This window comes from Lepisma saccharinum, chromosome 15 (assembly GCF_977018435.1).
Source record: "Lepisma saccharinum chromosome 15, izLepSacc3.1, whole genome shotgun sequence".
NCBI lineage: Eukaryota > Metazoa > Arthropoda > Insecta > Zygentoma > Lepismatidae > Lepisma > Lepisma saccharinum.
The window spans coordinates 7089684-7161772 of record NC_139243.1 but is presented as its reverse complement, the minus strand read 5'-3'; the positions used below and the strand labels follow the sequence as shown (position 1 = coordinate 7161772).

Genomic DNA, 72089 nt, shown 5'->3' with positions numbered 1-72089 from the left:
AATTTATGCATTTAGGTACTGCAGCACATATATCATCATGTTCATAATCAACGCACCTTGGACATATCGCTTTGGACTTACAAACATCCTTTGTGTGAGAGAAACGGAAACAATTCCTGCACTGCATCACAGATTTTATTTTAGGTTGTACCTGAAATATGTTACTGAGTAGCTTTACATGCGAGGGCAACCTTTGTGATTGAAACGTTACGCTGATCAATTTGGTCGGTTTGAACCCAAATTCCCCATTTTCTTGATAAATCTTTTTCTTCATTCTTTCCATTTTGATTATTGGAATATTTCTCTCAGCCTCTGCTTCATCTTGTACTTCTTCTAACTTTATATCTAACGGCAACCCATATATTAGTCCCATTCTGTGTAAAAGACTCTTCGGGATTTTGACATTTACCTTATATTTCTTCTGAAACTCTTTGTTCAAGTAAAAGTCATTTGCATCATTGGATGTTAAAAAGTAAACCTTTGCACGATTAGGACCCGATGCCTTAACAAAATTCACCTTAATTCTAGCTTCTCTTAAGTGACTACCTAACATAATAGCACTAAAGCTACCAACATTGTGTTCCACGCCTTCAACAAGAACGATATATGGGCCATCGTGCCCAGGATAGAATAAGTCATTTTTATTCACATTGACCTTCGATTGCATTGTACGCTCTAATACGTTTGCTTTGAAAATTTTTGGAGCATTTATAGATTCCTCCTTTCCACTAACTTTTGCTCGATTTCGTTTTGTGTTCTGACTTTTTGTTTGCTTAGCAACCAATTGAACATCCATATTTTCTCCGTCTTTATTTGAAGACGTATCCTTTTTTACTTCCACTACTTCATTCATCTCCATTTGGACGTCCTCTCTGCTTTGATTAATAATTTCCTCGCTAGACATTTTCCCTCACTTGAATGAAATTTGTTGAATTTCTTACAAGGAGGAAACTTTATCTGGATGGCCCAGAGCCTTCCATGCTATCCAGATTTAACACTGATTTATCTTCTAAATCACAAGATTATTTAATATTAACTTACGTTTCAATAAATCTACTGTCTTGCAATAACACAGAACACTTTTACAATAAAAACGATGATTCAATCCACAATTTAAGCTTGAATTTGTCTGTAACTATATATTACGCAACTAGCTAATATTTCACCACAGACTATTCTCAACTTGGGAGCAAAGGACCTCGTATTTATTTCAAGAGCTGTATTGTTAGTAAAACTTACCTTTTTTTAACAGAAAAGAAGTCTTGTCTGTTTTTAGCATTGTCGTTGCGAAACATTAGTTGTTAGACATGGTAATTAGTGAACAGCGACAATATCCAAATTTGTTAGTACGTATTTTCAGTTGGGATATTAGTGCCTAAATCTCGGTCATGAACGTGTTCATATAACACATTCATTTAATCGGGTAAAACGTCAGTGGGTTATTTACGTTTCATTTATTAATTGTAGCTTGACATCAGTTCAAATCAAGAAAAAGAGAAGTATGCATAGTAGTAGTTCCTTAACACACCATCCATTGTTAACGGTTTCGGTTTTATTTATTGTGTGTTTGCGAGTGGACAGTTTTGCGAAAGTGCCGAATGGTTGGACAAAGGAACAGGAGAGCAGGACCGGAAGGGGAACAATCGAGATGGAGGAATGTGTGGAATGATGGATCTCGGATGAAAATACATAAGGACATTGCACGAACGATGTTTTCGTGAGGAAGAAAGTGAAGAATCATTGCGATTAGCATCGATGTACGCTTCCGCACTATGCTAATAAGTAGAGCCCGGAAGTTCAGGCATTTATTTTCGTTAAAATAGGCAGGCAAAAAGGCATTTATAATGTGGAAAATAGGCACTAAAAATGAAAAAAAGGCAAAATAAACTGAAAAAAGGCACATTTGGAAGTCGCTTATTTTTATCTATAATTTCTGGCGAAATGTTAAAATCTAAATTGGGAAGAGCATTTCAATTTTCTCCGTCTTGATTGCACACAACTACAAGGTGCTTTTAAGTTCTAAACATTTATTGATAGTCGTCTGTCAGAGAGAATGTTTTTCATAATAGAAAATGATATTTCTACTTCGACAGAAGTTATTGGAGCATACATAAAACAAGCTAATGTAGCTGGACTCATTTCGGTAACAGCATTTTCACCTTTTAGAATATCACAAATTGTTTTCAATTGTTTCAAGTTTCTCATTTGCACTCACTACCCTTTTGCACTTTTCCGCAGCAGCTGACCCCTTTTCTCATGGCACTTCCCTCATGTGCTGCATAGATTCCTCGAAGATTTTCATGGATGCTATAATTGTAATTGTCTCTGGCAATGCACCATAATGTGCAAAAATAAACTTGAATAGCACAGGAGTTTTTTCACTTCACGAATTGAAGCCGCTTCATTTTCTGGAAGAGCATCGATCACCTCACTGATTTTTTGAAGGTTGTTAGCATAATATATAGCTGCTGATATCCAGGTTCCCCATCTCGTCAAGACTGGTTGCTGAGGTAAACTAAGCTCAATCGCAACTTCCTGAAATGTTCGGGTTCGAGAGGGAGATTTCAGAAATATCTTCTTTGTGTTCGAAATCAACCTGTTCACTTCAGCAGTCAATCATGCACAAGAAATGTTAACCGAAAGGCAATATTCTAACTCAGCATGAAATACTTTGTTTCACACTTTTCTCCTTCAGCAATGTTGAAACATGCGTGAGTTCAATATTACTTAAATAAGGCGAAAATTATTCACATAATAAACGGAAGAAAAATAAATGCCAACAACGTTTTTTGGGAGAAAAATAATTTATATACACACATTTTTTTTTAAAAAAAATGTCAAATTTCATTGAAAAAGGCAATAAAAGGCATTATAATTAAAAATAGGCAGTGGGGTCCCAAATAGGCAAAATAGGCAAAATGAAAAGGCTTCCAAAACATTCGAAACAACATAAGAAACGTATATCCGGAAAAAAATTATCAATATATGCAGTAGATAAAAAGAGGCATTTTGCCAAACTTCCGGGCTCTACTAATAAGTGATCACAATACTTCGAGGAACAGTTGTTAGCAAAATTACCGGGAACTCAACGCCAGGTAATAGAAATTTGCTTGAAAATTAACGGACCGACAGCATGTCTTTCCTTCCTCGCTCCAGGAGCTCGTAAGTAGAACGACATTATAAGTATCTAAGCTTGTATCTAAGCGCGTACAAGGTGACACGTACGTTAAATGCTAGCATTATAGTGCTCCGTGATGAAAGCTATCATCGTTATGCATGTGCACAAGACCTCATGGTTGTAGGATTATGGTTAACGACGCCATTTGCTAAATAATTGGCAGTCTTAGTCGGCTGATGCTATATTTACTGAACCGGCATGGTTATTTTCGAATAAGTGGCTTGATACCGAAAAGGTTGTTTCTTTCTTTCATTAGCTGTCAAGTGACGTCGCACCTGATAAAGAAATGTACATGGAAGAGTGGGTGCAACTTTTCAAATCTGGATAGCGCACGCCGCCCAAAAGAGTTATGTTCACGTGGGTCCATTATTCTAAGTATCGGACTGATTGTTTGTCTGGTGAGCGTGTTATTAAACATTTTGTGTATCCAAATATCCGAACACGTCAACGATTAAATAATTAACATAAAGGTCACATGTGTTTCATTAAAACTGGCGATTGTAAAGAGTAAATTTGAGCCAGTTAAGCACCGTAGCTTGTCGAGACAGATATAAGGATAAGCTAACAGACTATACATAAATATATTTTCATAGTGAGAATTGAACGTCATTCTTGTAAGATTTTCTTTTGGTTTATCTCAAATAAACAGGCATGTAATTTAAACACTAGAAATCAGGAATTTATCTGTGTTTCTATATTCCAAAATTGCTTGATACTATATACTCATGTACGCTAATTTTGAACTTTACTTTCAGCAGGGAAGAGTTCCGTATATGCAGTGGTCATGCAGAGGTTTTGATATTCCATCTTTATAAATGCATTGTAGGAACAGGGCATGTGAGAAGTCGATATCATTAGGTTCACGATACTCACAGGAATTAGGACACAATTTGTTCTTGCATTTGTTTTTATGCACGTTTAGGCTAATCCTCGGATTCGGATGAATGATGATTAGATGTTATTGACGAATGGGTACTCACAAAAGGCAGGCAAGAGGCTCATTATTATCATAACTGAAAATCACTTAATAATTATACCTACTAATCGACTGAACCTTACGTGGAGAACCATTACGTGGTCGCATCGAGAATCGCCGGCCTCCGTGGTGGAGTGGTTAGCACAGCTCGCAATGACGACAGGGATCTAACTCATTCACTCACTCTAGCCTTCTTAAACCCGACTGCAGTAACACAAGCCTTCCATCTGTCACTATCCTGAGCAAGATCCATCCACTCTTTTCCATCCTTACCGATTTTCTTTATGTCAACGTTGTCCCTTCATCTTCGTCTTGGTCTTCCTATAGGTCTCTTACCATCAGGTTTCCCAACAAGAATCCTGTAAGCTCCTCTTTCCTCTCCCATTCGTGCCACATGGCCTGCCCACCTAAGTCTTCTTCCTTTAATCATTCTAATAATATCTGGACGTGAATACAAATTATGTAGTTCTAAATTATGTAACCTTCTCCACTCACATGTCTCCTCATCCCATTGAGGTCCAAATATTTTCCTGAGGATCTTATTTTCAAATAGTCTCGATTTATGTTCCTCTTTCAATGTAAGGGACCACGTTTCTCATAGGCCAAATTACTGATTTGTATATTTTAACTTTTAGTTTCTTAGATATTAAACGAGAAGATAAAAGCTTATGAAGAGAAAAGTAACATGCATTTCCTGAATTAAGCCTTATTTTTATTTCCTCTTTAAGATAGTTTTCATTTGTTAGTATTACTCCGAAGTACTTGAATTTGTAAACTGGTTCAAACGAGTTGTTATCAATAATTAATTTTTGATTATTACCTAACACTTGGTTTCGACCTGTGGGCATATATTTAGTTTTATATTTGCTAACTTCCAAACCTCTCTCTTCAGTTGCTCTTAAAAATATTTTAGCATTATTCTTAATTGTATTTGAATCATCCCCTAGTAAGTCTACATCATCTGCATATGCTAACAACGCTGGGGATCCCGGGTTCAAATCCCAACCTGGGCATGGTCGTTCCTTGGGAGTGTTCCTTCATCAATTTCATCATATCATCACTCATCCCCATCTTCGCGATTAGCCAAAAGTGGCAGAAAAGCGAATTAACATAAACCAAATCAGTCAATCAAGCAATCGCGAATGGGACCCGAGGACTTTTGATTAGAAATCCGTCGTGTTTGGCACTGTTATCGACGTAGACTGTCCATTCCATTGCAAATGACGGTCTCTATAATCTCTATCGGATGAAGGGTGCTAACAAGAACCGATATTTTGGGATCAAAATACCTGGTCAAAACTCTTCAAAACTCACCTGATCAAGCTTGTCATTCTGGCTTATTCCTGCAACCCACCTGGGGCCTCCCCGATGGCGCAGTGGCAGCGTCGTCGCCTTGTAATCAAGGGGTCCCGGGTTCGATACCCGGTGGAGGCACACGTGGTTCGGATCCCACTTTAAACTGTAGGCCCAGTCCCGATTAGCCTTATTGTGCATAAAGTGGACTTCAAACAACATATCAATCCATCAAAATCCTGCAACCCACCGAACAGACCAGTGAGAGACACACAAAATCGTGAATCGGTGTCGGCCTTGCTTTCCTAAAATGTGAGACAAACATTTGGGCAAAGTGGTTTCTAAGTAACCTTGCAGTATCTACATTTTATTAACAATGCGTGACCAATTCAGCGTTGCCAACGCCTAAGCGTGACAAAAAGGTTCGCATGTGCCCGATGACCTGTATTCTTGCCTCCCTGTAAAATATTTTTCAAAACTGCTAAAGAGATAGGTTTGGAAGTTAACAAAGAGAAAACTAAATATATGCTTACAGGCCGAAACCAAGTGTTAGGTAATAATCAAAATCTAATTATTGATAACAACTCGTTTGAACCAGTTTCCAAATTCAAATACTTAGGAGTAATATTAACAAATGAAAATTATATTAAAGAGGAAATAAAAAGTAGGCTTAATTCAGGAAATGCATGTTACTTCTCTCTTCATAAACTTTTGTCTTCTCGTTTAATATCTAAGAAACTAAAAGTTAAAATATACGAAACAGTAATTTTGCCTGTAGTATTATATGGGTGTTAAACTTGGTCCCTTACATTGAAAGAGGAACATAAATTGAGAGTATTTGAAAATAAGATCCTTAGGAAAATATTTGGACCTAAAAGGGATGAGGAGACAGGTGAGTGGAGAAGGTTACATAATTTAGAACTAAATAATTTGTACTCGTGTCCAGATATTATTAGAATAATTAAATCAAGAAGACTTAGGTGGGCAGGCCATGTGGCACGAACGGGAGAGGAAAGTGGAGTTTACAGGATTGTTGTTGGGAAACCTGATGGTAAGAGACCTGTAGGGAGGCCAAGACGAAGATGGAGGGATAACGTTGAGATGGACCTGAAGGAAATCGGTAGGGATGGAAAAGAGTATATAGATCTTGCTCAAGATAGGGACAGATGGAAGGCCTGTGTTGCTGCAGCCATGAACCTTCGGGTTTAAGAAGGCTAGAGAGTTAGTTAGTTAGTTAGCTGTGAACAGACCCCCTTTTCCTCTTATTTTATACAGGCACAAAGGTAAAGCTCTACCCTGTGCGGCACATGTCGTGTAGGCACATAGGGGGCTGTGGATTGAGAACTATCACAGGCATATATTCATCTAGTGTTTGTTTAAACCTTTGTTAGATTTACTTCTATTCAAGTATAAGTATTTCATGATAGTTTTTAGTTCTTTTGTTTTTCCCGCATATCAAGGAAACCATCAAGCCAGAATGACACTAAGGCCTGGAATGGTATGTTATGTACTTGTTTAGTATGTCTCCTCCCATAGCGAGAAAAAATAGCTTCGTTGTGAAAATCCTATTTTTTGGAAGAGATGCAATCTTGAAGATTGGAAAAATGAGTCCATACAGTAGGATATTAGTACACTTAAAAGCAGCGACATCATAAATTATATTGATATAAGCTGGAATACAATACATGAAAGGCTGTGGAATAAAATAAAACGTTCTCAAAATGTTTAGCACACGCTATATTAGCTTTTTTTTCAAATCCATCTTTCGTATGGCATGTGTGTGGTCATGTTATCTTGATTTCCCTTGGAAACCTGTACCAGAATTCCATGATTATAATTTGGGCGAAAACATACTCTGAGCTTGTTTCACCACAACACTTTAGGAACGACGTGGAGGCCCATTTTAGGACCACAAGTGCTTATTTTTTCATGCTATTTTTTTTTATTTTGCATTTTCGTCAATGGCTTTCCAATTACATACAAAGGTAGCTCCTATATTTAGGACTAAGCATGTAGAAGAGTTGACGCATTTGTCTCTCAAATCACCGAAGTACGGCAATTGAACGTCAGAGTAACAAAACTTTCTACTTGCTCAAAGTCACTCAGGGGCTGACTGGAGAACGACAGACGCAGTATTCAACAAGGACGCAAGCACTGCATGCGACAATAACGTAAGCTACCAGCTTAATGTATTTCCGTCAGGCTACAGCTCCATCCAGAGCAGAAATGCAGGGGCGTCCACAAAAGAAGGACGGAACAGCTACGGTTCGGATGTTGACCAACACATTCACATTCTTTGTGGTACAAGATGATTGTTAAATTGTTAATTCTCTTGAATACGCTTCCCCCCTTCATGCCGAATTATTTACTCAATGTTTTTTGGTGAGACAAAATTTGCGGAACAATATAATATAGACAGCAATGTATGCTTACATTATTATTTTTTATTATTTATTTGAGAAATCCTGAATACAGAGAGAATCCATTTTACATCAGGATATCAACAGCGAGAAAAATAGAAACTAACGAATGAGAAGCACGCACACATATGTAACAAGAATAATAAAATAAAAAATAAAAATTAAATAATAATAATAAAACAATAACTAGGGTATAACAAATATTAATTTCTCTTCAGCTGCTTGATGCACTCATTTCTGAAAGCCTGCTTATATAGACGGAAGGAAGCCTCGAGGATCAATTAGTGTATTGTACCTTATTTGTGGCCTATAGAGCAATGACCTTTGTTCTAGGGATAGCCTTCAGGCTTTTGTGTAAAATAAGTTGTTGCATTTGCTGTTGGTACGTGGGATCCGGATGTGAAGATGTAGCAAGAGTTCATTAGTGAAAAGATGTCCATTCATGATTTTGAGAAGAAATGTTGGATCTGAAACTTGACGGCGAAGGGACGGATTGTTTGCAATATATGCATTTACATGCATATTGTATATTACTTTGACATTAATTAAAATAACATTTTACATAACTAATAATAACTTCTGACGTTGGAAAGTTGTTGCAGCAAATTTATTGATAATTTCCTCTTCTTGAGCTACTTTTAAAATATCGGACTCACAGGATGGAATTAAGGTAGACATTAGCCACTCATCGACCATACACGAACGTAGTCTGTTTTTAATTATTCTTATGACACACATTGTGCGTTCTGTAGAGCAACTTGTCACTGGTATGGAGATCAAAATTTTATGAAATACCTGCAAATTTGTAAGGGTCGAAAACTTGACAATAACAACTAGTGAAGCAGACAGTTTGTCTGCTTGAGTAACCTTGTATTAATGCGAACAGAACCACCCCGTTCCAAGCCGATTCTAAAGGCATAAGAGGTGGTGTTTCATTTCAACCCCATCGCAGCGATCACCCCACAGGTAGGTAGAAAAACTGTACATAATAATCAAACCAAACAACCTTCTCCCATTTTTGTGTGGAGATATACAGAATTGGCAGCTAAACTATAAAATTTTGTCCCCCCCCAATAATTCCCATGACGCAGGCACCCTTGTGTGCTTTACTTGCGTGTGGGACATGAAATCATCGCAGTTTGCAACCCTGTGAGCATATAGCATTATCTCTTGCACGAAAGGCAGTTCATTCCCTAACATCAAATATAAACACGCAGACGTGTGCTATTATTGAATCGATTGAGTGAATTTACGTGTTGGGACCCTAAGCGTGGTCATTAAGGTGGAGTGAAAATATAGGGAATTTTTTTTTTTTATTCAAAAAATGAAGATGCCTGTAGTGGGAAAAGCTGTGTTATTATACAGTTAATTAACCCTAAATATTTCAGAAAAAAGAATTGATTTTTAGTATTGCCCCAGGGTCACTGAAGATTTCATATTGAAAATCAGCATTTACTCACCGAAAATTATAACTTTTTATTTATTTTCCTGAACTGAAACACAGAATACCCTGTTTCCTAAGTAAACAAGTGCAAGAAATAGATATTTGAATACAACCATAAAGTTGTGCTACATAAAATAAACTACCCAAGTACCCATTAGTACCCAAAATATGTAACAATGTTAAACTTTTACACTTACATATAGCCCAATATCGTAATACTAATTACTTTTACAACTTATATTCTTCCATAGTGTGAAATGTTTTCATCAATGCTCTTGACTTGATAGTTGAAAAGATAAATCCATATCTTTGCACTGGAGTATATACCATCACCACAAAGGTCACAAGAGTTGTCAAATTGTTTGAGGGTTTATCAGTCGATATATACAACCTTAGCAGTCTTGCAGCTGTCGTTAGCCACCTAGAATGGTTTAATGGGCCTGGTTTGCGATTCGCTAATTTATCACTGCAGTGTCCATTTGTTACACTAATACACCAATTATAGAGATACCTCTGATCAGTACTTAAGTCTTCACAGTAAACATTCCCAACAAGCTGACAAGAAGAAGGAACATTTATTGGATCGAATTGCACAAGAGGTTGTTTTTCGCAAGTTTGTAGAGCTTTTCCTCTTTCCCCAGAAAAATCTTTTGGACCAGTTGTGAATCCATCAATTTTCTGAAAGAGATGGCGCAGTGGGAGTTCATTTATATGCAGCAAACAAATAAGCCACTGGAGGGGTCTACCAAGTTCTTTTTCGAGTAAAACAATAACTCCTCCTTTGTTTCCTGTATTCACATTTGCAGCATCACATTCAAAAGCAAAAAGATCGTCCATACTTATTTCCTTCCTAGCACAGAAGCTCAAGATCTCATTTTTTATAGTGATACAGTGACGTGTCCTATATACTTGGAATTTGGCTCCTGGACTAAAGTCACGTGCTCTTCTGTTACGACGCGACCATAATTCTTCACTCCTCTCTTCCCATTAATTCTTCTCTGGTTCTTCCTGCCATCAAAATACAATCCAGTCAGAGTATCCAAACTAACAGCAGCTGTTTTCCTGACTTTACTTCTTTCCCTTCTAACCTTGCTCCCATCTATCACTTTAGAAACATCTGCATCACTAATAACACCTACATCTTGAAGAACTGCACTAGCAATTTTAGCTGCACTTCTGTCAGATATGCGATGTCTGTTATACTCTCTAGCAAAATTGTTAAGAGGCAACCACATTTGAGTTTCGTTTGAGGTTAATGAGGAATTCGCTGAAGTCGAGGGCATTCCCGATTTGGTTTTAAGTACTTTACTCGTGTCGCTGTCAGTATCTCAACCTTCTTCCTCCAGTTCACTTGATGGACTCGATTGAGGACTACTAGTAGCAGCATTGACACTACAGCTTGACAAATGTTTCTGAAGTCTTGCTTCTTCCATAGCTTTTCTTGCTTGCTTCTTCTCCAATTCGTTGGATTTTTTAAATCAGTTTTTCCAATCAACATTTTTCTCGTTGTTCTTTGATCCAAAATAAATTCTCTTTCTTGAATGAACACAGGTTGAAAAGTCTTTACACTTGCAACACGATATATCAAATAATGTAGAGTTAGCATGTGAGCAATACAATGCAATTTTTTCTTCTAGTTTCCTTCATTTTGTCTACGCTTAAAGGGCTTTAAGAGATTTCGATAGTGTTCGTGAAGTTTTTTCACTTTTGCAACGACTTGCTGTGTGACACTGATGGCAATGAAGCTTTCATCAAAATTCCTACCACTTGGTGAGAAACACTTTCACTAATTTCTGAAACATGAGGTTCCTGAGATTTTCTCATTTTGCTTTTAAAGTCGGATATGAAGATATAATTTCATCACATTCAGAATTCTCCATGTATCTTTCAATACGCGAAAATAAGTTAAAATATGAAAACTTCGGAGGCCTTGGGGCACCAGAAGAAATTGACCTAGAGAGCTGATTTTTTTTTATTTGACTATCTGACACCAAAATGCAACTTTTCTGACTACAGGCATTTCGAAATTCAAGAAAACAAATTTTCACTCCACCCTAGTGGTCATTTACTGAATTCCTGTCTATTCTTGTGATAGCTTGGGGCTGTACCTAAGTTTCCGGAACAACATGCAAACGCGATGTTCATCTACATTCCTTCCTCGTATTTAGATAGGCTATATCTAGGCAGGAGTGGCATGGAGACTACACGAGACCCAGGGGCGGCGCCAGAAATTTTCGACCGGGTGGGCAGAAGCTCCATCTTGATAGATTAGGGTGGGCATTATAAATGTAAGACCATGTATGTGTACGTAAGACGTATCTATCCCCCTCTCCCTTACACTCCCGATTTTTCTCTTACTTCTTTTCCCTTTCCTTGTTTTCCTCTTTATTCTTTTCTAATCTATTTTCGCATCTTGTTCCATTTCCTTTCGTTTTGTCTCTGATGGACACAATTATTTCAAGGAAGTGTTTACACATGCGCATACATTCTAATCACATTCTTTCACGCATGTTAATACAGTGAAATAAATGTGAATTAGGTTTAAGCTTGTGTTGCAAATACAAGGCACATACTTGATTTTATGTATTCGGCGACAATGGTAGAATGTTCGATGGTAGACAATCGTGAAGTTTCTCGTAATTTAAATGCATGTTCCTGAGCATAGTATTTTCATCGTATGAGTTTTTGACTGAAATAGTTTTCTTACTCCTTGGGGGTCACTTTTCTTAGCTTACAAGGTTTGTACAACTGACAAATCTATCTGAATGTTTGTAGTAGCAGCGATTGGGTGCCAACATTTGAGGGGCAAGGACAATATACGCAGGGGTGCCCATCTCCCCCAAGGCCAATGGCTCATCCCCACAAAAATCATGTCCATGTCATCCGTCCCCCCCCCCCCCCAAATCATATCATTTGCGCCCTGAAACTATATGGTAATCCCTACACCAAAAGTAACTTTTTTCTTAGCTTTTTGTTCCAAATGATGAACCTGCTTTAAATTAAGCAGTATACCAACACTAAGCACTATATTTTAAGAAGTGATGTTACTCATGAATATGGAGAATATCGCTCATGTCTTGTAATGCAGCTATAGAATAAATATTCACATCCACCTCAGTAAAGCGCCAAACACGCATTGTTGTAACAAACACATTATTGCGAGCGAAGAAAGCAAGAACATTTTTACATCCATTTCTTTTCAGGCTTTCAAGAATATTAATTTAACGGGGTGTCAATACTTTCTTAGGATCCCGGGATATTTAGTCTTTTCCAACTTCTGTTTTGGCACGTTCGGGGTCGAAAACGTGTGGATACCATATCGCTAAAACCAGTCTCCAAAATCTAATGTTCAAACTCTCTCTTCACTACAGAAATCACTTGGCAATCTAAGATTTAACACTTTATCAAGAGCTTCCTATCTCCCCCTTTAAATTTCATACTCAATCCTACCTCAAAAATGTCCATGCCAATTATAGACTTACTGTTGATATTGAAGACTGGATATTATCCTCCAAAAAATTAATTCTCAGTCTCCACACCAGAATTTCTGCAACATTCTAAGACAATAGTAATACACAAGAATTGGATACCTTAATGCTCAATGCCCCTCTGACTAAAATACCCGCCATAATCTAAGACTTAGAGTTGAATACTGTCCCCGCCAACGTTTAATTCAGAATTTCCCCCAGAACCCACGTGTCAATTAAGGCCTAATATTTAAGAGTTGGATATTTATCCCCCCCCCCCTCGCACCTTCAATAATGACCTTAAACGCTTGCTTTTCTTCATCTAATGGATTAAATATGGTGAATTTAAGGTGTAAAATTTTTACCTGTATTTTGGAAAAATATATAAATGTTCAATTTTACCTTATTTAAAGGGAAAAATTCCCCCAAAGTATCTCGATGGCGCAGCCTGCGCCATAATCCCCCTGTGGGTACCCCTGAATATACGTTTTCTTGGTAGAAAAGGCTTAGCATAAAGAGGCCATAGTGCGGGGGCAAAAAGTGGCTGGGGAACTGCATCCCCCACTTCCCGCTCCTCCTAATCGCCGCCACTGAATGTTTGGATTAAAATGAACGTCTTATTAGGAATGATTTAAAACACACACGGAAAACCAATTCTTTGTTAATTGTCCATGAAGTATTCCTAGGCTAATGAAAGGCTATTTTGACGAAATATCACTCGTCATAAGTAATAAACAAGTAAGATTGAGAAATCTGTTCAGAATTTAAGAGATTATTAGCGAAGTTGCTATTCGTTTTCTGAAGAACTGTCATATTACTAATGCGGGAGAAGCAATACACGTATGGTTACATGAACATATTTTTTGAGGTAACAAAATGATTTAGGACACAAGGAATTCATCGAAGTTGATCATCGTACCAGTAATACTTCATCTATTTTTCATTGGGTTGTATGGCGTGACCATTTCGAACACACTAGAATGTCAACCTCTATCCTGTGCAGCATACCCTGGAAACTTTATTCTTTCAGGGAAATGAGTCCCTGGCGTCTGGAACCACTGTCAAAGTAATAATTTATTCAAGGTTTGTATTTTAAGTGTCAGCATGTGTTTGTTTTCGCCCCTTCGTTACTTTCATCTAATCACCATTGAACCTTATAACGTCGTCATTATTAAAATTAGCAGAAAAATGACTTACATAAAAGAAATCAACCAGAACTTACTCTTCCAAAAATTGAGTTTCATTAGTTTATACCTCTTAGAAAGTTGAGGTGGTAATTTCAATCGCGCAGCGTTTCACTAGTGGATCAAGGCAGCTAATTCCGTGAACAATGACGTTGTTTTCCGAAAGTCTCAAATAGTTGTCTCGGACAATCACTCTCTTAAAATAGACGCATCTTCTGTGGTGATAAAATGCCACGTTTGGTGCGAGTTCTTTCTGTATATTTTCCCCAATGGCAACGCTGTCGCATTATAATGAAGAGGTCCTGTGTTCGACTCCCCCCTCCTCTGGTGGAAGCACAATGCACACGGGTTCGGACTACACGTTAAACTGTAGGTTTAGTCCCGATTAGCATATCTGAGCATAAAAGTGGGCTTAGAAACAAACTAACAAAATCGTCTTCTATATACTTCGTGACATAACTTTTTTCTTTACTTCAGCTGCATCTACAGATTCTGTTGACATTTTCGGCTGATTCATGTGACAAAATTTTTGTGTGGAACGAGGCTTTCTAAATAGGATAAGCCACTCATTAGCAATTGAATAATTCTGCACCTTTTTCCATATATAACTGATTTATTAAAATTTATTCACTTCGGTATTGTAGTGATTGTTGTGATTCCTTCTTATTAGTAGAACGAATATAAAATTGATATTTCGTATACCACATTGATATTTGAAGATGACAGGTATATAAAAATTGTAATGAAAAAAAAGAGGGACACTTCTGGAATTTCAATGAACAGCTAATTAAAATTATATTATACTCTATAGCAGGCATGTCCAACTTCAATCAAGCAGTGAGCTACTTTTTATTGTCACAACAGGCAGTGAGCTACTATTAATCGTTAATCTTTGCAAATGTTTGTACCTACTCAGCCATTATACATTATAGAAGTTGAATTCAAATAACGTATATTCGTATAATTACAATAGATAACTGCGATCGACCAACAAACGTCCCGCGATCGACCGGTCGATCGCGATCGACGCGTTGGACATGCCTGCTCTATAGCATACTTAAACCCGAAGGTTTATGTCTGCAGCAACACAAGCCTTCCATCTGTCCCTATCCTGGGTAAGATCAATCCAATCTTTCCCATCCTTACCGAATTATTTAGGTCCATCTCAACGTTATCCCTCCATCCTCGTCTTAGCCTTCCTACTGGTCCCTTACCATCAGGTTTCCCAACAAGAATCCTGTAAACTATTCTTTCCTCTGCCATTCGTGTCACATGGCCTTCCCATCTAACTAAGTCTTCTTGATTAAATTATTCTAATATTAATTAAAAAGTCGAAATAATTTATTGTGTTGCTGGTGGAAGTAACGCTAAGTTGATGTTTAGATTTTTTTATTTGGAGAGTATTTTAACCATAGCCAGGTCGGAATATATATACGTAGTGGAGGTCCGGAGCTGCAGTCTTCAAGTTCACCCTAAATTCTGATCTAATCTTGATCATACCCTGCATAATTTTGAGACTCCTAAGCCTACTAGCTGCTTTTAAACATGGAAGTATTAATTTGATCACAGTTTTGTTTCCACAATGACAAAAGTGGCTTTTTATGGGTTGATGTGAACATTTCCAGCATAGATAATATTCACAAGTAAAATATACATGTTATGAACACCAGGTTACATTTAAATATTTGATCATTCATATATCTCCGAGTATATGTACTTATTGAATTTGATTGGATGGGCAATCGGGTGGACACAGGAATTTTTGGGTGGGCGCTTGCCCACCCGTGCCCACCCCTGTCGCCGTCCAAAATGCTTGTCTCGGTCTCGTCTCGTTCTCGTGGAGACCTATAGTGGTTCGGATCCCACTTTAAACTGTAGGTCCAGTCCCGATTAGCCTTACTGTGCATAAAGTGTGGACTTGAAACACCAACTCAACCAACCAACCATACAAATGTACGACATAAATCCTCTTTCCTATTGTGTACACACGCACACAAAATATTTTCTTACATTTCTTTTTCGTTCTTATTGTTTACAACAAAAAGAACATTACACATTCCCCCTCCCACTTCTTTTTCACATAAACACACCTCTTTAAAACACCTGTCACACCTTGAGGCAAAAAAAGATGGGTATCAAGTGGTTCCAATTCTGCTCATCTTTAGATGAGTGTAAGGGGACCCTCTTCAAAGACAAACAAATGACACGCAATACAACCTGACCAACGAGGCTCTGGTGTCTCAACCTGCAACCAGTATAATCCTTGGTTGTTGTGCTGTGTCATCCATACGTGTCTATGATCGTCCCTTCATCAATTTCATTTCATCACCATTCAACGTTATCTTTGCCAATACCCAAAAGTTGCAGAAACGCTAAGTAAAATATAGGGTGTTTCAAAAAGAATCACCCGATTTCAAAAGGCTATATATTTTTTATTTATCAAACCAGGAACTTGGAATTGCTTTTAAAATACACAGCTATACATACATTTTTACATAAAAAAATGTTCATAAGTGCTCAGTGTGACCCCCTTTGGACGCTCGGCATATGTCCATGCGGTAGGAGAATTCGTCCCATACAGACGCGAGCATGTCTGTAGTCAGTGCTGCTGTGATCCGCTTTCGCAGTTCATCCACAGTAGTCATTGGAATCAAGCTGGAACTGTGGGAAAAGCCAGTTCTCACCATACTGTCGCCGAAATTCACTCTACACTATTGTAACAGATTCACACACTTCGAAACGCAGTACACAGAAAGCCTTTTGTCGCCATCTTGCTTGAATCCGATTCGAGCGCTGGGGGGGAGCGCTCTACTGCTACCTGCCGGCAATCATGTGAAACTCACGAATATCTTCTTCCTAACAGTACGTTGTTCGATGTGTTTTAGCGAACGGTTACCGAGTTAAATAAATGACTTCGAAATCGGATGATTCTTTTTGAAACACGGTGTATATCAATTCAGTCATATATCCATTAATTAATTTTCAACAGCTAGTCAAATCCGATCTCTTAAATTTTAGAACTCGGAGTTAAGCCAAAAGTGATAAATAATATGTAATACAGTGTATGGCAAAATTAGGTAAACACTTTCGGGATACTGTATGGTTTTAAGTAATCTTGCAGATATACGTTTGTTTAGTAATGAACAACTACTCAATAATATTTTTGTGTACAGGTATGCTCGAAAGCACTTGTTGGCAAGACGTCAATTCAAGATGGCGACCAAGTACGAAAGGGAGCATTTTGTTGATAATTAAATCGCTAATCTTTGTGAAAAGGGACTCCCGAGAAAGGTTTCCATGAACGTTCACGTGATACTTGTCAGAATGAAAAATTTTGGTAAAGTCAATCTCACTTCTGTCAGTCTTTTCTGATACTTTTTCGCAGTATTGGGAACATATTTGTTTGTCTCAGTTAGCCAGCTGCTGAAGGAACTGAATTTTATAAGGGAACAGATGCAGTTCCTTTCGAAGGATTATTCGTACCAACAACTTTACAGAAATGCCTAGTTGCATAGATCGAGCAGATCTCTTAGGGTCCTGTACCATGCTCTGGATCACTCGGTCCACACTTTCATCCTTCATCACGGTTCTCGGGGAAACCGCGTTTCTCTTGCGCTGATCAATCACCCTTCCCGTTTCACGGAACTTTTTCACAAGAGCAGAATCAAGAAAATATGCACAAAATAATGTGAAAAAGAAGGCAAAATAAATAACCTATGGAAACAGCTGGAAAAGGATGGCTATGAGAAGGAGGATAGACTGGACATAAACAGAAGAAGGAAGAAAAGTGGCAGGGGAGAATTGGAAGAGAAAGAAAAAGAGAGGAGGTTTGGAATAAGAAGTATGGGGAAGACCACAGAAAAGATATGCAAAGTGCTTAGAAAAGCGGGCATTAAAACTTACAGGAACGGAGGGAGAAGCATCTTAGGAATAGCGAAGAATGCAAGCAAGAAAAAGGAAAACAGAGAAGAGGAAGAGGAAGGGATTATCTACTAAGTGAAATGTAAAGAATGTCAGTGTGTACATAGGAGAAACGAAAAAGAGGCTGAAACAACATAGGGATGATGATGCACGACTTAAGAGAGAGAGAAATATTTAGTAATTAATCTTTACTTTTAATTACATTATAAATATTTATATCGTCTAATTTATATGTATCTTTGTGTGGGTGGGTGGTTTGTAGAGTAAGATATTTCTCCCCCCCACCACCAGTCTTAAATGATTTCGCACCCTGGTGTACCGTGTAACCATAGACGTGTGACTGCAGAGAGAGCCAAAAAGTGCAGCGAGTATATCTTTAACATCATTTTTTTTTTAAAAAAACGTACAGCATCCAAAAAGTGTTTACCTAATTCTGTTCCACCCTGTATAAGAATCCGAAGACGATGGGTTACACATGAGTTTTATTGAGCACATTTGAGCCAATTACAGAGTTGCTTTCTATTCGTCGGCCGCCATGAGCTGCTCCAATTGCCTGTTCATGGCTGTCAGGTTGTAGGCCCAGTACTGGATGTTGAAGATGAGGAACAGCAGAGGGAAAACGAAGATGGACACCATGTCGAGGGAACCCTCCCGGCACATGCGGTGCTTCAACCTACCCAGGCACCCCCGGGAAGCGCACGGCACCCGCGCCCTCTTGCTCTTCATGGCCGCCAGGTGACTCTGTGGAACAACAGAAATTACCTTACTATCAGAATTCTGCGATTGGAAAATAACAATTTCAACCAATTCAGACGCTTTTTCGACCACGTTCACGAGTCGATTATTCTGTATATGCCAATTTGAAATAAAAAGGTATTATTCAATCGCATTTAGAAGATTAAAGTCTATCACAAGTAGCCTTCCGCGTGCTGCTTGGAATACGTAGTTTCGCGCTTGACCAGAGGTGGCAGCACTGCACACGTGATACGTTTCGATATATGGGGTATTCGATAATTGATGTGTCTTGTTCCTTCCATTTTTTTGGTGTTTCCCTTCAGTGTTATGTGTATGTATTGGTACACACACACACACGTATATATTTGTATTTACATATACATATGTGTGTGTGTGCGTGTAGTGAGAAGTCAATACGGTAACAGTTAGATAAAGTGAAAACACATTTCTTCAAATTTACAGGAGAAATGACGGGAAAGTACTTACGGAATTGAATTCCTGTTGACTTTTGGAAGCTGGGAATAGTGTTTTTTCCATTCGTGCAACTTCTTCGGTCGGTAAATAATGTCATTTTCGACATTAATGTATCACCGTTGCATGATAGCTCGTGCCACCATTACCGTCGACTACGTGAATCAAATGTTCCGTGCGTTCGAATATGTAACCCCCTGTCAGTGTAGCAACCACGCTGTAGTTTTACCAGATGAAGTGTGAGGGATTTTTTAAAAATTTAATTTTCTATGTTTGCCTAACCTAACTGAACCTAACCTAACCTTCCGTGAATGGTTTGTGGATCAATTTTCGCTTAAAAACCTTTTGTGAATAGTTTGTGCGGCATTTTTCGGTTCATAAGTTTGGAAACACTGCATACCAGCTGACGATAGACAACGTGAGTCAAAATTTGCCCGCCCGACCAATAAATACTTGTAATGTGAAAAATTACGCTTTTTTCAGTGAAAAAAAAACAACATAATCCCAGGTTGAAAAATGTTCCGCTATGCATATAAGGTAAGTACAAATGTAAATAATTCGGAAATAAACGAGTTAAATGTGTTATCACTATATCTAACTGGTACCATACATTTTACTGAATAATTTCTTACAAGAAAATCTCATATATCCCTTTGACTGCCTCTCCATGGAAAATATTCTGCATTTACTACTGCATTACGCCAATGGTTAGACCCCCTCTCCCTTCGCCAACAATTAGCATTACCAACAGTTGACTGTATGCTTGAGAGTGACTTTGGCCAGACCAAATATCAGTACCAACCAAGGAGGCAAAACCTCAATGTTACAGAAATATCTGTTGCACCAATACAAGTAAAGTAATATGTGATAAGTATACCGCGTTTGTTACAACGTGTCCCGGTTCCCGCGCTAGCTGATAGCTGGCTTTTCTCCGCGCTGGGGAAAGTCAAAGCCAGGCAGCCAATTAAAATACGCAACGTGGCAACAGCGTCTACGTAAGCGCCTCTCTTCTGGCTTCCATTCGCTCCTCGCTGCCCAGCAGACGACTTTTTCCTCGTTTCTCATTGGCACCGAAACTGTCGAGCGATCGCTAGCGCGGGAAACGGGACAGGTTCTAACAAACGCGGTATAGTGGTTCGGCACTTTATGGCCTATAAAACTGTGAAATATGTATGTAATTATGTCATAAAAATGGGAAAATATGACATGAAAAATTAAAAATACGTCAGAAAAATTGCAGAAATGTTCCCAGCAAAGCCAAAAATATGCACAACAGTACTTTCCGAATTCGCGTTATACGGGGAGTCAGTTTCTTGCAGGGAAGATCGACCAGGATGGGGGTGGGGTATTAAATGAAGTCCTAATCCCTTTAAGCGAAGAGTAGTGGGAAAATACTGAAAATATCGTGAGGTTCACTGCAATTATCCTAAGTTTCAAGTACTATTGTGTCAGATTTACATATTTGTGAAAACTATAGCATCATTGGCAGTTCGCTATAAAAAAAGGGGGTATTATTGTTCTGTACTAGTTGGTAAGAAAAGACGACATCTGTTTTTAATTTCTTCGTTCGTAATTTCATTATCCTGCCATCGATAATATGAAGTATCCGTTCCGCTAAAGGTACGAAGAATAAATTATAAAATTACCGATTATATGCAAGAAAATTACGAAATTACGCAGAAACATGTCTTATTACGAGAAAATTGTTGTAAAAACGCAGAAGTGGTAAAATATGTCAAAATATGCCTTATAAATTTCGTCTATTTCGGCTGATTTTCATCAGATACGTAAAGATCTCACCCCAGTATTAGATTCGGTTGTGTCCTAATTGCGAACAGTCCTAATTGCGAACAATGCCTAAATTGTACTAACTGCGAGCACATACAATTCAGAAATAATTTCATGTCCTGATTGCGAACACATGAATCTGAAAAACCTGTTTTCAAGAACAGATAAGGTAGTGACGGAGAGAGAGAGCTGGTTTGACAAACAACAATAGCCAACCTAATTGATTCATTATCGTTTTCTACTTTGTAAATCCCTCAAAGGTCATTTCACCCTTTCAGTCTGTCAACGTAATCTGTCTTCCATTCGTGTGTTAATGACTCGAAAACCCTTGGTGCCTTAAGTGATGTGGATCTGCTTCAAGAAGCACCGGACAAATAATGTAGTGTAGGGATGGAACCGCAAAATCAACAGTGAACTATGGTAGTCCACATCCAAGAGTGATTGATTGGTTGGTGTTTTAAGTCCACTTTGTGCACAGTAAGGCTAATCAGGACAGTGTTGCCACATGAAGGGAAATTTCCCTTTTGCAGGGAAACTGGGACCGAAATTTTAGCCAAAAGAGAAAAAGGAATTTCGATGAAAAATACCACAATTGCAGGGAAATTTTAAGGTCATCTGACTACATTATCACAGTTTATGTTAATTTCGAATTTCATATCTACATATTTATGTTATTTATTTATTTTGCTATTCCTACTGGTTTCTGCTCCTTTGTGTTTATTGTACGTTGCATTTATGCATCTTTGGATAAATAGTAACGATTAGGATTAACGATTGAATGGATTCCTGGCAAGGATTCAAACCTGCGACATCTGGTCAGGAAGTGATGAAACTGAAATGTGAATTTTTTAAAAAAATATTTTTTATTCAAACAAATAACGAATTCAACGGAATACTTAACTACGTACTACTACTGCTTCCACCACCACCACTAATAATGCTGCTACTACTAATTATTATTATTGTATAATTTGCTTAGGTGAAGGGAAAAATTTGTCCAAGAAGGGAAATTTTGCCCCTTGGAAAGGGAAATTGTGCTTTCATATTGTAGTAACACTGAATCGGGACTCGACCTACAGTTTAAAGTGGAGTCCGAACCACTATGTGCCTGCACAGAGTATCGAACCCGGGACCCCTTGATTACAAGTCAACGACGCACATCAAAGAGCGGTAGACCTTATATAAAGCTTAAAGGCTGAGGTAGAAAAGTCTAATGGCATGAATCTTAGGATGGAAATGAGCCTGGAAGATGTAAAACGGAAGAAAAAAATGTGTTTTTGTTTTTTGACGAGGAGCACTAAAAAGTATACGGAGATTGTTGGTATTCCTAAATTTTTAAGAACAGTGCCATGTTTTGAAATTTGAATTTGAAATTTAGGCAAAGTTAATAATTGTATTATTAAATGACGAAGCTCCTTTCAGTTAAGAAGTGTGCTGTACGTATTCCTATAAAAAATAGACCACACTTCTATTATTAAATTATATATACGTTGGAGACTGCTTTAATCATGTCGAATGTTCTATGAGTCAACAAAACACGGACTTGTCTCAAGTCTGGAACTGAGTCCCTTAAAAAAAAAAAAAGAAAATCGTTACATAGACTCGGGAAGTGTGAGAGAAAGTTGTAGGTCCCAAGGCAGAAAATGTGTTCGCGATTAGGACATAGTTCTTCGAGTATATTCCTGTTCAGGCAGCAAGTGTTCGCAATTGGGACTGTTCGCAACTAGGACCGTTCGCAATTAGGACCACACTTTCGATCCGATGACAAATAAGAAATATGTCATAACATAAATCCAGGCCATACTGATAACCTTTCCAAATGAGTGGCTTTTTATTTTTTCTTAAAGGTAACATGTATTCGTATCAGTTACTTCAGCCATGCATCAATTGCGATTGTGTGTACAAGTTTACGACTTAACATGAAAGAAATATTCTGTGGAATAATTCACTGTGTTTTCCTTCTGTTAATGTTTATTTTCACACAACTATTTAACCAACGTTTGTGTACACTATTATTATTATACTTACCCGAATGTTCATGGCGGGCTGCACCGCTATGGCGCCGTGTGGGGTGATGGCCCCTCTCCTCCAGTGGCTCTTGCAGCGCACCCCCAGGAGGACCACGGCGTACTCCATGAGTGCGGCCACCACGAACGTCATGCAGGCGATCATCCACTGCTCCACGGGCTTCACCTTGAAGGACGGGCGCAGCTTCTCCCTGCGAAGATAAACTGTTAGAGTTTCTCTTTCTCTGTATCGGTTGTCTCTGGAGCAAGGCCGCGCATAGCGGAAGAGAAGTGGACGGGAATCGAGTGCGCAGAGCGAAGCGGTACACGCTGCTGCAACGGTAGTCGTTTTACCCCTCTACGCGTTCCCATTCACTCTCACGTGTTCGTTGGTGGAGCCGTCTCGCTTCACTACTTGCGCAGAGACTTGTCTTCGTTCACTTGATCCAGTGATAACCGGGACAGTGTATTATAGTTCCAGCAGTTATGTTCCCAGCAGGGAATTTTCCCATGAACGGGAAATTTGGAGCCGGGAATTACAGAAAGGGGAAAAGAGAGAGAACACGCGAAATGTACAAGAAACATACGCCACGATTTAATGCACTAAACAATTGCTTATTCCCAGTGGCGGCGATTGAGTTCCAAAACCGGGGGGCGGGGGCAAATGCCCCCCTCGCCCCCCTAATCTCCGTCACTCATTATTTCTGATTCGGTATTGTTTCTGTTTTCTTTTCTGTTCTATTGGAGTATAAGCGCCTGGAATATCATATTTCGTTTCAATCTGAACTAAGACGATTAATTGTAATGAAAAGTGTAAGAACTTTCAAGTTACAAGTTTAATTAATTGTGAGGTTTCAAGGTAAAGCGAAGAAATAAATTAAGTACATAGTATAAGATTTATCCACCACAAATTAGCATACCGACAGCGGTTCCGGTTTCAAATCCCGGCCTGGTCATGGATGTTTGTGAGTACCCATTGCTCAATTTCATCATATCATCACTCATCCTCATCTTCGCGATTATTCAAAAGTGGCAGAAAAGCGAAGTAAAATAAACCAAATCAATCAATCAATCCATTTTGTGGAACGCACCCATAAAAGTGTTGACAAGAGTCTAATTTGCTTACACAGGCCCTTAAAATCGTTCACATTTCCGTCCTAGATCGATATTGTGTTATAAAACGCAACCAAGTTGTTCTTTGTTATTTATTGTTTGTGAAAGAGGGAATTTTAAGGTCGAAGAGGGAAATTTTTCCCAGGCCCACGAACATCGCTATACTGAACGCAACTCCACTGGCGGCTAGTTGAATTTTCTTCGATTAAGATCGGGCATTTTCGAGTCACAAGGTACCGAACGTTCATCTCGGACAACTTTATTGTCAGCACCAGAAATCAGCTGGGGTTAATGGTGCAACTGCACACGCGGCCCTGAACGATGAAGTTTCCGAAAGGACCAGTCACAGGTCGAATGCAGTCGGACACACAGCCGTATAAAGACAACATGCACAAACAGAAGTACGCTTGGCAACGTTGGAACTGAGTTTGTTGACACCCAACGGACCACACGCCCCCGAAAATGATTGGGGGGACAGGACGTGCCAGAAATAGCCATCAAGGTCAACCGTCAGTTGGAGCTGCGATCCGTATAGTTCCACCTGATAGTGTTGGAACAACAATTATGTTTTCCCTCATAGTTTCTTTATCTCATTGGCAAGACTATTGTATTTACTTATTTCTGCTAACCTTGTTTCTACGAAAAACTCAATATGCTGACCAAGGCAGTAATTTATTTTATTATAAAACATAAACTAAACTTAACGTTTCAACCTTCTAGCAAGGTCTTCTTCAGAACAAGATGGCCGTCAGCTGTAGAAAGCTGTCGGATCGCGCTCCGCATAAGATTGGATTTTCTGTGTTCTCGGTTTATTTCTCTATTGTGGTACTTTGCACGGGTGTTAAGGTATTGCTATTGAACAATGCCGACGGTAAAAACATTAACCCGAGTGAGTGGAAATGCAGTGAGAGGTGTTTTATTGTTCCAGCGGCAGGCGTCCTCCCGACGCTTTTCTCTGCTTCGCCGAGGGAGACACGTGCAACGGACAGCGGCCAAGGTAAGCCCCCGCCTCACCGGCTCTTGAACTTTCTTTTCCTTGTGCTGCTGTGCGGAGACATTAAGTTAAATCCAGGCCCCAGGCCAATGGAAAACAAATTCAGTGCATACTATCATAATGCCCAGAGCATAAAGAATAAACTTTCTGACTGCACTTTGGAACTGGGAGAATTCATGGAGCAGGACTGTATTGCAATAACCGAAACGTGGCTCAAAGACAATGTACTGGATTCCGAACTGCCTTTTTCAAAACATTTCAATATGTACAGGAAAGACCGAGGCTCAAGGGGCGGGGGAGTGATGCTTTGCATAAATAACAAATGGAATAGTGTGTTGCGAAGTGACCTGGATCGTGACTGTGAAATTCTGTGGGTTGAGGTGCTTTTCGGCAAGAAAAACAAACTTTTCATCGGTTGTTTTTACAGGCCACACAAAACTTGCCCCGTAGCAGTTCTGGAGGCTTGCTACGATTCTGTACTGTCGGCATCCTCTATGGGCGACGTAATTCTTTTCGGAGACTTCAATCTATCAATTTCATGGACAGACCCCACGCATGGCTTTACAAAAGACAAGAACGACACGTACTTCATGGATCATTTCATACATGGCCTCAGACTTCAACAGCACAATATGTTCAATACACGAGAAGACAATAACCTGGACTACATTCTATCATCACTCCCTTCAGCGCACATCACCCCTTCGAGAAACCTCATCCCTTCGGACCACGAATCGCTGGACGCTGTATTCTGGCTCCCGGACCACCTGAAGAGCCAACGACCTCCCACCCCTCGACGCCAATTCCTTGTTTGGAGCAAAGCACCCTGGGGTGACATCCGTTCGGCGCTGGATTCCATTCCCTGGACAATCCTGGAGAGTGGAAGTGTCGACGAAGCGTGTGACGTGCTGACTGATGTGATTCATGCAGTGATGAAGGATTACGTGCCACTCAAAAAAACGAAATCAAGCAAATACCCTTCCTGGTTCGACTCTGAGCTCTTGCTTGCCCTTGGAAACCGAAAAAAGGCCTGGGATCTCTGGAAACATTTTCCTAATGAATACACACGGAAAACTTTCACCGACTTACGACGTCACTCTAAACAATTGCAGAAGACCAAATACAGGGAACACATCGGTGCTATCACGAACAATATCAAATCAAATCCCAAACGTTTTTGGTCACTAATCAACTCAAGGAGGCAAAATTCCCGAATACCTTTGAAAGTAAAACATGACTCAGTATGCGCAGAGGGCCCTGACAATGCTAATCTTTTTAACTCTTTTTTCTCCATAAATACAACCTCGAATTCACCGACTTCATCCATTCCTAATCTCCGTCCAGTTTGCTGTCACTCTCTAACGTCTCTCTCCACGTCTCCAGAAGAAGTACAACACATCCTATCTTCAATGCCTCAAAATCGCGCCAATGGTCCTGATGAAATCCCTTCTATTTTCCTAAAAAACGCTGCTTCTTCTCTCGCTATTCCCTTCTCTACTTTATTAAACAGATGCTTCAATGAGGGTACATTTCCAGATTCATGGAAAAATGCTAACGTGGTGCCATTATATAAATCTGGAGACAAGTGTGCCGTTTCTTCTTATAGGCCTATTTCCCTTCTTTCACCACTTTCTATCGCCTGTGAAAAGATAATAAAGGACCGACTCTACAAATTTACCTCTCCATATATAAATTCAGCACAGCACGGCTTCTTACCAGGCAGCTCCTGCTTAACCAACTTAAGCATTTTATTATCTGACGCTATCAACTCTGTATCTGAAAACTCTCAACTGGATGTAATATATCTGGATTTTTCGAAAGCTTTTGACTCTATAAACCACAATTTCCTGCTTCATAAATTATCCCACCGTTTCAATATTCATGGAAACTTTCTCTCTCTGATCAAGCACTACCTCCAAAACAGACAACAAAAAGTTGTTGTTTCCGGAATGTCTTCTTCTTATCAAGCTGTATCTTCTGGTGTACCTCAAGGCAGTGTTCTTGGACCTCTTCTCTTCATCCTGTACCTTGATGATCTTCCAGAATATCTTTCCGATTCATGCAAAAACCTTCTCTTGTTCGCTGACGATTGCAAAATATATAGTAAAATCTCCAATTTCAGTGACATGACACTTCTGCAAAATAATTTAGATTCTCTAATAAAGTGGTGTGAATTATGGAACTTAAAACTCAACCCTCAAAAATGTACCATCATGACCTTCTCCTTGAAGAAAAACACATTTAATACTAAATATTTCATAAAAAATAATTGTGTTCAAAGAGTTGCCGCACAAAAGGACCTGGGCGTCATATTTGACGAGAAACTTTCCTTTTCTGAGCACATCTCTACAGTCACAAGGGGTTCAATGCGTATGCTGGGTCTTCTCTATCGTTTCACGGAAATAAACAACTTGACTGCCCTCAGCACCTTTTACAAATCTTTTGTGTCACCTAAAATTGAATACTGTTCTCCGATCTGGTCTATGGCATGCCCCTCAAATTCAGATAGACTAAATTCCGTCCTAAATTTCTTCCTGGCCATTGTTCGACACCGAATTCCGTCCACAAAACACTTGCAAAAGTCCATCCTCCTGCAAATGTTAAATATCCAAACTCCTCAAGAGAGACATAGACTGGCCGACCATATATTTCTACACAAAATAGTGAATGGCAACATCAGAAGTGACCGCCTTCTTCAGGAAATTCATTTTCGTGTGCCTGCCCGCTCAACAAGAAGCACTCTACTTTTTGCTTCTCAGAAGCCGAGATTGTGCCTCATCCAGCGCTCTCTGTTTCATAGAATGCCCAGTGAATACAATAATCTAGGAAGCGAAATAGACATTTTTGAAAATCTGGACCGTTTTAGAAGAAAGTTAGCTAAAAGTATGTAAGTCTCTTAACCACATGTAATTTTTCTGTTATTTTTTTTGTTGTATTATGTTATTATTATTTTTTTTGTCCTTATGTTCTATAAAATCGTTCCAATGTAAAATGGCTAACGCTGTATTTGGAATCTTCTATTAAATAAAATAAATAAAATAAATAAAATGTAACAAGGTACAAAAACAGAACGATATATATACACAAACATTACTCCCTTCCAGACTATTAGACTGTGAAAGTACAGTTGACAAGGGGAAGCCACCTGCTAGAATGTTCCAGAACAACTTTCTAATAGTCTGGAGGGGAGTAATGTTTGTGTGTATATATCGTTCTGTTTTTGTACCTTGTTACATTGGTGCATAGTCTGAAGAAGACCTTGCTAGAAGGTTGAAACGTTACGTTTAGTTTATGTTTTATAATCAAATAAATTACTGCCTTGGTCAGGATATTGAGTTTTTCATATCATGGAAATGATATGAATGGTGTTATACTTGTTTTTACCTGTTATTTTCATTCATTAACTTGATTTTATTTGGTATTATGGTGAATTACTTGACTCCGACTGCTTTTTAGATATAACCTTCCAAATCCTGGTGATAAGCACCATAGGCATTACCTGAGCGAATTGAACATGGTCACAAGCGTCAGGAGAGTTGTAATTATCAGTGCTATCCTCCCTGGGACGATGTCTGGCTTTATGATGAAGCTGCACCAAGACACCAGCACCATCAGGCCGCTGGGGAAATACGTCATCAGCAAGTAGGTGGAAATTTCTCTTTGGAGGTAGAGCGTGAGGGACAAGCGTTTTGGAAGCGATTCTGCAAAAGAAAGAAACTCACTTTAGATTAAAGCTTTTAAAAGAATTTAATTCAATCCCATATTATTTGCCCTCTAAGGCAGACTCGTAGTCAGAATTTTATTTCGGTGGGGCTCATCCCTTATCAGCAGCCGCCATCTAAGAGCGAAAAGTGTGTGTGGGGGGGGAAGGGGGGTAAAGTTCCTGAAAATGAATTTCTCAATATATTACAACATATTCAATCCTGTTTAGGATGTAAAATTAATTACGAGTATATTTAAATTAGATATTTGTAGGATTTGGGGGGGGGAGGGGCTATAGCCGAGCCCTACCCCAGGCTACGGCCATGTCCGAAAGGTGCAAGACCGTACTTGAAGCGAGCATCCTCCGGGTATGGTCTTGGAGAGCGGTCTTCAAGTCGTGGACTGGAAGTGTTGTCTTTCGAATTGCACTTCGACTGCAGCACCAAATACGATCAGGAGATAAAACTGAGTACTCGTTGTTTTCTTCGCGTTTTAAACACTTATTTTTCACCATAGAAATCGCATAGCATTTTCAAATGTTCGTACACATACATTTCCACACATTAGAAGAACTATAACCAACAAATTGCTGGCCCATAACGTATATCTACCTGTGTCGCTGGCTTTCTACTTCCGTGATTTTAAACAAATGAACAACGAGTGCGGAAACCACGTGACCTAGTCACCAACCATCTGCACTACGAGCTGTGCACTTGCGTACTTCTCTTCTTGGCGCTTTCGAACTGCACTAGGTGACGTCACTTCCGCAAAGATCATACTTCAAGTCTGTACTTTGTACCTTTCGGACAGAGCCCCAGTGCATGCTCTAACAGTTAAGTTGCGTAAGGCTATCTACTGCACAGTTCCGCAAGGGATGTCTGGAAACTTGCTGTCATGCTTGGACTGGACCTACAGTTTAAAGTGAGATCCGAACCACTATGTGGCTCCACCGCCGTCATGTTCGCGAGCAGACTTTAAGACTAAAATTTGGAAAATAAGTACGCGTACATTACTTTTGAAGAGCTTTGGTTTGGTGTAAAAATCGCACTGTCGCTTTAGTTGTGTGCCATTATGGCAACATGAGTGCAATCAAAAACAATGTTCTGCCAACTGAAATTGCCTCTACTACTCCTTTATATGTACAGTCACCTATATCCTGAAATAGATTGGAATACGCGACAAAACGTATCTACCACCTGGGCGAAGGGTCTTCTGACGAGTCTTAAAATATTTGAGATGCGACAAGACGTACCACTTGATGGGACGACATCAAAAAATCATTTACCGAAATTACGATTTTCTCTAGTTTTCCTCATTTCCATCACACTGTATCCAGGCTCTGGACACTTCCACACCGTTATTGGAATTTCCGCGTTTTGCAACCAACTGTTCACAAAGCAATCAAAGAAAAGAGCTAGCTTCGCTGATTCTGGGGCTTCAGAGTGCATTTCCAGCCATCCATCACAAACGTCCTCCGTCTTTAAGAAGGCCAGAGCGGCACGCATGCGTAGAAGAAAAGATCTAAATATGGGCCCCCTTTTTTATGTTGTCATTTTCGGAGGGAAAAAATAAATATAACAAGCACCTGCCTTTAAAATGCATATCTATGAAATATATACTGCATGCTAAAGTATAGAAGGTCTCCATTTTTTTTAAAAAAAAGCAATGTCCAAAAAATGGTAAAATTATGTATTTCAAAATTGTGGTCTAAATATGGGCTACTAGTGGCAATATCACAAAAAGCAATTAAAAATAATAAAACAGTCATTTATCGCTAAAACCTTATAAAATTCATATTTATGAATAATCTGTTGTTTTGAGAATCACGTGGAATGGAAAAAATCGAAATTAAGAAAAACATCCAAATATTTGTTGAAAATGTGATCTCAACATTAGACCTCATGTCATAGCCCATATTTCGACCATCACGCCATTTTTCTTCTTCAATTTATTTTCGCTCTCTGTGGTACATATTTCACAAACAAATCATGGCATTATAGAAGCTCACATTTGTTCTATGTACCGCTAGTATCATAACCTATACAAAGCAGATGAGAATTCAGAAAACGCCGAGTTAAAACACACCTACAATAGGTTTTCGGAGGTCGCAATTCTATAACAGCGTCCAAGGCCGAAACTAACCACCACTTTCTCTTGCGAATTGGCGACGCAACCTTTGTCCTTGACAGATAACCAGTTCCAATAGCCTCTGCCAGGCTGCAGCACCCGGGAGCGCTGATAACTCCAAAACCCATATTTAAACCTTCGCCCATATTTAGACCTTCTCCTCTATATGCAAATGGATTTCTTCATTCTATCGATACTCGATCTAACCTAACCTAACCGAACCTAACCTAACATAAGAGATCAAAGTCGTAATGACTAATGAAGTATAACGAATAACCTAGCGGGGTGCTGGATAGCGCACCGTGTTGTAATGTCTGACATGTCAAGGGCATGTTCAAGCGTTTTCCTTGAAGTGGTACATTTTGTCGGGACACCCTCGCTTCTCTATAAAGCGTCATGTGTAACTCTACGGCGGTGATAGGAGTTGCCATTGAAAATTTACTATTAAAATCCACTTTTCGACTTGGAGTTATGCAACACACATAACGCGTTGCGGGAAACTACGAGGGCGTGCTGAAAAGTAATGCCTCCTATTTTCTTTGTGACGGTGTAAAGACATTTTGGATTTTGAGCATTGTACTCTTCAGACTTACCCCCTTCTCCATTCCAAGCTTCAAACTTCTATCACCAGGGGTTGCTGAACTAGAGCGAGGAAAATGGCAGCATGTAACCATACTATGTCGGTGCACCTGAAACTGCGTGCGGTGACCGAGCTTCTAACTGCAGAAAATGTGTCCCCCAATTGACATTCATTCAGATAATGAAGGCTTTTTATGGCAATGAATGTGTAACGTTAGTACTGTATGATGTTGGGCTGTTCATGCTCACAATGAAAACCCCTGCCGAGGAACTCTCAACGTGTGTGACAAGGAACTTCTTGACAGGGCAATCGACGGGAAGTCGAGAGGACAGTACGAAGCAGTACACGCTGCTTTGAAGGCTGGCAACTGCAGTCACTTTCCCCTCCACGCAATCCCGTTCCCTCTCACGTGGTCATTGGCGGAGACTTATTTTCTTTTGCTGGCTCCAGATATACAAAGTACAGCTACAGTGCAGCGTTACAAAGTTGTCTTGTTTTTAATATCAAACAAAATAACATGTACTTACTGCTTATTTTAGCACAGTACAGTACAGTACAGTAATGAACTGTAATAATTACCGTGGAATTTCTCTACTCTCAACAACATATCAAATATTATCTAACATTCTTTTAACAAGACTAACACCATATGCTAATGAAATTATAGGTGATTATCAATGTGGATTTAAACGTAACAGATCAACTACAGATCAAATTTTTCACATCAGACAGACACTTGAGAAAAAGTGGGAATATAATCAAAATGTCCATCAGCTATTCATTGATTTAAAAAAAGCATATGATTCGGTCAAAAGAGATAAATTATATAATATATTAGTAGAATTTGGAATACCTAACAAGCTTGTTAGTATGATAACACCAGTGAAACAGAAAGTAAAATTCGTGTGGGTATTAATATGTCTGACAAATTTACAATTCATGATGGGTTAAAACAAGGAGATGCATTATCTCCATTGTTCTTTAATTTTGCCTTAGAATATGCTGTTAGGAAGGTAAAAGAAACTAAAGAAGGACTGAAATTAAATGGTCTGACTCAATTGTTAGCATATGCAGATGATGTAGACTTACTGGGGGATGACGTGAATACAATTAAGAATAATGCTAAAATATGTTTCAAAACTGCTAAAGAGATAGGTTTGGAAGTTAACAAAGAGAAAACTAAATATATGCTTACAGGCCGAAACCAAGTGTTATGTAATAATCAAAATCTAATTATTGATAACAACTCGTTTGAACCAGTTTCCAAATTCAAATACTTAGGAGTAATATTAACAAATGAAAATTATATTAAAGAGGAAATAAAAAGTAGGCTTAATTCAGGAAATGCATGTTACTTCTCTCTTCATAAACTTTTGTCTTCTCGTTTAATATCTAAGAAACTAAAAGTTAAAATATACAAAACAGTAATTTTGCCTGTAGTATTATATGGATGTGAAACTTGGTCCCTTACATTGAAAGAGGAACATAAATTGAGAGTATTTGAAAATAAGATCCTTAGGAAAATCTTTGGACCTAAAAGGGATGAGGAGACAGGTGAGTGGAGAAGGTTACATAATTTAGAACTACATAATTTGTATTCATGTCCAGATATTATTAGAATAATTAAATCAAGAAGACTTAGGTGGGCAGGCCATGTGGCACGGATGGGAGAGGAAAGAGGAGTTTACAGGATTGTTGTTGGGAAACCTGATGGTAAGAGACCTGTAGGAAGGCCAAGACGAAGATGGAGGGACAACGTTGAGATGGACCTAAGGGAAATCGGTAGGGATGGGTAAGAGTATATAGATCTTGCTCAAGATAGGGACAGATGGAAGGCCTGTGTTGCTGCAGCCATGAACCTTCGGGTTTAAGAAGGCTAGGGAGTTAGTTAGTTAGTTAGATGTACTTACTGCTGCCGTAGTTCATGGGACGGAACTCTCCTGTTGTGAATCTGAATTTAAACAATGGAAGTTCCATGTAATTGGATCCCCAGTCACCTTTCTTGACACTCAGTTCTGCCCCTGGGTACCACGTCAGATTCAGATACTTCTGCATTACATCTGCAATTGAAGGAACTCTTAGAATGTATTATACAGGGTTTCTATAAATTAGTTATACAAAAGTAACCGTTAATTGTGAAGAAAGTGTATTTGTAACAGAAATGTTTTATACATCAATGAATACAGCATATCTTCAAGTTTTCTCTACAAGTGTTCAATATGTGATCCTTTCATAACACGGCAAATGTCCCAGCGGTATTCGATTTCCTGCCAAATCCTTTGAAGCTTGTCTGCATCACTGGTCGACGTTGCTGGGAAGAGGGGGAACAAACACACGTTATTTATGTAACCCCAGATTGAGAAATCCATGGGGGTTAGTAGAGGTACTTAGCCGGTTGACAATAATCTTTTGAGGCTCGAATCATCATTTGAGGCTACCCTAACCTACCCTAACCTAACCTACTCTAACCTACCCTAACCTACCCTAACCTACCCTAACCTACCCTAACTAACCTACCCTAACCTACCCTAACTAACCTACCCTAACCTAACTAACCTACCCTAACCAAACCCAACCCAACCTAACCTAACCTAACCAAACCCAACCCAACCCAACCTAACCTAACCTAACCTAACCTAACCTAACCTAACCTAACCAACCTAACCTAACCTAACCTAACCTAACCTAACCTATCAAAGGGCCTGAGGGGTCCATGTATTTTTTATGTCTGGCAACACTGCTGGGGGCCTAGTGTTGGCAATACTGTGGGCCCTTACTGTAGCCTTTTATGAGGGGACCTATTGTCCCCTTTTTACATTTGGCAACTCTATTGGATGTTCCTCCTTTGAGGGTTGGGTTTTGCCAACCCATCCGAAGAAAATTCCACTATATGGTTTTTTACTGGCTAAGCTAACCTACAAATAGGAGTTGGCAGCACTGACTTATAAACCCACTAGCAGTGTTTCCAACTCGTCGTAGTACAATAAGCCCGGTTCACAAACCGAAAGTGGAGCTCGGTGGAGCTCGCCTTAATGGTTTTCTCTTGTAAGGCATGAGCTCCATTTTCTTGCAGTGTTGCCAACTCCTACCTACACCCCCTTTTTTTACTTGGCAAGGGCTAGAGAAAGAAAAAGATGGATGGATGGCAACACAGTATATGTGTGCGTGTGCGTGTATAATATGTAGCATTATTAACTAGAGAGTGTTAGCAACCCACCTACAACTAAAAAAAAAAAGAGAGATGCCAACGTTGCTGTAAGATGAAGAGAGAGAGAGACCTATAGCTGGCAACAGTGGTGAGCGAATGCGCCATATCGTAATTTTCCAAGTCCCGGTCAAATGTTTGTATATCGTGACCTTTGTAAACCTCTCTCTTTTTCGGGGACGATGTGCCACACGCACACACACACACGCGCGCGTGCCTGTATTGTGACGCAAGCAAAAAAACAAAAATAATAATAATTGTTTTTTTTTTTTAGGATTTCTGGCCTCTATAACCCCGCCAGGAGTGCGTGGTGCCCAACACCAAAAAAGTTCTATATAATGGTCGTGGGGCTATCAAAGCCGCCAACAATGCCTCTGTAGAGAGTTTTGTGAATTATTAATTTTTTTTTATTTGCGCACCGAACTAACTTACATTGTATTTTATATAACTTTGTTGATTTTTTTAGTATGTAGCAATTATTTTACGAATTATTTTTTTAAAACTGCTCTGTGACCCTCTCGTTCTTCACGTCGTGGACGAAGGACTTCTCTGCGACCAGGATGACGCTGCATAGAGTATCGGCGGGCAGCGGACTGTTGAACTCGCAGACGATCTTGATGTTGGTGCGATCGTTGACCACCACCTGCTTTCTCTTAGATGTGTTGATGACGAACATCGGCCTGTGGGTTTTGAATTCGCTGGGCGTGTAGTACATGTCTACGTTTCCCTCGGTCACGCGTTTGTAAGCCGAGAACGCTTCGTAAAGTTTGAGGTAATCGTCTTTGGTCATGTCGAGGTTGTAATTCTCGCGCGGGAACACTTCGTTCCTACCATTCTTCAGATAAATGTTCTTGATCTTGCAGTCGTCGAACTTGCTGGAATCTTTCTCCTGGTTATTATCGCGCCCGGTCTGAAAGAGCACCACGACGAAATCTGGCATGTCGAACTGTATGTTGTTGAACTGCGTCGTCACGTCGAATTCCATGTGACTTCCGGACGCTAACTTCTGCACGCACTGGTAACCGTGAAAGTGAATCGACACCTGGGGACTTTTCAAGATCTCCGCTTTGTACTTGAGGGCGTAGTTCGTTTCGTATTCCACGATCGGCATTCTCAATTCCATGCTCCGGATGACGCATTTCGCCGCTTCGGGTAATGTGTTGGCTATCGGCGTGCCGTCGGCGTTCAAGTTGGTGTATCGCATCAGTGCGTTGTTGTCGTTGGCCGCTCTTCGAAACGTGACGCGCAGTCCTCCCTTCCACATGATCTCCTTATAGTCGGAGAAGAAACCGGGCAGCAGACGCATGGGAAAGAGCGCCGTGTGACTTGTCGTCGATATTTTGGTTCCTGCTTCGAAGCCCCCGGCCTGATAGTACGCTGCGTCCGTTTTGGATAATTTCAATGTTCCCACTGCCGTCGACGTGATGCCTGGATAATCGATTCTGTCGATGACGGTACCGTGTTTCCTCACCTCCACCTGCGAGAACAGGTGAGGCACGAAGTTGTCCACGAGTTTCAAATTGGCATTGGGCGGAAAGGCTTCTCCGCTTTCTTTCTTCACCACGTCGAATTGAAGGTAGAGGTCCGCTCTGTGAGGATGAACAAACCCGTCCCCTACGTCCACGTCGTATTCGATCTCCCTGTTCGCTTCGTTCAAATTGGCGAACGTGCGACGGTTGGGAGGGAAAGATTGCAATTCGTAACTTTCGATTTGCTCCATATTTTTTTTCACTATGCATGTTATTTATTATACGCTGATCTCCACGATGGCAGTGGTCGTTGCACCTGCGAAATCCACCACCTCTCCTTTCTCGTTCGTCACCACCAACTCTATGTCGTCTATGCGGTTGCGACATACTGGAAAATAGATCGGCGAAGAGGGCGTGTAGATGATCGGTTCCATGAACTCGGAACTTGGTTTGAACGTGGCTATGATTCCCGTCTGCTTGTGACTTCCTAACAATCCGTCCGAGGATTTCGTGATCATTCCTTCCGCCACGTTGCAGTGTACGTTCAGAGTCTCTATGGATAGAAATTTAGGAATATTGACTGCTACGTGCTTGATGCCAGCTTCGAGTTTCGTGTCGTTGTCGAAACCTAAAAGTTCTCCCATGGTGCCAAGGTCCACGGTCTCCGTCGCGGATAGGATTTCCACTCTGTGCGTGACCGAATTTTGAGAAAGGTACGTGCCTTTGGGTAACTGAGCTTGCAAAGTGGAAAGATTGTATTGGCCTGGCGTGACAACGATGTGTTCGCTTCCGACACTAATTTTGTTGTTGTGATGCGTGACGTTAGGTATGAGGTACATGCTGTAGAATGCACGCAGAGCCACGGATTTAGGATAGACGATGTGGTCGTGCAGCGTGAGTTTCAAGATTGAAGATTCGCTCGTGAGATGGAACACGCCCATCGTGTTTCAGGTTCCACAGTGCTTTCTGGAAATCTTCGATCGTAGGGTTATTTATTTTAGAGAGAAACGCGAGCACGGAGAGGCAGAGATGACCGCAGTTCACGTCTCCGAAATCTGGAATGCGTTCGTCGTTGTAGTATATAGAGGTTTTGCTCGTTTTCAGATAATGGGCTAAATTTGTAGGTGGAACGCCTCCGAAAGAATCGAAAACGAATGCTTTGTTATTGTCATCGTTTTTGTGGTAACATATCCAATGCGTGCCAGGATTTTCTTGATTGTCCAAGTTGACTACTCCACATTCTCTTCTTTTGACGGTTGAAGGTAACGAGTCGGACATGAAAACTCCTCTGAAGTGTTTGATTCGTAACGGTTCGATCAGAGATTCAATGTCTCGGTTGGTGAGTGCTGCTGTTTCTTTTTTTTAAACTTTTTCATCACGCCCTTTCCTCCTTTCTTCTCCATGGCCAGGTTGTGACGTTTCTGTTCTTCCAACTCGGCCTTGTTCTTCTTCGAGTCGATGACGGTTTTCGCGATGGCGGCACTTCCGCCGGCCAAACTTCCAACGGCCCCCAATGCTGCCAGGATGGCCGGGATGCTGAATATGAAACCTCCGATCTTTTGCTGTTTCCGCGAACGCTGCAATCTTTTCAATTGAGGTGTGCTGAGCAGCAATTTCATTCCGTGTCCTTTCGACAAGCAAGAACGTTTCTTCTCGCGTTGTTTCTTGGTGAGTAACCCATCGAGGGCACCTAGATTTTTTAAATTGGAGTATGGTATCTGGTACACGACACCCTTGGGCTTCATGTTGATGCTCTATGTGTTATTTTCACGGTATGTTATTTATATATAAATGTTCTGAGATTTTTTTTTTCAATGGATGTTATTTTATATATACTCCGCGTAGCCCCGTTACACAAATTCTATTACATGCCTTGTTTTCTTACCAAGAAGTTCCTTTGTCCCCTTGTACACGATTCGAGTTTTGTTCTCGATTAAGATAGCTAGCTTCTCGTCGGATAACATGCTGGCGTATCGATCTGGTAAAAATAGACTGTATTGTCCGTTGAGCAACAGACGCACCTTGGGACCATACTGGGTAGAAACGATTGAACCAGAAGTTATCGTGTAAGGTTTGTCGACTTCCAATTCCTGAATTTTTACATACTCGACTGACAAATTTAGCATTTGTTTTAATGCTTGGAGGTCACTCATTTTTTCACTCGTCATATCAAAGAGAAATTTCAGGGTGTTAAAGAATTTTTAATTTTTCACAATGTGTGTTATTTATATATATTTTTTTTTCACGAGATTTTTTTTTTGTATCGAATATTTTTTTAACAGAGGAAGAAAGTTCGTGCTTCCGAAAACGCGATGATGTGCGTGATGATTTCTTCCCTCTCCTGCTTAGATTTTCTCCAATCATCGGTGCCCCGTCTTCTCCCCTGCCTCGCCTCGTGCAGTTCGTCCAACCTCTCGTTCAATTTTTCCCCTGCAGCCGACAGAAGAGTGTCGAGATCGCCGCACCTCATTCCACTGATTCCCGAAGACGGTCCTTGAGAACTATTTCACAAGGGATGCGAAAATCCGGCGTTGATCTCGCTATGATTACAAGTTTATTAACATCTGCGTTTACTGCCTGTTTGAATATTTTAGATAGTAGCTCGGGTGGCAAATCAGTTATGCAAGCCATGTTTATTTTTTTTTTACTGTATGTTATTTATATACCCCATCCCAATTTTTGTTTTGTGTTCATGGCGATGGTGGTACCCAGTGCGGCGACCCGTTCACCCAACGATGCGTCTCTGCTCACGAACCTTTCGAAAGCTGCATGTTCCAATTTCTTGTCTGCTTCGTGACGTGCGTCCAGATCCGTCTGCGTGGTGTTGTAGGCGATGTCGTGATCTTTGCATGCGGCGTCCAACGGATTCACACCCTTGTCTACTCTCTCCAATCTTTTCTCGAGTTTGGTACCCGGTCCGCAGTACTGGTAGCCAGGTAGATGCATCTCGAAAGGTAACTTGTTGATGATGTCGTTCACGAGTCCCTTTCCTTCGGCCACGTTCCAGAATCTCGGAGGCAGCGTGTTGATGATTTTGATCAGGTAACCTATGCCCTTGTCGTCGTTCACGATGAAGTTGGAAAGTTTCGTGCTGATCATGTCCACGATGCCAACCTTCTCGTTGTAGAAATTACGATTGCCTGCATTCTCTTCGCCGGCTATCACCAACAATCGGTCCACGAGTTTCCTAACGTCGTCCACCCAAACGAATTCTTTGGGTAACGTGTTGTAGCGTTTGACGCCGCTGCCTGTTTTGACCTGGTTCCAAATCGGTTTGATGAGATTCCTGTACTTCTCGCCGCTGCTCGATTTCACCCTATTCTGCGAGGCGTCGTTGTTCTGGTACAAGGCATCCGTCATGATCAGAATTTCCTTGTAACTTTGGTAATCTTCGTCGGTGTAATCTTTCGGCTGCTTTTTGGCGACGAGTTCCCACAGTCCCACCGTACCCGGATACCTGTTCCAACTATCCTTGTCGCCTAAATTGACTTTAATGTCGTTGCCTTCGAAGGTCACCTTCGATTTCCCAATCTTCCACACCACACCGCCGCCTTCGTTGCTTTCCATGCTCGGATACAATCCGAACACTTCATCCTTGTCGAACTTCCCCGTGCTCAGGTAGTCTCGTGCCAAAGGTCCCAACTCGATCTTATCCGACGACGTGCTGCCTATGGCTCGACGTCGTGCCGGTACGTCCTTCAGTTCGAACGGCGTCGAAGGAATGCTCGAAATGGGCGTGGGTACAGTGTAACTTTTAGCTGCGAGTGGTACGAGTTCGTTGATCAAATTTTTATTTTGTTCCGTGACACTTTTAATTTCTTTACCTAGACCGCTGATGGCATCGATCACGGGTTGATCCTGACGTTTCTTCTCTTCGTAGAATCCGCGATTCTCGGATTTCCAACCTTTGAAGCGTTTCGCGAGGTATTTTCGCAACTTGAGATTTTCGTCTTCGATTTTTCGTTTCGTCATGACGTTATTTATACACGTCGTTTCTCACAACGTTGCAACGTTTAGAAAGTCGTTGATTTTGTTTCTGTATTTTCCGTCGATGGGTTTCCTCGTCATGTCGATCGTCGCGAATCCGAAATCGTCACTGTTCCAGCAAGAAGAGCAGCGTTCCGAAAATTGATTGTAGTTCATGTCTCCGCCTACGTAGTCATCGTACGCGTGCTTGAGGTTGGTGTGATCTTGACGAAACAAACATATGAAATTAGCGTTGTCGCGTAGTAACTGTTTTGGAATTTTGGAAAACGTTTGAGTTAGGTAAAAGCAATCCATTTCTTTGTGACGACCTTGCGTGAAAAAGTTGCGAATTTCATTTTGATTTTCCAGGATGACGTCGTCGAACACAACGACTGAATTTTCACGACAATCGTCGAGTGGTTTTATTTCCGAAGCGAACGTTGCAATGTCCAGACCATCGTACACTTTCATCAGTTGCTGGTATTTGGATTGCTCCAAACTTTTCGAGAACACGTACAGGTGCCTGTTCTTCCAATCTAACCAATTCGGTGCGAGGAGAAAATTGTCCACGAGCAGAGTCGTTTTCCCACACCCCGAAGGACCTACGATCAGACAGCGGATGCTGTCGGGAAGCAACTCGCCGTTCTTTTTTTTTCTCGTTTGACTTTCCGGATCCGGTAGACGCTTCACCACATTCCACGTACTCACAAGATCACTTCGTTTGCGTCGATCCAACTTTTTTCCGGAAGTCCCAGCCATTTGACAAACAGTTTGTCACCTTTCCTGCGTAATACTTTCTCGATGAGGTACGTGTCGGGGTGTTTCGTTTTAGAGAGTTCCTCTTCGTAAAATCTTCCTTTCAAAATCTCGCTGCTACTATCTTTTATTATATACGTGTGTCGGTTTCCGGGTAAAACTCGAACCACCGTAAAAAGTTCCGTGCTCCAATTTTTTGTGAATCCCTTCTCGAAGGTGCGTTTGAATTTGCTGATCCTCACCTGGTCTCCAATTTTGTATTTAGCTTTTTTTGTCGTGGGTGTGTACTTTGGACAGTAAACGGTAGAAATTAAACGCTGCTCGTCAGATTTCGTAACGTCGGCTGGCTTCATGCCTATCGTTCTGTGTACCGTATCATTATAGGTGTCGACGAGTTCCGGCAGGATGTCGACCCATTTGTAATTTCCCTGAAATGTGAATCGTTTCCACATATGTGTTTTCAAGGTTCGATTGAATCTTTCCACGATGCTGGCTTTGATGTGACTGAAGGTCGAATAATGTCGAATCTTGTGTTTTTGAATAAACTTTTGGAATACGGAGTTGTAAAATTCTTTGCCGTTGTCCGTTTGCAGAAACCGTGGTTGTCTGCCGCCGCTTTCGCGAAAAATTAATTTGAATGCTTCCGTGACGCATGTTCCCGTTTTCGCCTTCAAAGGTAGAGCCCATGCGAATTTCGAAAATGTGTCTATGACGGTGAGGAGGTACTTGTTGCCCTTGTTCAATTTATGTACGTTTTTCAAATTGCCGCTACTCATCTCCACGAGGTCGCTTTGCCAGAGGTCGTCGATGCCCTTGGTTACCACAGCCAAACGTTCGTAGTTACGGCGTGCAGGTTTATGCAATTCTTCGACGATGGCTTGCCTAGACATTTTTTTTAGAGATTACGTTTCAAGAGAAGCACAAGCGTGATGGGATTCAAAGATGGTGGTACCTCGCTCGTGTTTTGAATGATCAGCTTATCGCCGGCACTCACGTCGAAAACGGTAAGATCTTCGTCTTCGTGTATTTCATATATGTTGCGCGTTTCGTTCCAACGTGCCAGAGGAATGTTTCCCGCTTTCTGGACACCACGATTCGATATCAAAGTCATGGTGGGAACGCTAGCTTTTCTGCCGTGAGACCAGTACGAGAATTCGTTTATCTGAATCGTGCCATCGAGGAGAAACTTGTAGTACGGATGATAAGGATGTAACATGTACAGTTTGTTACCTTCGACGAACGTGGAGATTCTCTGTTGATTGGGTACGCTGTTGATTTCGATGGCTTGCAGAGAATGCAGTTTAGCGAATTTAGTGTCGACGCTGAGCAGATTACTGTGAACGTGTCCGAGTTTATTTTCGATGGGCAGCAAATGCTCGACTATGGTATCCGTTACGGCAGACAACGACGGTTTGATTTTCACTTCCACGTTCAACTGCTTGTAGTTTTCGTTGAGTTCTTGTAACTTGGCACCGAAAGAAGTCAGCGTCGATTCCTGCGTGGATTCCAGCACTCCGACTTGATCTCTGATGTTGACGACGATGTTCTGAAGGTTCTCGACTTGATTCAATTTCGAGCTCTTCTCGGTAAGATCGTTCACGATGCTTTGCATCTCTGTAAACTGCGTGTGAAGATCGGCGACGCTCTGCGAAGTGGGCAGCGTCGACACCAGCGAACTGATTTCGTCTCGAATCTGTTCCACGTTCGCCGTTTCCGTTTCCAGTCGTTTCAGCATACGTGATATGTTCCTTTTCAAAGCGTGCAATTCTTTGGAGGTGGGGAGATTGGCCACCCTACTCTCGAGATCGCTCAAAGAAATTTTGATGTCGCTCGATTCGGATAGTGCCGTCACCGCCGTTTTCAATTTTTCCAAATCTTCGCTCGAAGGTACGCTCGTCCGTAACGATTCCAAGTCACCCTGTATGTTGTCCAGTACGTGATGAAAATGAGCGAGATTGGATTCGACGTTCAAATTTTCTAAATATTCGATCTTCTGCTGAACCGTGCTCAACGTGTCTTGAATGCTCGTCAACGCTCTCGCTTCAGCGCGAATATTTTTAATTTCCTCGTTGATCAATTCCAAGGACGCCTGAAGCGTAGCGATGGTGGTTTGAATGTGTTCGAAATCTTGATAGGCCTCCAATTGAATTTTTATGTTCGCGACGCTTTTACCGATGACCTGCAGTTCGTCCGACGATGGTAGGTTCGTCATGGTATCTTCCAAAGTCTGTAACTTGGATTTAATTTCTTCCAACGTGCCGGTGAATTCTTCTTGTAATTTGGAAACGACGACGTGCAAGCGTTCTACATCAATATCGTTCACCACGGTTTGAAGTTCGGAGAAATTCTTTTCGATTGCGGAAGTTCGTTCTTCGATTTCGAGTTTCAATTTTTCCAAATCTTCATTTTTCGATTGAAATTGCTGTAATTTGGCCAAATCATTTTGAAGCGAATCCACGCTCAACTGTATATTTTGAACGTTGTCGTAAGAAGGTACGTCGACATAATTTTTTATGAGCGTTTTCAGTTCGGAATCGATTTTCAGAATGGGGTCGAGACATTGCGTTTGGAGCGTAGCGATTTCCGACTCTAAACTTTTGTTTAAGGTCTCCTGCAAAGCGATCAAATCGGTCCTCAACTTCTTAACTCGAACGTCCAACATGAGAATCTCTTCTGCATGGTCTACACGCTTGGTGTTGCCGAAAATGTCGTTAGGCATTTTTGGTTAACGGTTATTTATAATAGGATAGACGATTCGTAATTCTACGAAGAGAGGAATGAGTTTGTCGTAATCTCCGAGGAGTTCCACGTACAGGTAATCTCCTGCTGAAACATCGTACGCAATGTTAGAAAGCATCTTGTCGTGCTTCATTCGAAAAATGTTCTTGCCAGTAGAAATTTTGATTTCGCCTACGTTTTCCGGATTCACGACGATTTGAAGTTTCCCACCGATCGGAATTTCGTAGAAATGTAAATTGTTGTTGAAGACGTAAAAAGTTTTGCCGACATCTTCATCCAATTTCGTCCAAATGCTGTTGAGGTGAATGATCAACAGGCCGTTGAGTTTAGGTAACACGGAAGGTAAGACTTCATGATCTGGTATGGACGGTGCAGTTTCCATGATGATCTGTTTTTTGAAACCGAACAAGTTCATAGGCATGCTGGTTATTTAAGAATACGGTCAAAGTTTTTTTTTTTGTAATGACAGTCAGTGTTTTTTTTTTGTTTTTTTTGTAATGACTAACAAAATGATTTTTTTTTTCTTTTCGCATTGCCTATTACTTTTTGTTACACTCTGGGCAGGCCTTACTAGTTTGGAGGCGATAGTGGCCCCACGGAAGTGTATGGACCCCACATTCAAGAATACACCTCTTGTCGTCGTGTGCATCCAGAGCAACTTTCCTGACAATATTAGTTGTAAGCACATGATCGACGCTTTGGATACGATGCTCTTTTTGTAGAATGGGCGATTTTGTTCTGAGGCACTCGAGGTAATCCTCAAACTTGAGGTGCTCCCGAACCACTTGCCTGCTTACACCCTTGGCCTTTTTTGTTACAGAACCCTCAGCCCGAATTGCATAGGCTTTGGCACGAAGTCCAGCAAACTCCACAATCACATCCCCGTCCTTCTCGTCCTTGAGTTTGCCGGGTATTTTTTTGTTCCGGGGTGGAATTTCATACCGGTTTAGCTGGGGATAGCCCGATGTGTCGAAGAGCTTGACAAGAGCTGGAACTTTGGCTATATCACCATATGCATCGGCCGTGCGAACATGGTACACCAAGCTGTCTGTGTCTGTGTAGAGGAGCGAGATATTGTGGTTGTAGTGTGCACGTAGTATGTCGTAATATGTCTCGAACATGCACAACTTGCTCAGATCCAAAACTGCAGCTCCCACATAGATGGGCTTGTTGAGTAGCACCTCGCCCCGGTTCATGTGAATCAGAGACATCTGTTCGTTGTAAATTGTTCGAGACCTGAACAGCGAGCTTGCAACAAGTCGACGACACTGTGTTTTCTTCGTCACCAACCTCACATCAACGCGATTTCGCACATTCTCCATGGTCTTCCCAAATATCGCATTGTTCATTAATTTGAAAAAATCGCGATCAAGTTCCGAAGTGGCAGCAGTGCGATGTTTGGTGTTCAGTTCGATGTACGGCTTCAACCATGGAGACTGCCTGAACAAGAGCACGCGGTGAACTGCTTTGACCGAGACCCCTTGTTGCATTAACCACTGGAGGTTCCGGTAGTGTAGCACATAACGCTTTTTGGGCTCCAAGTCCATGACGAGCTTCGGTTGATCCGAGCCAGGTGGACACTTGAATTCCGGAGCAGGCGAAAGGTCGCAGAATGTATCCTGCAGATTCTCGGGGAAGTCAAGGTCCACCTCGGCAAAAAACCCAAACTCGTCGCACTCTTTTTCGATGTCGTGGTATAAAGAATCAACCCACTCAAACTGTCCTGTTGGGAGTGGCTGCATCATGGAGTGCCCGTAAAGGTTGTTCACGTCAGTGTACATGATGTAGCTTGATGGTTGGGAGGGGTCGTAACCAGTGGCCATGTGGCGATTGTTGGCGTGTGCGAAGCGTTGCGACACTTGGACCATGCCGCCCCGGATAGCTCTCTCGATGAAAAGCATGATATCAACATCAGAGATAAGTGAAAGTTCAACTTCAGTCAGCAGGAGCATGGCCGACCATGCCAGTCCAGGAAGGCTGTAAAAATATACAGGGTCCAGGTTGTAAATGTTTATCGCAGTCGCCCGAAACGCCTGGAACACATCGGCAAGAAGCGTCACATCAAGCTTCAGGTATGCATCGTGGTAATCACCGAAAGTTCGGCAACCCAACTCGACCCACATAGACTGAGCATGCTTGTACTCCTCGTCGGTAATACCTGAACCTCTCAGCTGGCTGTAGAACTTATCCTGGGGAGGCAGCAACTCTTCTTCGAACTTGGAAGGGTCGGTGACGTATTCGTAGGGGTAGACCCCTTTACGCCTGATGAGTGCGACATCTAAGTTCGGGAAACTTGATGTGGTAATGGCTAGTTGGTCGTCTCTGAGCTTCCCAGCAAGAGCATCCAGGCTTGCCTGGAGGAACCTCAGAGAGTCGAGGAACCGAAGCTCGATACTACTGCTTGAGTCGGGGATCGACACCCACTTGCTGATGCTAATATAACGCTCCTCGTTCTGTGCCAGGACATTGATTCTCGCATTGTCGTACCCTAGATGTGTGACCAAGTGATGGAAATCATATCCCGAGCCATTGTGAAAAAAGACCGGTATGAAGCGCGGGTCCCTGGCTCTCAAGTTACACCTGTTGCACCACGGGCCAATGTAGCTTCCGGTCCCATAATGGTCATGGTGGTGGACCTTTTTGTTATCGCCAGTGAAGACCGAGTTGCAAACAGGACAATTTAGAGCTATTTCGTGCTGATGCTTGTCTTCCGGAGACAGAGGTAGCATGGGCTTGGGGGCCAACAGCACCTTCCCTATCTTGATGCCTTCCTGTTGCATTCTCTCCAGGAAGTGTTTGGCCGGGTCGGGACCGCGATACACATAGGGCTCGGAGGCAATATGTTGGTCTCGCCACACCACAACATAGGAGTAACTCGAGGCCTCGTGGATTTGGAAAGGAATGGTAGAGGATGTTTCGGGGTTGGGCTCGCAGTTAGACAGAGGTTGAAGAAAGGCCTCGAAGTCTGCTACAATAAAGGCAGGATGCTTCACCATAGCACTGTGCATGCGAAAGCACTCTACTGCACCAGGTTCGGGCAGGATATTTCGTGCAGGCTTGTTGGTACCACAGTAGAGCATGTGGCGAGCTAGCTTCTCAGCAGCAATGTTGGGTCCTCGAGAGTGTTTGAATTTATATTGTTTTTGGTTGTCGAAAGTGGACAGGCACCTGCGACACACCTCAACATGGTGACTATGACTGCTCCGTTGGCTCGAAACAAGCCGAGAGAGGGAACGGATAAGGGTGTAATGGTGATGGGTTTCGTTTTTGATGAGTAGGAGGTCAATTCGCTGTGCACTATCATCATCTACATCACTTACCCGAATAGGGTAGACGTTGTTTGCCTCGGTGAGACCGTAAACATTGATGGCTAATTGCAGGCCCAACAAGTCACGAGCACGAACCTCAAACTTGCGAATATGCGAGACTTCTACAGGGTAGGCAATCCCGGCCATTGCATCCTCCAGTTCCGACTCATACTGCTTGTAGTGTGCAACATAGCGTGGACTGTTTTCCCAAGGTATAGGGTGCAATGCTGCCAGCACCGACCAGAGGAAGCATTTGGTGTCTTTGTTCTGAATATTGAGAACCGCTTTCCTTGCTTCAACCTCGGGTGGCAGGGCAATATAGCTAGACCCTGCCAGTGGCAGGAATTTGTTAAGTTTCAGACAAAGTTCGTGGGGGTCGCCACACAGCGAACCGCCCGAGCCTTCAGCCTGATGCTCCTCGTGCTTTGCCACAAGCTCCTCGACAAACTTGTCGTAGATGCTGTCGAGGTCAGTGACATCTGCCTGATGCAGTGTTTTTGATTTTGTGGCATGGAAGAATTTATATATTTCATCAGTCGGTTTCTTATACTTGCAGCATAGCACAGCATAGAATTTACTGGAGTGTGTGGCCAATGCATCGTTGAGGATGGATATTATCTTAGCTCGCTCGCTCTCCAGAAAACTACGCACATCGCAGAAGCTGTCTGATGTTATGTCAAAATCTTCTAATAAATACTCAAACGCAAATCGGTCTGCTTTCTTCGCCAGCTTGACGCGTTTGGCAGGTGGCGATGCATCGAGAGAGGTTACTTCTACCTTTCGCTTGGAAGGTTGCGGTAGAGATGTTCCAGTGCTCTTGCAAGTAAGCTGGTGTCGCTTGAAGTTGGCAATAGTAATATTTTTTCCACACTTAGAGCACAGTTTGGTCGCACATATTCGCTTTCCCGGCACACAAGTACGACAGTGCCTTTGAAAATTTTTACTTGACACAGCAGTTTGGCACGTAGGGCAATTTTTTACAGAACGCATAATGCAGAGATTTTTTGGGGGTATGTTATTTAATACCGAATGCCGTGCAATGCAAAATATAATTGTTAACTTTTTTTTAAAAAAAAATCTATTTTTGAAATATTCTCTATGACCTTACTTGGGTTTTTTCCGCCAAATTATATGCTTCTAGTCTCCTATACTTTGGTGGAGCCCGTTCAGGTTCTATCCCCCGCCACGTGGGTTCCTCTGCCAATCCAGCAAAGGTGAGAAATCAGCGCTGTGCTCCGGCTTATATAGATTTAGACGGCCAATAGAAATCTTGCTTACTTAAACCAATCAGAAAACACCACATATAAATTATTAGCCAATCAAAATCTCTGTTTTTTACTCGAGACACTAAGCCAATCAGAAAACAACACGACTGATATGACATCATTATATTACGTAATAACTTGTTGCTACACACTACAACTTACAGGTTGGCTAAATCTGATATGAAAGCAGATAATACGCTTAAGTCTTATTTATATATAATTTTCACGGGCGTACAATATTGTCAACAGTATCATATTTGAGCAGGTCGCTTGTCACCTAAACACTACAGCTCACAGGTTGGCAAAATCTGACATGAAAGCAGATAATACGCTTAAGTCTTATTTATATATAATTTTCACGGGCGTACAATATTGTCAACAGTATCATATTTGAGCAGGTCGCTTGTCACCTAAACACTACAGCTCACAGGTTGGCAAAATCTGACATGAAAGCAGATAATACGCTTAAGTCTTATTTATATATAATTTTCACGGGCGTACAATATTGTCAACAGTATCATATTTGAGCAGGTCGCTTGTCACCTAAACACTACAGCTCACAGGTTGGCAAAATCTGACATGAAAGCAGATAATACGCTTAAGTCTTATTTATATATAATTTTCACGGGCGTACAATATTGTCAACAGTATCATATTTGAGCAGGTCGCTTGTCACCTAAACACTACAGCTCACAGGTTGGCAAAATCTGACATGAAAGCAGATAATACGCTTAAGTCTTATTTATATATAATTTTCACGGGCGTACAATATTGTCAACAGTATCATATTTGAGCAGGTCGCTTGTCACCTAAACACTACAGCTCACAGGTTGGCAAAATCTGACATGAAAGCAGATAATACGCTTAAGTGTTATTTATATATAATTTTCACGGGCGTACAACATTGTCAACAGTATCATATTTGAGCAGGTCGCTTGTCACCTAAACACTACAGCTCACAGGTTGGTAAAATCTGACATGAAAGCAGATAATACGCTTAAGTCTTATTTATATATAATTTTCACGGGCGTACAACATTGTTAAGAGGGTCAGTTTCCGTAGAGCTCTCTTTTTCCATCCTCCCTCTATACAGTGAAGCTGTAAAAAAACGCAATTAGCTAACCTAGCATACAACATACCTTCCTAATTAATATGGATATTGTCACACATTCCCCTTATTTTATACTGTTGTAAATGGAAAAGATTATGTACGGTAAATGTTTTGTACATTATAGGGAAAAAATGCAAAATATCCCCTAATATTAATTCGATCCACCTCTGAATCGAATTTTTACATATTCTCACGCCGGCACATATGTTGTTCTATTTTGCTTCTTTTACTTGCCTTGCTTAATTAACTCTCGCTAATTAGCATTTTTTTGGAAGAAGTCAACTAGAACAACATATGGCGGTATGAGAATGTGCAAATCAAAGAATATTTTAGTAATATAAGGGCCCTAGCAATTAGCTACGTCGACTAAGAGTACTCTTTTAAACGTCTTCAGCTGATCGTATTACTACGTAAAGACGTTTAAAATGTTTGGGTGTTGAAAAAGTTTGACGGCGAATGTTGGGTGCATATGGAAATAGTTCTATTGTTTGCTAATAGATGGCGCTGATAGTACCCCCCTCTCTCCCACTCTTCTCCTCCTCTGCTGTATGACAAATAGCACAAACATAAAATCAAGATTTTGGAGAGCAAAACATAAAATTTGCATGCATCTGATGTCGAACTAGGAACTTTATCTTTCGGGGAGTCAATATTATTTTTTACTCAGTCGTCATATAACATGAACACACGCAAACATTCACATGTGCTTTTATTATTTTGTGTTCGGTAAGTACAAGTATATTCTTACATAAATTATTGTTTAATTTAATAAATTGTAAACTCGGAGCCTGCTATACTAACATTCCTTCCGTGTTTCATTCGAATGTTGCGTGCATACGGAAATAACACGGAAAAAAAAGCGGATGGAAGCAATTTAAAATCAGTGGAGCAAGGTTACTATTACGAGAACGTAAAAACATGTGCTTTCATTCAACTTCAAAAAATAAGAATAAATGTGTACATACAGAACACATATGCTTTCTTTTTACAGTTGTAAAATCATATAAATTGTACATGAAGTAAGTTGCGGGAAGGCTCTCTCTTTTATGTCTGTGTATATGTATGTTGTACAATTAGGTACAAGTATTGTACAATTAGGTACAAATTGTTGTACAATTATTTCCCCCAGTTCCCCAGTTGGAGTTGGGGGCACAACACTGGTACTATTTGTACCCACAGTGCTTACTCATGTATTTTGTTTAATATTTTATTTCAAATTCACTGTCAGAAACTAGTGTTGCCAGTTCCTGGATGTAGGTTTACCTATTCTGTTGGTTGTCACTGTCAAGCTCCCAGTATTCGTACAGCATAAAAAGCCATAACCCCCCTCAAAATATATACATTGTATACGCCAAGATGCCCAATAGCCTAGCAACACATCATGAAAGAACATGCCAAGAGGACCCAGTGGGTTTATAAGTCAGTGCTGCCAACTCCTATTTGTAGGTTAGCTTAGCCTGTGAAAGATCATATTGCAGAATTTTTGTAGAGTGGGTTGGCAACACCGACGAGCATCAAATAATGATTTCGAGCCTCAAATGATGATTCGAGCCTCAAATGATGATTCGAGTCTCAAATGATAATTCGAGCCTCGTCGGTGTTGCCAATTCCTATTTGTAGGTTAGCTTAGCCAGTAAAAAACCATATAGTGGAATTTTCTTCGGATGGGTTGGCAAAACCCAACCCTCAAAGGAGGAACATCCAATAGAGTTGCCAAATGTAAAAAGGGGACAATAGGTCCCCTCATAAAAGGCTACAGTAAGGGCCCACAGTATTGCCAACACTAGGCCCCCAGCAGTGTTGCCAGACATAAAAAATACATGGACCCCTCAGGCCCTTTGATAGGTTAGGTTAGGTTAGGTTGGTTAGGTTAGGTTAGGTTAGGTTAGGTTAGGTTGGTTAGGTTAGGTTAGGTTAGGTTAGGTTAGGTTGGGTTGGGTTTGGTTAGGTTAGGTTGGGTTGGCTTGGGTTGGGTTGGGTTGGGTTTGGTTAGGGTAGGTTAGTTAGGTTAGGGTAGGTTAGTTAGGGTAGGTTAGGGTAGGTTAGTTAGGGTAGGTTAGGGTAGGTTAGAGTAGGTTAGGTTAGGGTAGGTTAGGGTAGCCTCAAATGATGATTCGAGCCTCAAAAGATTATTGTCAACCGGCTAAGTACCTCTACTGGGGTTAAATCAGGCGAACAAGGTGGACACGGAATCGTGCTACCACTACCAATCCAAGTCGGTACTTCACGATTAAATAGGCGGTTTCTTCTTTACGAAAATGCGGAGGAAAATTAAATCAGCACCTATATCTTCACGCAATTGTGGCATTCGATAATTCTCAAGCATGTCCACTTATGATATGCCTCTGACAGTCCATTATGACTGCGCAATACTAGAGAAGATAAGCAAACGCTCACGCCTCCAGTGGCGGCGTCTGAAACTAACAACGTGCGACAATAAACTTGAAGATATGCTGTATTCATTGATGTATAAACCATTTCTGTTACACAGTAACTCCAGTGGCTTATTCTATCTATTATAGTTAATTGCATTCTTGAAGACGAATGACCAATGAATGATATTCAGCGAACAACTTCCCCCACAATTCATTGCGCGAAATCACGCTCCGCCGCCATATTTCGGACAAACAGATCAGATCCTGCGTTGAAATCGTGCCGGGTAAGCATTGTGCGTATGATCTTTACCGAAGTGATTCAAGGCATGATTATCGTGATCAGAAATGTGTATAAAATATCACATATTTCTAGCTGTATGAAGGATTCTCATACGCTTTTCTTAAAACATGCGAATCTGTGTGCGGACTTCATGCTGTTCCTTCCCGAAGCGCACTGCGTGATGATGACGCCCAGCTGAATATTATCCATTGGTGAACTAGGTGAGAAGGGAATTAGAAACAACATTTATAAGAAGAACCAGATTTATTGTGGAAGGGAAGCTAAATTCGGGTTGGAATTCACTATGTAATATCATTTTTGACACTTTTACGTTGTAGCAAAGTTATGACAAAGCTTTTATCAGCATATCAATTCGATTTTAAGTTTAGCACTATGGTGTTTCATCCTCCACGTAGTTCGCACTTATGCCGTCAGTGTCTCTGCTTTGTGCTGCTCAGTGGCGCCTTCTCATGCGATATCCCGGAACTTCTTCCAGGTTATTATAGGAAGTTCCTCTTTTCTAACATGAGTGAAAACCAATAGAGCAATTCCAGAGGTAACTGACAATTTAGAAGCAGTTTTATTTATATCTTAGTTCTTTGTGTAAGATTAATGAAACATGTGATGAAGAAATATAACCCAGAAATTTGCAAATAGTAGTCATTCTCCTTGCACAGGGAAATTTCTTCAAATGTGTTCTTCCCAGCAATATATAAAAATAAATTTGAAGCTACACCCTGTCTCAACTAACTGTGGAGCAGGCGACCATACAGGTTGACATTTTTCTGATATTGCTCAATAAATGGGCAAGTGATATGGGCGACGGATTCAGGACGTTGACATAAAATGAAATAGAATTGATAATAATCATATAATAATAATTATTATAAACTAATAACAATGTTAAGATAAAAAAAACATTACTGGAATTTCCATCCTCTGGCCCCAAGGGGGCACATGATGGTTCCAATCGCTTTAAACTGTAGGTCCAGTCCCAATTAGCCCATCTGTGCATAAAGTGAACTTCATACAAAAAACTCAACTATACTCCATGAGGCCTTAGAAAGATCGCTTCGTGGGCTTGCAGCAGACAACAATATGGATGTGTCTGCGAGAACCAATCAGGTCCGCGAATGAGCGAGCCCGGTTGCCACAGCTAGCTCGCTGCACCCTTCTGGAAGGGTGAGTGACCTCTGCCTCTTGCTACCTCGGCCTGTTTGTTCGGCTGAGAAGCAGACGACACGAGAGTATCGGCAACAGTGTGCGAGCGACGTCTGCTGTTAGCCCGCGAAGCGCTCTTTCTAAGGCCTCCTGGACTATAAAGGAATCAATGAAATTTCCTTACTAACCTATACTTGTCGATTGGTCGAAAGAAACTTCCAAGAAGCCAATGACTACATCAAATACAAAATTAAATAGGAGCTGGACTTACTTGGGATTATTTTCCACTGGCACTTGTGCACATCCATTGGGTACGCATCGAAGGCCATGTCGCAAAACAATTGACGGGTGCAGCTGTAATGGTGGAACATTGCGTTACTAAACATTTGAATATAGTACGCGCATATTTCAATTTAGAACACCCGTAGAGCGACGGCCCGTGAGAGCCAGGACCTAACTATAATCTGTCCCAGTTAACTGTGGAGCAGGCAAACGAAAACAAGACGGCTCCACCAATGAACACGTGAGAGAAACGGAATTGCGTGGATTGGGGAGAAGCCACTGAAGTTACCAGCCTTCCCATCAGTGCCTTCTGCTTCGCTCTGACCAATAGACATCCCTCTTTTCTCTGACGCTATGCGCTGCCTTGCTACACAGTTATCTGGGACAGGATATACTTACCGATTGCCGGCCTCACTCCCACATGGCCTCAGCAGAGGTGAGCGATCATCAGACCAGTTACGGAGTGACGTGTGGTCATCACGACGAACCCCACTCGTTGCTGTAGGTTTTCTATGACCGGGTTCAGCTACGAGTAAATGATAGGCCCCTACATACCTTACCTTTAGGATTTTTTTAACAAAATTAATACAGAAATATTGGGAACACTGTAGGCAACGTAGGAATTAATATTCAATTTTGTAGAAAAATATTAACAGTTGAAAATCGAAAAAAGAGCGGTGGTGGCCTGACAGGCAAGGGCACCCGAAAGGATACCTGGAAACGTAAGTTTGAAGAAAGTTGCGGGATGTTTACATGGATCAACATGGAGAAAATGCGGTGCGTGGAGGAATGTCTATGCAAATTATCCTAGTGTGCAATGTTTTATGATAGTTTTCTTAACAATTGATGATAGCCCCCCCCAAAAAAATACTTCTGTGGGCGGCTTTCCTAACAGCTTCACAGTCAGGTAATCTAGCGTTAATAAACATAAACAACAATAACAATAATTTATACAATTGAAATCTTAATACTAAGCTTACGTCATGAAGTATCTCAGATAAGGATGTTCTCCTTTATACGTGTCTAAGCTCAGAGTGTCCAGACTGCACCTTCCGTTGCTCGTTTCGGAAATCTTCGTAGGGTGGAACATGATCTCGGGGACCCACATTTGGTTCATGAATTCCTCGGCGATGAAGAAGAAGATTCCTGTCTCTGCTTGAACTCGATAATCGAACCAGTAGAAGCCAATTACTGAATCCAAAATTATCACCTAAAAGCAAGGAATTGTTATATTAGAGGCAGTGATTTGATTTTCTTCAAAAACTGTTTGTGTGTGTGTGTGTGTGTGTGTTTTCTATGCTGAGGCAAAAAACGAATTGGTTTCGTTGTATGTGTGTGTGTGTTTGTGTACTTTCGTATGTATTTTTCCAAATCCGAAATATGAATAAGATTTCCTGCAGTGAAAATCTCTGATTGCCTGCTTATTCTTTGTCTTACTCTTTTTCTTTCTTTCTTCTCGTTACCTCTGTCACTTGTATTCCTCTCTATCTTCTTCGTTTCATCTTCATGTTTGCTCTGGTGTAGCTAGAGAAATGTATTCAGATGTTCTCTGCGTCGATTGTCATGGCTACTAAGAGTTCCACACACTATTTCTCTCTCCGTCTTTCTCTCGCTTCTCTTTTCCCTGTTTTCTTTGTACCTAGTTTTATCTCTCTCTCTCTCTCTCTTCCTTTCCATCTCTTTCCTTTCTACTTAGTTTTATCTCTCTTTCTTCCTTTTCCATCTCCTTTCTTTCTGCCTAGTTTTATCTCTCTTTCTTCCTTTTCCATCTTTTCCTTTCTACCTAGTTTTATCTCTCTCTCTCTCTCTTCCTTTTCCATCTCCTTCTTTTCTACCTAGTTTTATCTCTCTTTCTTCCTTTTCCATCTCCTTTCTTTCTGCCTAGTTTTATCTCTCTTTCTTCCTTTTCCATCTTTTTCCTTTCTACCTAGTTTTATCTATCTCTCTCTCTTCCTTCTCCATCTCCTTCTTTTCTACCTAGTTTTATCTCTCTTTCTTCCTTTTCCATCTCCTTTCTTTCTGACTAGTTTTATCTCTCTTTCTTCCTTTTTCATCTTTTTCCTTTCTACCTAGTTTTATCTCTCTCTCTCTCTCTCTCTTCCTTTTCCATCTCCTTCTTTTCTACCTAGTTTTATCTCTCTTCCTTTCCTGCACTGTTTCTTTCCTTCCCTCCCGTTTCCCTCTGTCTTCTCTGCTTTTACTTTTCTCTCTCTTTCTTTCTCTGTGTCTTTACTTCTTCGTTTTTCAATCTTCCTCTTTCTATTGTGGTTATTTTACATCGTTTTCCTAAGATGAATCTCTGACCCCTTCCTCTTGTCTCATTTCTATATTTATTTCTCTTTTTTTGGTTTCTCTTACTCTGACTCACTTTTCTTATCTTGGTTTCTGTCTTACCCTTTCCCATTTATCTCTTCCTCACTCCCTTTGTCCTTCTCTCTGTCTATGTGTGGGAGTCTGTTATAAATGTCCCTGACAATTCCTCACGTTGCTATTTGTGTTGGCTATCCAGCGACGCCTCTGCATGCATTTCCTATCCCTTTCTATCTATTTCTATTTCCCTTACATTCCCCTCCTCCCCTTACTTTCTCTTATTCTTTCTCTTTCTGTATCTCTATCTATGTTTAGAAGAAACTAGTTACAATGGTTACTTTTTTTAGGTACCGTCAAACGGGGTAACATGCTAAACTTGTAATATTTCAATGTTTAAAAAAAGAAAAGACACACAAACGTCACTTGTATGACAAGAGGATATATGACGAGAAAATGCTGCAAACAGGGCCAAAGCAAAATGTACTTGCACCCAACTTCCTCCCTTGATGCATAGTTCTGATGTTACACGTGCGAGGCATGTAAAGATGATGACTGCTTGATTGATTTTGCGTGACGATCTTACCTCTTCATGGGAGTAATTTTGACCTGCTAGGAACGTAAGCAGAGATGACGAAGTTATCCCATTTGCTGGGGTAACTTCGTCACGATTGATTGATTTAATTTTTATTTTACTTCGCGTTTTGTGCCTCTTGGCTAATTTGCGAAGAAAGGGATGAGTGATGAAATGATGAAATTGATGAATGGACATTCACAAACAACCAAACCCTTGGCGTCGCAGCGCGATGTGCTAACCACTCGGCTACAGGGTCCGGCTAACTTCCGTCACGAAAATGCTGACGTATTTGCCCCCTTAATATTTTGGAATTTCTTTGGTATACCTTCAGTACATTTATAAAGGACAAAGTGTTCCTCGCGTATAATTTTCCTGTTGTCACTCGCCACGGATTTTGCAGGGCACATTAGAATATGCCAAAATCTGTAGGAAGTTACCCTGTTTGACGGTACCTAACGGGTAAGAAATTAAGAATTACTTTTACAGAGAGAAAACATAGGATCAAAAAAATAATTTTGTATTTCTTGCGAGCAAATATTTTTGTGTAACGTAATTTTCAAGAATAAATATTTACTGTCGAGTCTCTTTCTTCCGTATTTTAATATACGTCTGAGATTTATTATAATTTAATGATCGTGTCAGTACAGAAAAGGGAAGCCTACTCCTGCCTGTTATATCGCATCTAGAATAAACTAACTCTAATTGTAACATAGCTAAGTTTGAGCAAAGTTACTGATTTACATTTTGAGCAAGTACTTATACGAGGGTGAATCAAATAAAAACGTTAAAAGTGGAATAAAGTTCCGAAAAGTTTCTACGATTGGTTTGTATGTTGACAGGAGTTACTCTTGTAGTTGAAAGAATGACCAACAGTTGGCAACATACATCATTGGCTGCAACACTGAAGAAGGATGCAGATGCTTTTTTTGAGTGGTAAAGGTGTTAAACCAGTTGAAATTCATCGAAGGATGAAAGCGAAGTACGGTGATTCGTGTGTGTCCCTGCAGCAAGTGTACGAGGGGTGTTGAAAGTTTAAAAGCGGCGAAACGTGTGTGGTGGACGCCCCGTGACCGGGCCAGGCACATCGCTAGTGACGAACGAAAACATCGCTGCAGTTGAAGAGCTTCCGAAGGAAAACAGGCGTATTACTGTGAAGAAAATAGCCGCCATTTTGGATATTAGTGTTGGTTCAGCATACAATATTGTTCATGATGTACTGAGATTCAAAAATGTGTCGGCGAAATGGGTGCCACGTCAGTTGACTGCTGAATTGAGAGACCGTCGCATCGATGCGTCTGAGGAACTGTTTCCAGGTCAAAGGTGATGGATTTCTGGAAATAATTATTACAGGAGATGAAACCTGGGTGCTCTATCCAGGGGGCTAACTTGAGAGAACCCATTTCAAAACCCAGTGGGTTTTTCATTAACTTTGGTATTTCAATGATTTCTGAAATGAAGGAACGCCATAGAGGTGTATACTAATAAAGATTGCATTTTAGATTCTTAGAATGCGATCACGACTGTCATTATAACTCGAGATTAATTTTGCTATCTAGAATGCACAACACTTGTAATAATGATATAAAGTAGAAGGAAATATCAGATCTCAGTACACCAATACAAAAGTTTAATCTTTAGTCTAATCTTCTCTTCGCAGATGACTGTAAGATTTTCAGAGAAATCTCCACTTCCAACGATGCTCATCTTCTCCAGAATGACATAACAACGTTTTTTTCATGGTGCCTGACATGGAAACTTACTTTAAATCCTGAAAAATGTACTACTCTCACCATCTCTCTCAAAAAGAACCTGCTAAGGTCATCTTACTCCATCTCTGGCAATAACATCAAAGCAGTATCCTCTCATAAAGACCTAGGCATTGTTTTCGACCAAAAACTCACATTTGAAGAACATATTACAGGCACGACAAAAAAGGCTATGCGTCTCTTAGGTTTACTGTATCGTTTCACCGAAATTAGTGACATCTCAGCCCTCACCTTGTACTTCAAATCATTCATCTCCCCAATAATAGAATACTGCTCTCCCGTCTGGTCCATGGCATGTCCCACTCAGCTCTCCAGAATCGATTCTGTTCTTAACTTTTTCCTGGCTATAGTTCGTTACAGGGTTCCCTCATTACGCAACTTTCCAACACCACATCTCCTGTCCTTTCTAAACTTACAGACTCCCTATCAGCGCCGTTTACTGAATGATTTTAGGTATCTTTACAAAATTGTCAATGGCAAAATCCGTTGCAACACGCTCCTCCAGGAATTCCACTTTCGAGTGCCTATGCGCTCAACACGCAACACAAATCTCCTTTACACAAAAAAGCCTAGACTGGAAATTCAAAAAAGATTGCTCTTCCACAGACTTCCCACTCAATATAACGACCTCCCATCAAGTGCTGATGTATTTTCCACAGAATATGCCTTTCGGTCAACCATCAGAAGATATGTTGCTAAATAATATTTAATTGTGCTATCTTGACTTATTTATATTAATATTTTGTCTTATTTTGCTATTTTTATTTTTGTTCTTTTTTGTTATTTTCATTGTTACTGATTTCAGTGTAAAATGGCTACGTGCTGTATCTGAAATTTTCTCAATAAATAAATAAATAAGAAATTATATAGGCCTATATTAAGCTGTAGATTCTGCAGGTACTTTAGACAAATATCAATTCAAACATATACACTTGCTAGGCACAGAGGTAACCAGGAAATCATAAGAGAATAAAGGATAAAAAATAAACATTACAATGGTTTAGCAGTTTTTTTTGTGGTCTGCTGGGTGGAGAAGTGCAGTGGGTAGGTTGAGCGGCAATTACAAAGGTGAATTATATTACATGTATTCACATTTTATTTATAAAAGCTCGACAAAACCCAATTAAACCAGAAAAACCCAATTAAACCCGAAAAAAACAATTAATCCAGAAAAAAACGATTAAACCCACCTGAACCCAGGTGGATTGTTTTTTTTTTTTTAAAAAAAACAACTTGTTTTTTCAAACCCTGAAACAAAAAGATCGAGCAAGGAATGGCGCCACAGCTCGTCGCCATCAGGAAAAAGAGTGAGCAGGAAAGAGTGAGCAGGAAAAGTCATGCTCACTCCCATCTGGGATGCAGGTGGGATAATTTTCGAACATTACATGGAAAAGGAAGTAACGGTGACCACTATTTCTTATGCAGATCTGCTCCAAAATCACCTTCGCTCTGCAATCAGGAGTAAACGACGAGGACTTCTGACTTCACGTGTATTGTTACTGCATGACAATGCCCGACCGCTTACTGTCCGTTTAACTGTTGAGACAATTTAGGAAATGAAATTTGGATGTCTCACACACCCACCTTATTCACCAGACCTCGCCCCCAGTGACTTTCATATGTTCGGACGGCTCAAAGAGGCGATGGGAGGCAAGCATTTCCGAAGCGATGATGAGGTGAAAACCGCGGTGCATGAGTGGCTACAGTCACAACCAAAACAATTGTTCTCACGCGGTGTCCATGCACTTCCGAAGAGCTGGAAGCGCACGTCATGGGGACTACGTGTATACTTTTTCTGTATTTCCTCATTTGCCTCATAATAAATAATTAATGTTTTTATTTGAATCACTCTCGTAACTGTAACTCATCTAATTTCAAAAAGTGACTTTCCAAGGACTGGTCTTAGGTTGATATTTTGTTATTTATTTCCGCGAATTTTCCAAATCAAGAAAGAGAGGGAGAATTTTGTTAGTACAGTAATAATATCTTGAAATGTTGTTGCTACCTGATCATTTTCGTTGACGGAAGGGTCTCTTATTATCCTCATATCCATTTTTACCCAAGCCGGGATAACTGAAAGAAAACAACAATAAATTAATGATTCCAGAGTTTGCCAGGTAATTTTCGCAACTTTGTACCCCCATTTTTATTAATCCTCCCCCTGGAAATAGTAGTAATTTAATTCCAAATAAACATTTTTTTAAATGCAGAATCTCAAACACCATCGTCAAGTAAATTCTTCAAATGAACAAATTCACCAGTATCATAATAAGTGGTAGAGATTAATTGAATAAAATACCGCTTCCTGTGCCACAGGGCCTCCGCCGTTAACACAGGGATTCGCTTCCTCTACTACGGCGCTTTCGCCGTTAATACAGGGATTTCGCTTCCTGCGCTACGGGGCCTCCGTCGTTAACACAGGGATTTCACTTCCTGTGCTACGGGACTTTCGCCATTGACACAGTGGTGTCAAGAAAACAAGCATTCAAAGTTTCGTCTTCATGGGTATATTAGCAAATATTTTATAGCATTTTTTTGTTATATCATAGAGTTTCCACAAAGTACTTTATGGTTATATACTGAACATGCCTTGCGTAACCTTGAGTGAAACTACTGCAGGCAACCAGTTTGAGACTTGAAAATGTGTGTTTGTTGTAGAAACATATGAAAACTATTCTACATCTTAAACTAATGGATTTTCAGAAATTAGCTAAATCTTGAATGTAAACATTCCCCTCATTTCGTCGAAAGTTTTGTTGTACATACTTTTCAATAACACTTTTGGCAATTCTACGTCTAATTTTCGAGAAACAGTGAAGAAACCTTCTGTAAATATTTATTTGCAAATCAAATATAATTTAATGAAAATATTTATTATGGATATTAACATTCATATACCGATAACTATGTATGGAGCAGAGACTTGGACAATGACAGAGAGACACGAAGAAAAGATGCTGGCAGTTGAGATAACATTTTTAAGAAGTATATTGCGGAAGATTAGAAGGAATAGAATAAGGAATGAGGAGATCCAACAGACAGTGGGTGTGGTGAAGCTTCAGGACAGGATAGATCAGGCACAGATGAGATGGTTCGGACACACGAAGAGGGTGGATGCAGAAAGACTACCAGCAAGAGCTTACCATGAGCAAGGAGTAAGACTAAGAGGGAAACCAAGATGTCGGTGGAAAGAGCAGATAGCGGAGAGTGTTAGGAGAAGAGGACAAGATTGGTACACCGTGGAAAGAGAGGGGTGGTGGAAGACCGGGAAGAAATGGAGAGGCTTGACTTCTATGCTGATCCAGCAGGAGGCAGGAAATGGCAAGAGATGATGATGATTAACATCACATCCTGGCAGTATAACAATAACAGTGGCTTTAAAAATAAATTATCCGTGAGAATAGGTGCTCATATTGCCTCCTACCTTACCACAAGGCGCTACAGCTCCTCATGGGCTTTGGCCTCCTCAACTATGTGCCTCCATCTATTCCTGTCCTCTGCAATCTCCCACCATCTTTTCACCTTCATGTGACGCAAATCTTCCAGGACACCATCTAGCCATCTTGTCATTCGTCTTCCTCTTCTTCTTGTTGAATATATTTTTTCTTGCATCACTTTCCTTTGCATTCTATCCTTTCCCATTCTCTGTACGTGACCCAGCCACCGCATTCTTTGTGATTTAATAAATCTCACAATATCCTCTTTCCCTTGTATATGGTTAATTTCTTCATTAGTTCTTATTCTCCAGAAATTATTTTCATTAACCGGTCACGGCCACGTGTAATGCTAGTATGAAGAGTGTTGACAGTCCATCTCCTTGTTTGACTCCTCTGTAATATGGAAATTCTCTACTTGTTTCATTCCCTATTTTCACTTTTGCTCTGGTCTGTTTCATTGTAATTTCTATTAAATTTATTAACTTCATGGGGATTTTTAATTCTTGCATAGCTCTACTCAGTTCGGGTCTCCTTATACTATCAAATTCTCTTTTGTGGTCAATGAATAGAATTAGGAGGTCTATTGCATATTCATAGTGTTTTTCAATTATCTGTTGTATAACGAATAATTGATCTGTTGTACCCCTGCCTGGTCTAAATCCACATTGATATTCTCCTACTATAGCTTCAGTATATTTCTTCAGTCTTTCATTAATAATACTGCTAAGGACTTTGTACACCACATTTAGCAGCATTATTGGTCTATAGTTACTACATTCCGTTCGATTCCCTTTTTTGTGTATTGGGCATATTATTCCAACTTTCCATCCTTCCGGCATTTGTTCTTCTTTCCAGATCCGTTCCAGGAGTTTATGGATTTCAATTTTCATTGTCAGTCCTGCCATCTTTAGCATTTCTATTATTATACCGTCTTCTCCTGGTGCTTTGTTATTTTTCGCTTTTCTAATTGCTATTTCTATCTCCTCCATTGTTGGTGGGTCTTCAATGCTTCCCTCATTGTATCCATCTATTCCTGTTGTTCCCACTAGTTCCTCTTCTTTTCCTAGTTGTTCTTGATAATATTCTGCCCATCTCTCTAATTTTCTATGCTGATCTCCTATCAATGCTCCGTTTTTATCCTTATAGCCAATTTCCTTTGGTTGGTATCCTTTATTTACTTTTTTGATTGCGGTATATACTTTTCTTGTTTCATTTTGTCTACTCAAGTCATCTATCACCATCACCTGTTTCTTCATTATCTCCTTCTTTTTCTGTTTGCATGTTTTATTAGCTATATTCCTTTTTTATCGGTACCTTTCGACATTTCTTCTCGTTTTTCTTTGTATAATTTTTTGTCTAGCTTCGTTCTTTTCCTTTATTACTTTCTCACAGTCCTCATCGAACCACATTTTTTACCCTACTTGTTTATCTTCTCCTATTATTTCTTCTGCTACTTCTTTTAGAGTTCCTTGTATTTTCTCCCAGTGTTTTTCGGTTGAGCTCCTCTCCTCTGCTGTCCAACTTTGTGTTTTTTGAGCTATTGCATCTTGGTATCTTTGTCTGATTTCTTCTTTTTTCCCTTTCTGCATATTCCATTTTATTCTTTTTAGTTTTTTCTGTCTGTTGTGTTGTTCTTATTCTCTCTCGAACTTTTACTTTCAAAAGAAAGTGGTCAGAGTCACAGTTAGGTCCTCTGCAACTTCTAATATCTGTGATTGAGGAGGAATATCTGTGACGTACCAAAACATGGTTCATTTGGTTTGTTGTTGTTCCATCTGGGGATCTCCAGGTCCCCAAATGTATATCTTTATGTGGGAAACACGTGCTTTTTATTATCATTTTGTTTCTAATTGCAAACTGATAGAGTAGATGGCCATTATTATTGCTTTCTCTATGTAAGGTATAGACTCCACTTATTCCTTTTCTCCTATCCTCCTTGCCAATTTGTGCATTAAAATCTCCCATGATAATAATTGAATCATATCTAGGTGTTTCTTCTAATGTTTCCTCCAGCTTATCATAAAATTCTTCTTTCTCTTGATCACCTTTGTCTTCCGTAGGTGCATACACTGTTATAATTGTTATGTCTCTGAATGATCCTTTAACTCTGAGCTTGCTTATTCTATCACATATTGGCACAAACTGCAGTATACTTTTTCTTGCTTCCTTAGTTATTATGAAGCCTGTACCTCTCTGCCCTGTCCTTTGTTCTGTTCCACTATAAAATATTGTGAAGTCTTTTTTGTCTACTCTACCCGTTCCAACCCATCTAATTTCCTGTACTGCTGCTATCTGTATACCATTTTTTTCTATTTCTTGCGCTACCTCCTGCATCTTTCCTGGGGCTAGCATTGTCTTTATATTCCACGTGGCCATATTCATGTCCGTTATCCGTTTAGCTGGTCCGTCATCATGTTTATTCACTTTCCGAGGCACAAGTTGTGGTTTCTGAACGATTGATATATTGCCTCCTACATCATTCTAATTTGTCTGGATGTGTACCTTCATCGACATTATCCACTAAAAGATCAGAAGCTTCATGGAAAGATTACAACAAGAGCCATTTTAAGTTCAAATTTATTGTAATAATCGCTTACGTCACACAGTTTACCTGAACCATTGATGACTTCAAAAGGAGGGCGATCTTTCCGGTAGATGGCTGTGAAGTTCACCGGAAATTCGATGTCAGGGTCTTCCTGTGATTTTCCGGAATCGACGTACAAACTGAAAAATACATTTAATGCACAGATAAAGAAATTAGCCATCTCTAAAATGATCCTCCCATAAGTCAAAATTAATAATAGATTTTCAAGTACCTTGATGCAAAGAAATATTATTTAGAAGTAAGAACATTGACAATTTTCTATGGAGCTAAATGCATTCTATTGAAGCAGACACAATAAGTTAATGGAACTAAGCTATCAATATTGTGTTCGTTAATTGGTCAGGCGCTTCTCACCTTAATTCGGCGTTTAATTTCATTCATTTAACTCGCTCAGCATGCAGAAAATTAATTCGCTGATAGCATCCCCAGTTTCGTGTACACTGGCAGGGATGCCATTTTGCTGGACTAAGAGTCTTCTGCCGTTAATACAGGGATTTCGCTTCCTGTGCTAAGAGTCCTCCGCCGTTAACACAGGGAATTCGCTTCCCGTGCTACGTGTCCTCCGCCGTTAATACAGGGTTTTCGCTTCCTGTGCTACGGGTCCTCCGCCGTTAACACAAGGATCTCGCTTCCTGTGCTACGGGTCCTCCGCCGTTAATACAGGGACCTCGCTTCCTGTGCTACGGGTCCTCCGCCGTTAACACAGGGATTTTGCTTCCTGTCCTACGAGTCGTTCGCCGTTAACACAGGGATTTCGCTTCCTGTGCTACAGGTCTTCGGCCGTTAACACAGGGATTTCGCTTCCTGTGCTACGAGTCCTCCTCCGTTAACACAGGGGTTTCGCTTCCTGTGCCACGGGGCTTTCGCCATTAACACACTGATGTCAAAAACATGCATGCCAAGTTTCGTCTTCATGGGTATATTACCAGAGATTTTCTTCATTCATTTAACTCGCATTTGTTTTTGTTTTATCATAGAGTACCCACAGAGTACTCCATGGATATTCTTGCATTGAACATTCCTTGCGTAATCTTGAATAAAACTACCACAGGCATCTAGTTTCAGACTGGAAAATACAGTATGTGTTTGTGGCAGATGAATGGAAACCATTCTACAACTGTAAAATGGACTAGAATATAGAGCATAGTTACCTAATAAATGATATGACAACGACAATTATATTTGTCAGTGGATGGTATTTCATTTCTTGACGTCACAACAGACAATTCTGAAATATAAGAATAGTGTTGTTAAAATTTTGGAATATCGTGCGCTTATCTTAGAAAAGAAAGACAAAATGTACCTAGCGTTACTATTTCAACACATAGTAAGTGATGTACTGGTTGGTCAGAATTAAAGTTACCCAACTCAGAGTCCTCTGTAGCCTGTTTGAGGCATCGTAGAACTGTGAAATTTGGTGAATCCACTATGGAGACCATGGGAATGAGGATGGCGGTATAAAAAAAAATAGTTCAATTTTCCGCCACCAGGTTGAAATGTGGCGCTGTAATAATGAAAGACATTTGTTAGTGGCTGGAAGTTGCAAGAAAATAATCTCTCGTTTATTGCAAGATTGCAAGGTAAGGGAAAATCCATAACCAATTTGAGGTGTTTACGTCATTATTACAACCCATCATGGAACTACAGCGCCACATTTCAAGCTGGTGGCAAACAATTGAAATTTTTATCGCCATCCTGTTCCCCATGATCTGCATAGTGGATTCACCAAATTTCAGAGTTCTACGATGCTTCAAACAGGCTACAGAGGGCTCTGAGTTGCGTAACTTTAATTCTGGCCACCCGGTACATGTATGTTTGTGTTTGTGTGTGTACACGCACAAATACGAGGCACGTTTGTATCTCGACATATTACACAATGACACAGCTACCACCTTCCTGTGACAGGAACGTTAAGGTACCTTAGTAAACCTAAAGTAAGGGGAAATTATTACATATTCAGCCAGTGAAACGATCGATGTGCACATTAACCATATTATGTACTTTATGTCCACATTTCAGATTATCATGCGCTCCATGTTTCATTTTTACCTTTTGTGAAAAGTTTCGCAATTGCGGGAATAAAGACTGTCGAAAAACGACAGGAAATATATGTCGTCTGTCAAGCGTCAGTCTTCGAACTGTTCCACAAACAAGTTCTAACATTAATATTACCTTGGACAGTTCCGCGCAGTTTGCTAGGATACGCAATGCTCTCCTTTGTAATTCACCGTTTGAGAAGTTTGATTGGATAGCAGAGCAGTGACTACTGGGAAGGGATACCGAGGCAAGGGGGTACTAAATAAGAGATGTTGTAGACATTTTCTTGCTGAATTCGCTCACACTTGCACTTTTTTTTTTCTGTAACAAACTTTTGGAGTCTCTATTTGTGCCTTAAATGGTTTATGTAAAGACTGAGTAACGATTAATTGCTGATGTTAATGATTTAACATTTTCTGAATGATCTTGGGCTGTTAAACACGAATCTGAAAATAGTTTTCCGCAAATATTGATTTTTCGAAGGTTATGTTCCATAATAGGTTTTCCTTAAAAGGATTCTTATAATGGCCAATGTAATACGATATAAATAGTCACCTCGGCAATTTCTAAATTACAGTAAGACGTAAGGTCAACACGTCATCGTAAACAAATTGTTTTTGTATAAATTTGCATGTAATTATAAATTCCACTGAAGAGAAATTACTAATTTCTGTTGTAGTAACGCCTGATGAGGAGTTGAAACGTTATATATTTGCAAAGTTATAACTCCATTTGCGACATGGTTTGCGTTTGTTCACTACTGTGTTTGTGTGTGTGGAAGCAACGATGTATACAGGAAGACATTGTAAAATGAATATATTGTAACTTCAGGTTAGTAAGTGTGCATATAACAAAGCATATATATAGCCAGTTCGTGTTGACTGTCATATTAATACATGTTTTACAAATTTTGAGTGGCATATTATGAAATTTCGACCTCGTTTACTGCAACAACTCTTATTTATTGTTTATATTTATTATTGCCCGGGTATTTATTTATCCCAAACTTGTATTAGACAGGAAAATAATTAATTCTAACTATAGTGTAAAATGTAAAAAAAAAAAAAAAATGTGATCGTGAATGTCAACACTTATATTAGCGACTCCGAAAACTATGGATTCGATGCTAATGTAGGGCATTTGTGGCATTTTATTTTTCACCCCCTGTTACCCCCCATGCCGATAGGTGATGAACTTGGAGTTGAACCGCATTGGGAGTGTCACGAAAACTATGGATTCAATTCGCAACACAGCCTGAATGTTAGACAACCCGAGAAACACTATCGTTGTGCGGATTGCATAGAGTCACGGATGTCTTGTTTGTGTGGAATTTAATATCGGTGGTTCTGGATTATTTGTACATGTCACCTCTTCCCAACTCACCCCTAGGAGTGCCAGGGGTGTCTTTCCCCAAAATATTATTTCCAGATTGCAAGTGATACGTGCACCAAGTTTGGTTGAAATCGCTGCAGGCGTTCGAGAGTTATGCCGGAACAAACAAATATACACACCCACACACACACACACACACACATCCATTTTTTAGATATATATAGAAGATAGATTAATGAGATATAATAGAAATGAAACACGAATGCATGCATGCAAGTAAAGCAAAAAAAAAACGAGTCCGACATTTTCAAATTTTCTGACAATTTCTATATTTTTCATGAAATCTCCCTTTTCACAGAAAATTGAACGTAGATTTTCCTGCTCGAAGGAAAATTTCCTTTCATGTATCAACAGTGCCTCTGTCAAGCGCGGCACAGAGAGCAGGAAGGAACAAGCAGTGTTCTCCTGCCAACGCTGTTCGCACCCCCCACTGGCCGCGTGTTCTTAAATAGCCACTGATTTCGATTCCCTCTCTTTCTCCGCGTGCAATCGGGGATAAACCAGGTCGTCAGAAAGGTGCAATGGTGAACGATCAGTGGTGTACATGAACCAGTCTTTAAGTTCTTTAAATAATTTAGTTAAATTCTGATTTAAAAGCTTGTTTTAATACGAGGTGATATCAAAAAGTAATTGAGTAAATTTTTTACAGCCAAACGGAAATGTATTCACAAGAACTGAAATATTCATTTTGAAGTTTCAACATTACTCTGCTATTCCACATAACATTGATATATTTGTCCCACCGCGACATCAATTTGTCGATGCCCTTGCGGTAGAAATCGTTCGGGGTTGGTTCATGGAAGACATTTACACGCCCTGCGTTGAACTTCGCACACCAGTTACAGAGATTTGTGAATGTCATGCACGTGTCACCATACACTGCACACAACTCACGATAGATTTCAGCTGGTTTAGGTCCTTTTGACCACAGAAACCGAATCACACTCTGCATTTCAACTGTGGCGAACGTTTCAATCGTAGCTGTCAATTTGAAACAACTGCCTCTGCGTGCTCGAGGTGCGCGCACCTGCCATCTCGTGGAAAGGTGGCGAAATACATGTACTTCCAAATGTATATTTCAGTTTTTGTGAATACATTTCGGTTGGGTGGAACAATTACCAATATGTTAAAGGTAAATCTATAAAATATTATGGAACAAGTTGGTTTTCGGATGGTAATCCCGGTAACATGAAGAATACGTCACTTGACACGTTCTTTAGTCAAAAGAACATGAGTTAATTAGAAGAGCAAATAATAAGTTCCCATGAAAGACTCGAAAGTATTCGCGTGATGCCTCTCAGGGTATGGGGTAATATCTCTCTGTTAGTTCGTCAATTAAAAATCAAAGTTAAGTTTGCACTAAGAAGAAGGTTTGCAAAGTAAATACTTATATGCCTAACATATAATCTTTGTCACTCAAAGAAATTAAACTTCTTATAATTCAACTTGATCACTCTAGTCAAAAACCGAGCCCGAACTTCCAAGTCAAGACAAAAGACACTCGTAATTGCCATGATAACAGTCCTTACAAGATAAGTATATACAGGTTAGTCACTATCCTGACATTATCAGTGATAGGTAAATTACAAAAATTAACATTAAAGAACAAAAAACATTTGTACAAGAGAAAAGATAATTAATAACAATAAATATTAGTGAAATGGGAAATGACGTATCACACTGATGCCTATAAATCTGATTATATCTTGAAGGGTAGAACTTACATTGGTGCGAATAGAACAAAAGACGGACACACACTTTGGAACACTGTTCACCGAGACTTCATCCTCGGAGACCAGTCGCTTCAAATGAGTCAGCAACAGCGTTGTCTATTTATGTTCCTCTAACATATCGCAACATTGATTACCATTGCTTTGTCATAAATTACCCCTTGTCTCTTCGTTATTTATTCATATCTTAATCATTGTTGGATCAATTTCTTGTTCCGTTCCTCGAAGCTTTTGCAACCCCCCCCCCCCATCCCAAACCAATACTTATTCCTTTCCTCGTCGGACCAATGCTTGGTTATGTTTATTCTAGAATAACCGTTGTGACGCAGAGAGAAAAAAAAATTGCTGTGTCCATAAAATGCTCATAAAATACGACGAATTATCACAACTGAAACTGTGTTCACGACGCATAGACGGCACTAGAAAATTTACAGAGGGTATATTGATTAATTGGGGTCGGCTTGTACAAATATGTCAACATTTGCAAGTTCCACAACTATATGCGGAGTCCCAGACGTTCAGCAAATACAATAAAATGGCCTCTCCGATGGCGCAGTGGTAGCGTCGTCGCTTTGTAAGCACGGGGTCCCGGGTTCGATACCCAGTGGAGGCCCACAGTGGTTCGGATCCCCCTTTAAACTGTAGATCCAGTCCCGATTAGCCTTACTGTGCATAAAGTGGACTTAAAAGACACCAAATCAATCAATCAATCCAATCAGGAGCGTATACGGGTAGCTAGGCTTTCTGGTAAGCCTGAAGCCTAGAAGGTAAAATACTGAATATAAATCTCTTAGAAACTGTGTGAATGAAGCTGATTTTAAAAGAAGATAATGGCGATTCTGAAGTTGGGAACCTGAATTCTTGGGAGTTGGCAACCTGAATTCTTAGGAGTTGGCAATCTGAATTCTTAGGAGTTGGCAACCTGAATTCTTGGGAGTTGGCAACCTGAATTCTTGGTAGTAGGGAACCTAAATTCTTGGGAGTTGGCAACCTGAATTCTTTGGAGTTGGCAACCTGAATTCTTAGAAGTTGGCAACATGAATTTTTATAAGTTTGCAACCTGACTAACGTTGGGATGGCAACGTGGCGTCCTTCAATACGTCAAGAATGAATCTAGTCTTCTCCCTTCCTCCATAACCTAGGACCAGGTGCCATGGCCCTGGTCTTAGACTCAGCATACGCCACTGAATCCAATCAAATACGGAAAGTCCAGTTTTTATCGGATGTTTCGTTTTGTGCATTTTTGTTATTTAGTGTAGCATTTCTGTTACTTTTGGCTAATCTCAACGATGCAGATGAGTGATGATTGTGTGGGATTGATGAAGGGATACTCACAAAGAACAAACTTCGATGGCGAGATCGAAAAGTCTACCACTTAAAGAGGTCGGTCATCGAGTCAGTTGCTACTCCATCCCGTCTGCCTGGTTGCTTTGGACAAAGGTTCAAAAACGCGAGAGAACAAAACAGTGTCGCTCATGAACCGAGACTTCGACATGACATAAATTAGGATAATTTAAAAGCAAAAAAAAACAACTAAGAGTACAACTGCTAAACCTGCTCTTCTACGGCACGACTGGAAACTCGCACATTCACACACACACACAAACACAATCAATTTTTATTTCCCTGTGTTGTTTAAATCTTTTCTCTGGTGTATCTTTTTCTCTCTTTGAGTTCTTGCTTTAAGTCCACTTCATGCACAGAAAGCCTAACCGGGACTGGACCTACGGTTTAAAGTGAAATCCGAACCACTATGTGCCTCCACCGGGTGCCGAAACCCGGGATACCGTGCTTACAAGGCAACGACGCTACCAATGCGCTATCGGGGAGTGTGTGTGTGTGATAGACCCATCCTTTGCACAGGTTTCGAACCTGGGATCTCTAGTGTTGTAGCGAGTTACACTCCCCACTCCACCACGGAGACGGACCTTCTCTATGAAACACAATGTTTTCAATCAAAAGCCACTCTCTGTAATTCATGCATTGTATATTGTACACAAAATTGCGCAAAGAGTTCGCTGTGAGTGCAGTAAAGAAATGTTCAGCATAGCCTGTGAGAATAATCAGCTGCTGCTATCGATGGAATTGAATTGTAGCAGTAACAATTCAGCTTAATTATTATTTGATCTTTTAAAGCATAAACTAAAATTCGATACAAACCTTCAGGTCTCTGCGCTAAATATATTTGGAACTAACTTACCTAATATGGCGACTTCTTGTTGTGTGAATCTTTTCCATGCTAGTAAATAGATATCGACTGCATTGATATGCACGCAAAGCAAGACTCTTTTAACAATGCAGAAACCCGGTATATTCGATATTGACACCACGCTAATTTATAGATCTCTGGGCATAGACTAACATGCAAGGTTCCTTGCGTCACACACGCGTGCACAGGAGTCATATCTAGGAAGTGGCGGCGATGAGGGGGCAGTTGCCCCCTACTTTTCGCCACTTTTGCCCCCACACTATGCTAAATCTTATCTACAAAGGGAAATATACTGTCTTTGCCCCCCCCCCCAGTTTTGGCACCTTGCCCCCCCCCCCCCCCCCGCTTTTGGAACACAATCGCCGCCACTGTCAAGGGATGATATCGTTATGGTGCAGTACGACCAGTCTGAGAATTAAGCTTTTTTGCGGTATTTCATTTCCGGCGGGTGTGTGTGTGTGTGGGGGGGGGGGGGTTCTTAGGTGTGCAAATTTGTGTGTATTACCAGTTAGTAGACTCTACTATTACCTTCCAGTTCTAATTACTTAAGACATTTAATAATGTGATAAAATTTAAACGTAATTTAAAAAGAGTAGACAGTAAAACCTCGTTAATCCGAACTAATGGGGGATAAGTTGACCGGTATAACGAAAGTCCGGATTAACTGAAATAACATAAAAGAACAGTAGAAAGTGCATTAAAACTCCGTTTAT

The 72089-nt window shown here is 40.5% G+C and overlaps 1 protein-coding gene across 1 annotated transcript; it reads right to left on the bottom strand.

Annotated features, from left to right (window-relative positions):
• Positions 1 to 18353: 18353 nt before the first annotated feature.
• Positions 18354 to 63785, bottom strand: LOC145999748 (glutamate-gated chloride channel subunit beta-like). The gene is made up of 8 exons (XM_083137034.1): positions 63344 to 63785; positions 59972 to 60039; positions 54297 to 54526; positions 53306 to 53388; positions 33310 to 33459; positions 28490 to 28691; positions 22906 to 23095; positions 18354 to 18624 (listed from the first exon to the last, which is right to left on the bottom strand). Exons 1-8 carry the CDS (start codon positions 63783 to 63785, stop codon positions 18403 to 18405), a joined length of 1587 nt encoding a protein of 528 aa, XP_082993160.1. The 3' UTR covers positions 18354 to 18402.
• Between the last annotated feature and the right edge of the window lie 8304 nt (positions 63786 to 72089).

Bases quoted from the DNA above. Each gene is read 5' to 3' on its own strand.
- LOC145999748 (XM_083137034.1), bottom strand. From the start codon at position 63,785: ATGAATATGGCCACGTGGAATATAAAGACAATGCTAGCCCCAGGAAAG. The intron at 60,040-63,343 runs GCAAGGAGGATA...GTTTTCTTTCAG, and splicing joins AGATTTTAATGCACAAATTG to TTATCCCGGCTTGGGTAAAA. The intron at 18,625-22,905 runs GTAAGTATAATA...GTTGTTCCACAG, and splicing joins AGCCCGCCATGAACATTCGG to AGTCACCTGGCGGCCATGAA.